This window comes from Aphelocoma coerulescens, chromosome 10 (genome assembly GCF_041296385.1).
Source record: "Aphelocoma coerulescens isolate FSJ_1873_10779 chromosome 10, UR_Acoe_1.0, whole genome shotgun sequence".
Taxonomy (NCBI): Eukaryota; Metazoa; Chordata; class Aves; order Passeriformes; family Corvidae; genus Aphelocoma; species Aphelocoma coerulescens.
In genome coordinates this window covers 17970294-18040706 of record NC_091024.1, presented here as the reverse complement: position 1 = coordinate 18040706, position 70413 = coordinate 17970294, and positions in this window count along the sequence as shown.

Below are 70413 nucleotides of genomic sequence, written 5' to 3'. Positions count from 1 at the left end.
TCAAAAGGTTCCCCTATATTTCTCGAGACTTACTTTTTGATATCGAACCTCCTGAATCTTGTCAGGGGTGTTTCTGGAACGAGATCTGGGATAAGGTATGGGATCAAAGCGAAGATTTCCGTTCATACCTTATAATCAGGGATGCTCTTGAAGAGCATTTGTATGGTCCCATTACCCCTAAAGCAGAAGATCATACGTCTCCCGTGGCCGAGACCGCGCGGCCGCCATCCCGGGAGCACATGACTGCAGCCGTGCAGGTGGAGGTGCCTGCGCTGGATGCGCCCGGCCCCCTTGGGAGCGCGTGCCTTATCGCGGACCCCATCCCTGTCTCGGGGTCCCCGGCCACCCGACCGCGAGTGAGTGAGCGACGCCGCAGGCGCTGCAGGTGCCGTGGGCCACGAGCAGCCAGGAACCGGGGCTCGGCGTGGCAGGCCGCTCTGAGCGACTGGCTCGGAGAGCCCTGTGGAGGGGGAAGCGGCGGTTTCCACAGCGACACGAGAAGCCGCGCAGCGCAGCGCCGAGCCGGAACGAGGCCGCTCTCAAAGCAGCGTGGAGTTTGCGGAGTGGAACCACTCGCAGGGCACGGGGCCGGCGGCGATGGCAGCGCGGGGCCGCGCAGAGCCCAGACACGCACCAGAGCGGGGCCGTGCAGAGCCCAGACACGCACCGGAGCGGGGCCGTGCAGAGGGCGCAGAGCGGCCGCGGCGCGGGGGCCTGACCGAGACGTCAGAGTCGGCGAGGCGGCGGCCACGCGGGACCGGCACCCACGACGAACATGCAAGCACGTGATGGGAGACGTTCTAGCAACGAAAGTCACAGGAACTGTGAAATGGTACAATGTAAAAAACAACTATGGATTTATAACACGAGATGATACAGGGGAAGACTTATTCATCCATAGAACTGCCATTAAAAGGAATAACCCTAAAAATTACCTGCAAAGTGTAGGAGATGGGGAAGTTGTTCAATTTGATATAGTTCAAGGAAAGAAGGGTTTACAAGCAGCGAATGTTACTGGGCCTGGGGGTATTCCTGTCAAAGGCAGCCGTTATGCACAAAATTATAAACAATATCCACTCCAGCAATTTCCCTACCCACAGCCTCATTTCCCCTTTTACCCTATACCCAATATGAACCCTTTCCTAAGTTTACCCTATCCCCAGTTTATTCCTAATCCGTTTTTCACCCCATGGCTTCCCTATACAATTCCATTTCCTTACAATTCCTCTCCGATGCCAATGGGGGGATGAAAAGGGGGAGGGAAGAAATTAAACACTCTCCTGCCTCAGTTTCCCCACAAAGCATGCTCAGAGAGTTCTGTCTCCCTTCTGTCAGCCCTAATATGTTCCAGAGAATCTGTTTGGACATTTCAAGACTCAGGAGGGTGGCTTGTTTTGTTTTGAAACTGTCCCTGTTATGTTTATCCAGTTGTCTTCATTCTCCTTTTATTAAAATAAAACGGGTGAGATGTTGGGGTCCCTCCCCTGCCATGGAGCCCTGAGGGAGGCACGGGGTTTCCCTGCCCCTGCTCAGCCTCGTTCCCCATTGGTTGGTTTGTGTTCCCCGGCGCGGGCAGGGACGGTCGGGTCCCGTGGTTGAGGAGTTCCTGAGAGAGCCCCGGCCATGCGGCTGGAGAAATAAACATCTCTGAAACATCTATCAAGAATCTGTCCATAGATATATTTCTTTTCCACGGGACTCCTGGTTTGATATATGCGAGTTACAGTAATCCCCGCTGTAACAGAATATGACTGAATATTTTTTTTTTTTGACACCACATGGTCTGAGTTACAATCTTTACTTCTTTAAATTTATTTTTTTTGTAATATAGTATCCTCAGTGCTACCACGTCATCTTCAAGAATACGAATGTAAGTTTTGCTTTTTATTGTATATTGCTTATAATCACTATACAAAATCCCTTATGTCAAAGTAAGTAGATTAATAACTGCCAGAGGAAAAAGCATTTCTTCTTGACACAAGGTTATGGCAACAAGTCTGTGCTGAGTGAGCCTGTGTCACAAAAGACACTGAAAGTCAAGTTCCTTACCCATGCTAAGGCTCCACTAAGAAATAACACTCCCTAGATTTCTCATACCTGGAATATTTGTTACTTCAGACTGGTGTTTATTAATTGATTCACTGCTGGCAATTCAAGTTGCTGTCATAATTTTTCCTCTAAAATGCTGGCACTCAGGAAATAAAAAAATTCAGTTTCAAGCTCTTCTTACAAGAGCAGCCATTTAGACAGACGTACACATCTCTAACACCCCTCTAAAAGTCCCTCCCTAGCATTCAGCAGACTGTTAATAAATCGGGCAACAATGCTGTCTTGTGAATATCTAGAGATAGCACATGAACTGTTCTAAGGTTCAGGTTGGGTATATGAAGAGGCTCAAGTACCATGGAAGCTGGTTTTCAAAACTTATTTCTTGGGCTCAGTACATTTGATTGTCCAGATGAAGGAAAGAGGTGTTTAAGATGATTTTCACTTGTGAGAGAAGTGCTTGTATACAGGATCCTGCAGAAATTGTGTTTGGGAGAACAGCCTTGCTGTGAAGAGTTTATTAGAACCAAAAGGGAAATTCAGTAAACATGCTTACTTCCAAAGACATCATCTAATAGAGGAACAGGATGGTGAACTTTTGCTAATCTGAAACCAGGCACCTATTTTCAGGTTGCAGCACTGTTGGGCCTCCTGTATCATTAGAGAGCTTGAACAATTGCCTTTTCTAGTTATTCAACAGAGTCTAAGTGTGTGCAAAGTCTTTTCCCAGAGATGTCAGGAAGAAGAAGGACTCTTTTGTGCTGATGGCAGATTAACTGAACTCTGAGTTGTGAGCCTGAGGTCTTCATTTCAGGAAGCGCAACAAGCAACTGGGGAACCTCAAGCTACACTGCCCAGCTCTTCTGTCTGTGAATTATCAGGCTTAACAGCCCTAGAGATCACATCTGGTTTGGTTCAGGCTGTGGTTGTTACTGACATGCTTGTTTTAAATGGATGGCATCTGTTGCCTTCTTTCCTCAATGCTGCTGGAAAGAGAGAGGGGAGGCACAGTTCAGCTTTCTTACCTCAGGATTTTTTGCAAGCTCAGGCACTGCTGGCCTCTGGGAACAAGTGTTTTCCTTCTCAGGAAGGCAGTGCTCACCTGGAGAGCCAAATTGCTTTCTTTCCTCACTCACTGCAGGAGAAAGCCTAATTTGGCAAGTACCACTATGGGCGTTTCTCACACCTGCAGGGAAGAAGGTGACAGGGGGGTGGAATGCTGGGCACCGATGTTGGGTGCATCCCAGCTACAGAGAGCCCAGAGCTCCATCCCCTCAGAGAGGGACGGCAGCAGGGAACACATTGCATACATCCACAATAAAGAAATTTGGAGGATTTAGTGACAGCTGGCAAAAATAGTCATTAGGTAACACCCTTCAGCACTAGGCACTGCAATTCCCTAGTGCATAAGGGCAGTGTGGAGGGTGTTAAAGCTCTTCCTAACTGCTGATTGCTATTAGATGTTTCTAATCTGATGACAGCTCATCCACACTTGACAGTCCTTAGTCACCCACAGAAACCTCCACAGCAGGACAAGCCACTTGCTGTTTTTGTTTTCTGGAGAGTTAGGATGTGGCTCACAAGTTGTTGTGAGTTATTGCTCAAAGCAAGTTGTACTTTGAGCTCAGTCACTGTGATCCCAAACGACAGAGAGATGTTGGGGGTATAGTCAGGACTTCTTAATATATTGCACTGTTTGAGGCTTTTAGTAACTCCTAAAGTTAATGACCACTCAAAACCATATCTGTCCTTCCTACAAACTGTTAACAGTCTGAGCTAGGAACATTGTGTCATCTATCTTAGAAAATGGTCCTCAGGTCAGCACAGGGTAAGAGTCCCACAGACCTGTGTACGAGGCATACTGGGAGAGAAATCTGCTGTGGGAGCAGACAACTCCAATCTTTCTGTCTAAATACTAAAACACACTTTTACTGGAGGTGGAAAGCCCCTCGCTCTACAATGAGATGAATCTACAACCTAAAATAGGAGGGATGCCTGAGCAAACCAATCTCCCCCACCCCCGGACCCTGGCTGAGAGAGGCAGTTTTCCTGCCACGCATCATTGCAGCTCTCTCCACAAAAAAGGGTTGTGCTCCCTTCCTGGGGTGCAGGCAGGGAGGCAGACGGAGTCTCTCTTCTGACACTTCTTTGACTACTAGAATTAGATCTTCCCTTCACAGCTATTGTAGCTTGCAGGAGGCTGGATCGAGTGGCTCCTGCAGATGGCATCTGCATCCTAGGGATGGAGTGAAATCTAGGCTAGAGCACGGCAGTGCATTAGAGAGATATCAAAGGAGCTTAGGCAATTCTGAACCCTACTTCTGTCACTCTATTGTTCAGCATCCCACTGGAGTCACCCATCTGCAGCTCTTTAACATAAGAGGAGCTGTTCCAGTCCTGCTGTCCCGGCTTCTTTTGCGCAGACACTCTGAACTATTTTCTTTTAAATGTACACTCTCTGTTACTCACTTCCAAGTGCAGTTTGAGTCTTCCAGCCCCTCTTCATCCCTGCATTGCTACTAGAGATTTCTGCACCCCTTTATCCACAGCAGAGATAGAAACACTTGTTATTGCTGGTTTTACAGTCCTCACCATCTGAAAGTTTCACCTTCATGTGGCCTGTCCAAGGAAATAGCTGTCCTGCTTCTGCTGAGCAGCGCCCTGGCACACAGGGGGTTGGCTGGCCACAGCAGAGCTCACCTATCAGTGCAGAAGAGCCAGCTAGAGCATCCAGTCCTGGTGCCCAAGCCCAGTGTAGAGGGGAGAGCAGAGCAGGAGTAACCTGGTATCTCCCATGCTCACAGCCTCACTTGTCCATGTAGGCAATTTAATTTCCTTACTAGTAACCCCCACCATCCCACTCATCAATGTTGTGCTGAAGGTTGTTGCTGGGAAGCGCACAGGATATAGAGATGGAGACTGTTATGTCTAAAGCAAACACACAGCACAGGGAAGGAGGAGGAAGAGGAGGAGGAAGAGGGAGTAGAAGAGCAAGTCTTTGAGCTAAGCTGAGCAGGATGATGCAGCTTCCAGAAGGAGGGACAGCAACAGCAGGAAGTGGCATTTACTGGAAGCATTTTTAAAGTCAGTTGGGGAACAGCTGTGCTGATTTTAATCCAACTGGACTGAAGTGGCTCCAGAAGAGCCAAAAAGCCCTTTGATACCTACCACCCAGGCAATAAAATGTTAATCACAGTTGAAAGTCTTTGTTCTCCTAGTAGCAGTATTTTTCTGCTTAGCAGAAATATACTGCTGCCTTCAGTCCCAGACCCCACTGGGATATGGACCATGGACATGTAACAAGAGACTGCTCCCGCTGCAATGGCTTCAGCATCTGAGAGCTGGCAGGGAGCTCAGAGTACCAGTGACCATCAGGAATGGTGGCATGGCCCTTCTGCTCCCACAGCACTGCCCTGTGTGTCAGACACTGCTTGGCACTGGCAGGTTTTCTAAAGAAGGGTGATATTATGGCTCTGGGGGTTTTTGCAAATGTGTCAAAGTCCAAGAGAGCTAGCAGGGCAAGTTTAAAAAGGCACAGGCTGAGGTTTCAAGGGCAGGTGTGAAATAGATTCTCAAAAGTATTTGAAATGATAAATTAGTAAAGGAGAGGCCTTGAAGGGCCTCATTTCTAACCCATCCTATTGAAGTTAGCAGTCAGTCTCCCTCTAGGTCACAGACTCCCATGATATATGTGCTGTTCTGCCTGGGTAACAGATAAAACCTTATTAATATAGGCTGCCAGCTGTTCTTTCAGCATTGATCTCTAAGTGCAGCTATTCCAGTGGCACGTGTCCCTTACACCTACAGCCTTGTTCTTACCAGACCTTAGTGACAACTTTGTATTTTTTGTACATAGAACAGGCCTACCCTGCTGCTCAGGGCTCACGAGGGCTCAGGCAGTGCCTGCGTTATCATCCAGGAATGCTGTGAGGAGTTTGACAGAAATGAACCAGGCTTCCTACTTCCCCGTATGGTTCACCCCATCCTTGAATTTTCTCAGTTCCCTCTCTCGCTCAAAATATGGTTTTTTTAAAATTCAATTTCATTTAAATTATGCCCCAAATTTTCTTAAAAATCAGAGGAAGTAACACAAAAAGACACTCCAGCCTTGCTGCATTATCAGATAGCATTAAGTGTGAACTGATAAGGTGACCAGTATTCTGTTTAGAAGTGCATCTAGTTTAGTTTTCTTTCTCTCAGACATTTTCATCACGTTCAGGGATTAGGAGAATCTCCAGGCATGCCAAAAAGCTCATACCAAAAGCAGGCATCTTCTATATCATCTGGCTGAAGCTACTGGCATCATCTAAACAGGAAGAGGAACTTGGAATAAATGTTCCCGTGTCTCTTGTAATACTGTAGAGTGCCAAAATTACTGGGATGTTTTATATAAGTGGCTGCTTTTTCAGTAGAAATCCTACCCTAAACCTACAGAGTTTTCATAGTTTATCTTCCATCCCTAACAGGAGAGGTTTGGGGCCTGACTGACATTTCTTGACAAAAAGAAGTGTATTTCTGAAAACATTCTGACTGGTCTCCACTTAATACTGTTTGCTGAGATATCTCATTTTGCAGCGGGCACTAGAGATGCTACTCCTGCTATCTGCAAATAAAGGTAGAGAGGCCATAATATACTTCTGATAGTCATCATGTCTGTTCATGCTTTCATGATCTCAGTGACGATTTCCTGCCTCAAACTCTTTGGTACACATCCCTTGGAGATTTTAAGTAAACCTTCATCCTTGCAGGTTTTGTCTATTGCTGCCTCTTACTACATTAATAGGCTCCGTTATGCTGTTACCTTTATTGCCAGCAGAATCTAAAGCTGAGGTGAATTCTAGGCATAGCCTGTTTCCATTATTACCTTTTTTTTGAAAGAATCATTTGTTTTCATTATCTGTGGCTGCACCCTGAAGGATTTTTAAAAGGTACATATGGTATTTTCCTCCTAGGAGAGCTTGGGTTTTATGCAGGGCTTTCCCCCCCGCCTCCTGCCTGTTAAAAAAAAAAGTTTCCGCTCCACTGCTGGCGTGACAGTGTAGAAAGAGTCTCACAGACAGACTGTCTCTCAAAGAAGCAAGAATCCTAAAATCCAGCAGATCCTAGTCTAAACCCCATTCTTTCCCTGCTGCATTATGAATCAGTGTACCCTGCTGCAGTTTCTTTCCCTCTGCAGTTTTCAGCTTACTCTACCTTTTTAATTTCCTCTGTAGCTCTGCCTACAGCTGGCAAACTAATCAGTGCCTGAGCAGTGCACCTCAAAATATTTGTTTATGCTGAATGAGTCTAGCTGCATTTTCTGTTTCCCATCATCTGCTGGTCATCTTAATCTCTTTCAATGTTTGGTTCATGTACTGAGCTCAAAGAACAATTATTTTATTCAGGGCAAGGAAGTGAGGCAGTAGAAAAAAACATAGCATGAGCAAGCTGTGAAAATGAGTGGCACACTTGTAGCATGAAGAGAAGCAGAGACTTTTAGCAATCGCACAGGTAGGAGAGTTAGTTGTGTGGACTTACAGAAACGTACAATTCAATTTCTTCCCACTACAGGGTCTACGTGGCTACAGACCTCTGCTGCCACAGAATATTTCATGTTGCAAACATCTGGCTTAGACTTAGACAGCTGTTGAACTTAGGTAATTTCAGCTTCACTCCTTTTGCCTTCAGTCAATCCCTCCCATAGCCTTTGTTGCTGTGACCTACATTGTGAGCAAATGCTTTCTGATGGCATTTCAAAGGAAACTAATCTTGCACTCAGACTGAATCATGGCTGGATTCATCTGTACTCCATACTCTGTGCATATGTAAGTTTATTTCTGCCTCCATCCTGGAGCAGCAAATCCTTAATGATCTGTCCTTACACACAGGCTCACCTGCAAGGCACAACTGCCTGGAAGGAAGACTTCCAGGGCTTTTCTTTCTCCAAAAGCTAAGCTGCTGCTGGCTACAGGGACTAGAGATTTATTAATGCTATTCAATGTTTTTCAAAATTCTAATGTGCAAAGGAAGAGAAAAGCTTCAATTAATAACTCCAAAAACATGCCATAAGACTAATAATGATGCTCCAGTAATTACCACATACCCTGGTTACACTGTGCTAACCAAATTCCCTATCCAATTGTACTGTCAATAATACACCATGTGGAGAGCAGGATACTCTCAGTGTTATCCTTGGAGTGAGGCATTCTCACAGCCTCCAGAGCTCTGGGACAAATAATGAGACAGAGTGAAAGAAAAATACAAGAAAGGCAGCTACTCAGAGAGCTCTTTTAAGTTAAAGTATGTACTGTTAGATTTCTGCATGGAAATGGTGACATTGAAATGCCCCTTTGAGAATGAGGTATCAATATTAGTCTCCTGTGTCATGTACCTACACCCTATGAGACGATTTTTCTTTATTTCTCCAAAGTACCCTGCCCATTCCCTTCTTGATAAAAGTGCTGAAGCATCTACTGTTGCAAACCATAAACTTGTCCTTACTGTTTTCACACAGACAGTGCAATTGTCCTGTTCATGCATTATTAAAGCCTTGCTATTAAGGGGGACAGTCTGATTCAGGCCTTGTTGGCACTATTACAGTTACACAAGCACTCACTCCATAAGAGGGACTGCTCCAGAGAAAGTGCTACATTTATGGACTTGAAACATGCACTCTCACACTCCCAGGTGTGCAACGGTTTGAGTTTGCATCCCTCTGAAGCACCCTCTCATAGACTAAGTGCAATAGAATAGAATAGCACCAGTCTCTTTTCCAGTCCCCTCCCAGGACATCACTGGGATTATCCCTGCACCCATAGACTCCTTTACCTAAGTGAAATGCTTCGTGCTGCCACTGAAGCTACAACACAGATGCAAAAGGGAATGAAATCAGCTGCAGTAATTTCTGGCACTGAGGCCCAGGGCTGACAGGCTTCCTTCCAGGGACATCTGGTCATTAACCCTCACAAAATAAGGGCTTTTAGGTCCTTTCAGTCAGGACAATGGGCTATATGCTAGGAAACGCTAACTTTGTGCAGCAGAGACTTAATCACACCTTTTGGGACTTTAAAAGCTGGTAGCTATTGATTGAGGCAAGGGTGATGAAGCGAGGTCACAGCTGCCCTCATCTTTCATATGGGGTCCATGGAGACCACACGTAGTAGCATGCAGAGTTCCCTATTGATTCAAGTGGCTTGGCAATTAAAATCCCTGTTTTCATCTTTTCAGTCATTTACCTTTCACCAGATGAAGCCAAGAGGCTCAGCCAGTTATCATGGCTGCCCAACCAAGCTGGATGCACTCAGCTGTAACTCTAGATAAAGCTGAGCACAGCTCCATTTCATGCAAGTTAGAGTTGCCTGAGACACAGACACCCCCCAACAGATGGGACAACGTTTCCCAGACACTGGCTGAGGCCAAAAACCCAGTGAAGTGAAAATGGTGTGGCTCTGGAGAAAGGCCTTGCTGTGGGGAGAGTTGAAAGGGGAGGCACTGAAGCAAGGCTGTGTGAATGATTTATTTTCTGTGCTGCTTTAATCCGCCTCCTGTCCCTCCATCTCACCACTGAAATTTAAGAGATGACAACCTCTGCATAGATAATTTGAACCCCATGAAGAAGAGGAGTGTGCCTTTCTGTCCCCAGGACTATTGTCCCAGGGCGTTTACAAAGGCTAAAGCTTGGGAGGGCCTCAAACCATCCTAGTTCAGCACATAGCACCAGTAGAGTTGGGGGCAGTGGAGGGGCTCAGTCCTCCTGTGCACTCCAATAATACCAATGGTAACAACTATGGCAGAGGCACAGTCTCAGCCCACAGTCTTCTCTGGGCCTTAAAGCACACATGGACTTCCCCATCAGGGAAGTGGATGTGTTTTTTCATAAATCGCTTTGTTGCCTAAATAAAATAAAAGGGGCATTTAATTTTCTTAGCCACAGTTTTATAAAACAATAGTCAAGAGTGCCCAGTTTATTGTGCACATGGATGACAAGCAGAATAATGCATTCAAGCTACAAAGATTCCCAGAAACAATGGAGGACTTTGCCACATGTTGTGGAGAAAACATCTCTCATGAAGGCTCATGCAGGCTGACTGCCTTCTGGCTATTCTTGCAACACTAAGCATGAGAAGACAGTAGTTATTCTACCAATATAAGACAAATTATGCCCTTAAAGTCACATATACAAAAGGCACTGTTGCTATTTGTATAGTTAAAAATGCAGCTGGCGCTCTCCAAACGAACTCTGAAAGAAATCCTTTATGCCTACACCAGTAGTTCCCCTGAGCAGCCTTGCACGAAGATCTCCCAGTGCCGAAGTGTGTTTGTGGTTGGACAGCACATCCTAAGCAGCTTCGAGCAAGGAACCATCTTGCTGTCAGGTGAACAGCACGGAACACAGCTTGCAGGACTGAAACCTTAGCTAGTGGAAAAGATGTGTAATACATCCTTAAATATAAGGACACCCTTGAATCTATTTTCAAGGGATAGAAGTGTGTCCTGAACAAACACCTTCTGTTCATGGCTGCAATTCCTGAGCATTCACCTTCCTGTCATTTCCTCCATTCCTGAGCCTTATTCCTAGACTCAGCCAGAAAGGATGACTCTGTTCAGGCAGGGGCAGAGGAGGAGTGAGAGCTGCTTCCTTGGGCAAAGCCAAGTTTTGGGCTGCTGATTGGCGCTGGCTCTGTGTATTGCATTCTCTACCCTGTTGCTCCATGAGGTCTTCTCACATTTTATTGCCATGGATAACCCTCCAAAGTCAGTTAGTTCCTTCTATCTTCTGTGCAGCAATATTAAAGTCTGGACAGTGCAGAAAGTCAGTGGACTCCGCTGGGAGCATCTGTCCAAACTACAGACAGAAGACTTTATTTTAAGAAGGGCCTTTACATACATGTGGGTAGCCATGGTAGTAAAATCCTTGCAAAGCAACAATGCAATTTCATAGGAATAAGTTTAAAATTGCTGCCCAGAGTGCAGTATACCAGGGTGATTATGTGCCTCCAGCACTGGTTAACTGAGAGGGAAATTCATGCCATTCTCAGCCAGTGAACATCGTGATGTTTGTAGGTTCTCATAATGTCCTTGAGACTGATCTCATCTGTTTACAACCAGCTATGTGAACTGTTCTCTTTACCGGCTGGATGTTACTGGGCTGCCATCAGATGCTTGTGCTGTGCCCAAGGCAAAGAGTGGTGGCCCCCCACCATCCCCACGGGCTGCCTCTGCCTCCAGCCACACAGCTGTGACGGCTGCTGCCTGCGAGAGGAATGCTGGGACTGTGGCACTGTTGAATTGGCTCCAGAAACTTAACAGTTAACTCCTGCCTTGCTTATAGAGAAATGAATTTTAAATTCTTATGCTAATGTCTTCTTCTTCAAGATACCAACTTTTTCTCCTCAATTTCCCTCTGTATTTACTTAGCGTTATTAGATGATGAAATCTGGCTAATGGGTACCCTAATTATTGCAGCATCCAAATGACGGGCTTCGGGCAAAATTATAATTACTTATTCAAAAGTATTCACAAAACGAACATATCCTGAATAAATTCAGGCTTAATTTAACAGGCCACGGCACTTATTACAAGCATTTAGCACATGCAGTTGTTTAAACTTAGCACAGAGCAACTGACTCTTTTAAAAAATATCCGGGTCAGAAGTAACAAGAGCCCTAACAAGAGCAAATGTCAAACAGTTTAGGGAGCTATACAGCAATTTGTTCAAATACGTGTAAGTTATAAAAGCCTACAAAGAAGCTCTTCCCAGGCTTTTAATTATGACAAAGTATCCAAACCCTCCCTTAAATTTTGTTTCTCAGCCAAAATCAAGAAGGAAAAAGTGATAGAAAAAGTTATAAATTTTCTTTCTCTCCTTCTCCTCCCTACCTTGGAACAGATTCAGGGCTTTATGCTGAGATCCCTCTACGCTTCCAAGTATTATATTTGAGACTTTAAAGAGTTTCATGCACAATGCAGAGTGTTCCCCATTGACAGACTAACACACTAAGTACTATCTATGGCGAGAGGGGAAAGAGCTATTTGTGTTCATACGAAAAATCTCATGTGCTACAATGTCAATGCCTACAGTAAAATCAAAAAGCTTTGGGAAAATAATGGAATGGTTCATTTCATAGAACATTCACCCTACCTGCAGGAGAGTACTGTATTCCTTCTGTCACTAAAACTGTGTCACCTGTACATCTTTCACTGTATTTCAGCCCAGTTTCCCAAGACTGGGGGGAGGTCTTTCAGTCATGCCATATTCTCTATCTTTCAGTCAGGTAGAAGGGAATAACTTTTGAACAAAATAGGTCACTTTGTAATAAACTGAAAGAAAAGCAAGAGAGCATAGTGTTCATCTTTCTCTAGGGCTACTAGAGCTGTGTGAAAACCAGGTCCTGTGACATGATGGCTATTTCACACACAGACAAACACACATTACACCTCTCTTGCCTCCTTCTTCCCTTTCTTGAAAACACAGTTTTGTGTCCATACTGCTTGGGACCCTGACTATGACGTCAGGAGAAACGTTGCAAGGTGTCCCCCATCCCAAATCCTGGAGTATATTCTTCGGTATTTTCCAGCAGGATGAAATGTTTGCAGTAAATCAGCGAATTAACTAATTCTTCTGTTACTTAAACAATAGCAAGGAAGACCTGAAAATGGTCCTTTTACGGGACTCTGACCATTCCCATAACTGCCCTGTGACCTGTTTTGAAGATTTCTTTTGTTGCTGCAACAAAATCAACAACAGCAACATTTCGGTGTAACTTGTACTAATGGAAAGCATTACACATCCTTGCCGTTTATTCTTCCTATTCATCAGATAGTATTGATACCAAGTTCATTAAAGGAATTATGAAATAAATCACACTTGAGAGAACATGATGCCAGTCAGGCCCAGATGCTTCCAATTTACTTCACTAAAATACTTCTGATTAAAACATATTACTGGTGACGTGCCTTAAAAGGAACTTGGACTTCAAGCTCCATAATAACTGCAATATGTTCACAGTCTCTAGCCTTGCCACATGCCTAAGCTCAGTGTTAAAAACTCCTGCAAAAAGAGTTATTAGGTGCTTACTTCAGAGACGGACTTTCTCACTGCAGTCATTGCTGATGTCCTGGCACACCCTATGGAGGATCATGCAAATTAATATCGTTATTTAGATATTCCAGACTGACTACGCATCATTATGGCATAGTGTCAATTCTACATAAACTTCCACACATGGAACATTTTAAAAATCTCCCAACTGCAGCAAGAGAAATAGAAAGCAATAGCTTCAGCAATCATCAACCTCTTAAAAGCAGCAGAATCTCAGCACTGACATGGACTATATATTAGTGCTCAAAAGATCTTTCCAAGTGACTTTGATATGCAGGCTTCCAGGAGTCTCAGGGAAGAGTCTTAGGCACCGAATTCTTGAGGAGAGCAGACCTTTACACGGACCCACTATAGCTATTCCTGTCTGCAATTCTGTAAGATCACTGCAACTCCAGTTGCACCTTTATCTCCCAGCAGCAGCAGCTACTTAGACATGAAAGATTCAGCCCTTTGAAAACTTTCTGTGAACTCATCAGACTTATGATGAAATCAGTCCCCCAGCTCCACAGGAATATCCTGTGAAGATTAATGTTGAGATACATATCTGCAGGGCTTTTAAGAAATCTGTAGTTCAGACAGTCACCTAGGCTGTCACATCCTTTCTGCTTGAGCAACTGAGCTGCCTCTCCGTGTGAGCAGCTGGTTTGTGCAGGAGAGAGCAGTGTCTGGTAGAAGGCTGTGGTATTGTCTGCTGCAGAAACCATTTCAAGCCTCACCACCTTCTTCTCTGGTTGCAGTAGTTGACCATACAGCAAATTCTACCAGCAAATCTTAATCAAGCCTGTAAAAGAGTTTAGCTGCCATGTTCCTCTTTGTTCTGAGAACATGGCAAAAGAACTGTGTGCCTGCCACAGATCATGTTGGTGGAACATCAGGTTGTTCCACTTCTGGCATGAAAGTGCTCAGAGAGCATGTATTTTAAAAAGATTCAAAGACTCTGGATTCTGCAGCCATGTGGGGTTTGGGGCTTTCTGTCAGCAGAAACAGTTCTCTTTGCACTCAGTGTGCAAGAAGTGATCACTTGAGCTAAAGCGGCACTAGGTCTGCAGAGCATACAGCATGCAATGGGACAGCTCTGATCCACACAAAAAGAGCTTGTGGGACAGATATGTATGAACTGAACTGCTCAATGCAGTATCACATTTCTGGCTGAGAATTTTTTTCATATTTTGAGTTTCCCACAGTGGATTATTTTGAATCCTACTTCACTGTCTGATCTGTTTACTGGTTAGGATGTTTATTTTTCCTGAAGAAAAACAATAAATGTTTTATGAAAACAGCTTAAGAATAAAGTATGGAAAATCAAAGGAAAATCCTAAAATGAACTCTTCTTGCCTTAGGGCAGAGAATATGGCCGCTGGATCGTAGTGTTCCACTCATGTGGGCAAGTCTTGTTGTTGTGAAATGTTACCCGAGTGCCAAGTTGCTGCAGATATCTGTATAACCCTTTCTTTGTCTCGCTGTAGCAGTTGGTTATTGCAGCCACAGCGTGGCCTGTGCAGTGTTCAGTCCCAAGCCTGCAGGCACAGAGGCTGGCAGTCACTTGCCCAGTCAGATCCACCTCAGTTATGATGCCCTCAGGCTTTGTCCCTGGTTTACTGCTGCTTTTCCAAAAAAAGTCACAGCTCTCCTGAAGATCCAGCTTCGTGCAGATGTCTTGGATACACGGGATATCTGAAGTAGCTGTAGAAAGTTGTGTTCAGGCATAATACTGAATACTCACCTGTACTTATCCATTCAAGGACTGTTCAGGCAACGGCAAGACAAAGCCTTTATACTTCGAGGAGGAAAACTTCTCACCTTCTTAGCTGGCTGTATTCTGCTATCTTTGTGTGGAGAAATGCTCTCAAACATAAACCGTAGCACGTAATAAACTCACAAGGAAGGTTTCCTCGTGCATTCATTTATATCGTCAGAAAGTCCGTTGGCCACGAGCACTGGGCACTGCAGAGCTCAGGAGTCTGGCTTATAGGGCACATGGACATGCAAGACTGCAGGTGGGGGAGATGCTTATGCATACAGTGGTCAGTCAGCAGCCATCCAGATAGAGGTGGGCCATGTTTGTCACCAGTCAGTGCTTGGAACCACAGAGGGTTTCCAGCCCAAGTGACAAAGCGTTAGAACATAGCAGCATGAGGGGAAGCTTCTGCTTCCTCACTGATACACATAACTGTGAGCCAGGCTCTGTCCTTGGCTGATTATCTGGAGTTCCAGACAGTGTCTCTTTGACTTGAATCTGGAAGACAATATCTGTGAAATCCCTGGGGCCCTTTTCAGACAACCACATGCTATCAAATAATCAACAAACCACTTACGTAATCCTAATTACGTGCTCCATTGTCCTGGCACCTTTGCTGAGAGAAGTCCCTCCCTCCTGTGAGCAGAGAGCAGCCACCTGAAGCTTTCAGGACCCTATTCTGCTAAGCAATGATTTAACCCTCAGACACCATGAGACTTAATTTTTGTGGATGCAAACTACAGTAATTCTACTCTGCTTCCACCACCTCATCTGGAGGAGGGGGGAGGTGTGAATTCACGACTTTTTACACAAAAAGTCAATAAAACGGTCTCTGTTGGCCGCCACGGCATTATTCAACTTCCACGTTCCCAAAGGAGCTTAATATCAGCAATGAAAAGAAAAGGCAGGAGACAATTGCAAGGCTTTTGGCCAGTAAATTCACTCCAAATCCTTGAGTGCCTAGATTTGAAGGCTTTTAAATCCAAGAGGACGCACAAAATGCAATTTGGCCTTTGCACTTTCAACAATGAGCCATGAAACTAACACCCTGGACTAGTTCTGGTCTCTGTTCATAGGAATTTACCCAGGCACCGGTAACTTTATTATAGCTTCACAAATGTCAATCAAGTGGTGAAGCTTCCACACTGAAATTATTAAAGAAAAGAACTTCTGTCATGCCAGACTGCAAACGAAGCATTGGGGAACAGCTTCAAGCCTGGAAGAAGAAAGTTCCCAGTTATTCAGGGTAGCTCATATCTCCAGAGCCTGTTTTTAAACATAACTCCTACAAGCTCGTTACATAGCTCATGCTTTACTACTTGGATAGTAGTTGCCAACTGGATGGAAACCTGACTTGGTATTTTCCAGTTGATGGGAAAGTTTTCTGAAGGATATTTGCTTGAGCAGCACAACACCTTAGCTTGAGCCTTCCTAGAAATGAAACATAGTTGTTGCTTCCATTAAATGCACTCACTCTCTTTAGACAGTGTGAGGCTCATGCCAATACCTTGCTGAACCCTCACAAACTGTGTATCAGGGCTATTGTAGACACAGGTGGAAAAGGTAATTGCTAAGAGTGGCATATTTTCTTGGAATGGCAAAACAGCCCTGCTACTCACTGGCTTTGTCTCTACTACTTGCCTCCTCAACTTGTACCAGCCCGCACATCCACCACATGCTTCTTGGAGGTGGAGGCAAAGTCTTTGTGGTGTTGATGGGCTCTTGGTGCTCTGGAACATGACTTGTGCCAACATGCCCTGCAATACAGTGCTATTTACTGCTCAGCCTTGATGTGGCAGGACAGTTTTGTGTGCATCCCTGAGCAGCTTTGAGCGAGCTCAAAGCCTGGCACTTTTTTGTGGAGTCCCTTTGGCACAGCTGATAGCACAAGCAGATCCAGATACTCCTGAAGAGGAACTTGTTTATAACAAAACACCCAACTATTTTAATTTGAATCTTAAAAGATAGAAAATAAATATAGATCCCTGTCATCCCCTCTCATGGTTTCATTCTTACTTCATTCTTCAGTTCTATCTGAACCACAGTGAACGAATTTCAGCCCCTGCCTCAATGTGGGCCAACATGCACTGTATTTGATTGATACCAATAGAACTGAGGTCTCAGAAATAGGATTTGGCTTACAGTTAGAGTGTGGAAGAACCCTCTTTTCAGCTGCAATATGGTATCTTGAGTGCTGATGGCGGAGAGAGCAAGCATGACCTGTCAGAGCAGAGGAGACAGAAAACATTGTATGTTTCTTGCCTCTTGTGCTTCTGTAGCCACACTGCAATAAATAGAACAGCTGGCTGATTTCTCCATGACAGTTTGACAATCCTATCAAAGGGGATTTCTCTGCATAGCTGTGTGAGGGCTGAAGAGACAGAGTAATTTGTCATGGATGTCCCAAGATGAGTAAGTTTTGGTCCTATTTTCCTGTTCTGAATAGTGAGCACAATCCAGTGAACAGGGCGTATATTTTGCTAACACTGAACCTCTTAAAAATCTTATATGATTGTGTGACGTGAAGAAGAAAAATTATTCTTGCAAAGATAAAAGCTGGTCAGATAAGCTTGTGTATTGCACTAAAATAAGTAGCGCTTCTAGTCTCAATCTCCAGATACTTCGAAGGCTGACGAACTGAAGACTATCTGGTTCATTAGTGGAATGTCTGCTCAGCTTAATTCTAATACTTGATAGTGCTGGGGCCAGAACTCTAAGCCAGAATAAATACATTAAATTTGGCGCTTCTTTTATTCTTGAACTATGGCCCTGGTTTGTGAAACACTTAATTGCTCAAAGAATGAAACGTTGAATCACCAAAAGTAAGAGTTGTAACGTGGAGGGGGAGTGAAGCCTCTTTGTCACAGGTGAGAAAGAAGAAAAGCAGCATTCCTCAGCTGTATTTTTTTATGGCCTAAACAAGTAAAGTCTGTCAGATTCTTCTGGCTCTCTGATCATGCCTGAGGGTGCTTGGATGTGATGACAAAAAGTATTAATCATGATCACAATGTTATTTGTCCTGTAGTTACAGCTGGGTTTTGTACTTGGATAATGCATGTCTCAACAGGGAAGTTTGGGCATTCTTCAGAGATGCTGCAGGAAAGAGGAGAAAGATCTCGTCTTGTCTTATCTGGTTCAGCTGAATCACAGTCCCAGCAATCAGAGGATACACAAATTTTTCCTCAACAGGGAGGAAAAGAGGACAAGAGAGGGGAGAAAGGAGGAGAGAGGACAGAAAGAAGGAAAGAAGCAGAGCTCTGGGTTCGAGAGAACAGCTCTGTGAAAGGCCTTGCCATCCACTCGCCCTCCATCCCTTTGTGTTGCCTCAGGAGGTGTTCCCTGACAGCACAGGACCTGCCAATGGCAGGGAAACTACACACTGACTTCAGCAGAGGGTAAAAAGTGTTTCGGCCCTAACCAAAGTCCCTTAGGGAAATGTGTGACCGTCTAGGAAGAAAGATGGTTTTGCAGCTTCCAGAATGTATTTTCCATTTCCCAGCTGGCATCCAACATCCTGAAATAAGTCAAATTCAAGGGAGAGCTTATCCAGAAGAAAGCAGGGATGAGCATTGCTGGTTTGTAATTAGAGCTGACAGAAGCAGGCTAAGCAGAATCTTAGTGAAGATGAGAATGTGAGTAGAGGGAATTACGTTGTGCTACTTGTGTGAAAGGCAGTCACTCCACAGAGAGAATTTCAATATTGCTGTTCACCATATTTCAGCCTTCAAACAGAGAAAGCAGTTTTGCTGTGGAGAAAGCTGAGCTAAATATTGCTCTCAGGTCTGTGTTCCACAGCACTATCACAGAAGAGATACCACAGCAAGATGGAGGGAACCCAGGGCAATGCAAGACACGTTTCTCGTTGTGCCCTTTTTTGTCTTCCTCCCTTTTCCCTTTAAAGACAGATGAAAGGCCATAGCAGTGACAACCAGACAGCACCCACGCCATACATCCCTCTGCAGGAGAAGCAGGTTGACCCAGGAGTTTGAAGTACAATCCTTTGAATCAAATCGCTTCTAATCCTGGCTTCCACATGACTGCTGTATTTAAAACTCAGATGCACTAAATCTTATGCTGTTCTTGTAAGGCAGTGAGAGATCTTTAGAGGAACAGAGGGAAACTGTTCATAACTACCTAGAGATGGAAAAATAACACAGCAACCTGGTTTAATTCTAACTGAATGAATACATGACATTTAGAAAGAAAACTTTGGCAACCTCTTTAGAATATTTATTAGGAAATTTAGGTACGTCCAATCAATTGAGTCTAAAATCCACAATTGAATGTACAGAGTGGGTGAGACACAGTAATTATGCAGCGTGAAAGTTGGGGCTACTTGGAAGAGAACAGTTTTAGGTCAACAAGCTCAGCCGGAGCTTACCCCGGGCGCGTGGAAACCTGCGTTTGCACCACGTGCCAGCGGCAGCCCTCTTTCTTTTACAGCCCACACAGCGCCGTCAGAGCGCGGTGCTCTCTGCACCTTCCTTCTCGGTTCCAAGTAGCACGGCGAACCTTACAGCCTTGCAGGGGGGGAAGGCGCGGAATAGGCGTCTCGCGAAGAAGAACGTGCCAGGACGCAAAGATGTCCTGCCTTTTCTCCTCCTCGTTGCCCGAGTTGTGGTGCGGCGTGGAAAGTCTGGGCCAGCGAAAAGCCAATCCAGCAAGTGTTTCTCGCCTGACGCATTTCGCTGAGCGAGAGCTACGCGGACACTTTCGACTCTGGGAAACGGCAAGAGAATGTGATTGTACGTCGAGCTGAGGGAAATCCGTGCACGGCACACCGTGGCTGCGTGCAGTGTTCACGCTGAAGAGCGGCAAAGCTCCAAGCCATCGCTGCGCTTCAAGTTCTGTCCGGACCACAGAAGGCGAAGAACGGAGCAGCTGGGCACCGGGCTAACGTACTCAGTGGAGCGAATGTCAAGTGTCCAGCCAAGAGCTGCTTCACAAGCAGATTCAGCTGAGAATGCGCTGCCTGCTTCAGGACGGAAGGCGCAGCCCTTGCACTCCAGCACACAAGCTGGCCAGAAACAGGTTCTTGAACCTTCAGGGCTGCAGAGTCCACGCAGCTTGAGCACACCCAGAAGGACGCGTCCGGAAAGAAGGCGTTCCTCAAGTACCCCCCTTCTCCAAGCAGCCTTGAAACTGGGCACAACACACTGCGGCTCGGCGGCTTCCTTCTCAGATAGGCGTACCGTCACGTTATTCACTCTCGCAGCTCCGTTGCCCACTTGCAGCAGCTGCTGCTACCGAAGCAAAAGGCTCCAGAAGTAAAAGCCACTGCTGGGCTGCACGTTCGCCTTGCCTCGCGTAAAGCACCAGAAACCGTCCGCTGCACTCTGGATTGCCGTTCTCTGCCGCATCTACCGCTGTCACCTCTGCACCTCCGAGCATAAAGCTGGGCACAATTCTTTCCAGGGAAAGCTGGAAGAGAAATAGGTAGCAGCAGGAGTAGCTGCAAGTGGAACTTTCTGTGTTCAGCTGCTAACGTGAATCCGCAGAGAAGCGAGTGCCAGCCACGCTTCCTCTTGCAGCCTGTGCGATGCGCACCGCAGCTCGGTGCCCTGCCTTCGTGCTCTATGCTCTTCGCACCACGTCGCGCTTTCATTCTGCCGGAGTCGAGCCGTCGTCCTACTTGTCGCACAGAGCACTGCGCCGGCAGCGAAATGCTCCAGCCGACTGCTTCTGCCGAAACACGCCCTGGCCTATGCACTTTCCCTCGCAGCGGCATACAGCAGCACACTGGGTCTTTCTTGTCGTCCAAATGTAAAGGGAAAGAGTCTCAGCTCCGTCTGGCACAGAGAACAGTTTTAGGTCAACAAGCTCAGCCGGAGCTTACCCCGGGCGCGTGGAAACCTGCGTTTGCACCACGTGCCAGCGGCAGCCCTCTTTCTTTTACAGCCCGCACAGCGCCGTCAGAGCGCGGTGCTCTCTGCACCTTCCTTCTCGGTTCCAAGTAGCACGGCGAACCTTACAGCCTTGCAGGGGGGGAAGGCGCGGAATAGGCGTCTCGCGAAGAAGAACGTGCCAGGACGCAAAGATGTTCTGCCTTTTCTCCTCCTCGTTGCCCGAGTTGTGGTGCGGCGTGGAAAGTCTGGGCCAGCGAAAAGCCAATCCAGCAAGTGTTTCTCGCCTGACGCATTTCGCTGAGCGAGAGCTACGCGGACACTTTCGACTCTGGGAAACGGCAAGAGAATGTGATTGTACGTCGAGCTGAGGGAAATCCGTGCACGGCACACCGTGGCTGCGTGCAGTGTTCACGCTGAAGAGCGGCAAAGCTCCAAGCCATCGCTGCGCTTCAAGTTCTGTCCGGACCACAGAAGGCGAAGAACGGAGCAGCTGGGCACCGGGCTAACGTACTCAGTGGAGCGAATGTCAAGTGTCCAGCCAAGAGCTGCTTCACAAGCAGATTCAGCTGAGAATGCGCTGCCTGCTTCAGGACGGAAGGCGCAGCCCTTGCACTCCAGCACACAACCTGGCCAGAAACAGGTTCTTGAACCTTCAGGGCTGCAGAGTCCACGCAGCTTGAGCACACCCAGAAGGACGCGTCCGGAAAGAAGGCGTTCTTCAAGTACCCCCCTTCTCCAAGCAGCCTTGAAACTGGGCACAACACACTGCGGCTCGGCGGCTTCCTTCTCAGATAGGCGTACCGTCACGTTATTCACTCTCGCAGCTCCGTTGCCCACTTGCAGCAGCTGCTGCTACCGAAGCAAAAGGCTCCAGAAGTAAAAGCCACTGCTGGGCTGCACGTTCGCCTTGCCTCGCGTAAAGCACCAGAAACCGTCCGCTGCACTCTGGATTGCCGTTCTCTGCCGCATCTACCGCTGTCACCTCTGCACCTCCGAGCATAAAGCTGGGCACAATTCTTTCCAGGGAAAGCTGGAAGAGAAATAGGTAGCAGCAGGAGTAGCTGCAAGTGGAACTTTCTGTGTTCAGCTGCTAACGTGAATCCGCAGAGAAGCGAGTGCCAGCCACGCTTCCTCTTGCAGCCTGTGCGATGCGCACCGCAGCTCGGTGCCCTGCCTTCGTGCTCTATGCTCTTCGCACCACGTCGCGCTTTCATTCTGCCGGAGTCGAGCCGTCGTCCTACTTGTCGCACAGAGCACTGCGCCGGCAGCGAAATGCTCCAGCCGACTGCTTCTGCCGAAACACGCCCTGGCCTATGCACTTTCCCTCGCAGCGGCATACAGCAGCACACTGGGTCTTTCTTGTCGTCCAAATGTAAAGGGAAAGAGTCTCAGCTCCGTCTGGCACAGAGAACCGTTTTAGGTCAACAAGCTCAGCCGGAGCTTACCCCGGGCGCGTGGAAACCTGCGTTTGCACCACGTGCCAGCGGCAGCCCTCTTTCTTTTACAGCCCGCACAGCGCCGTCAGAGCGCGGTGCTCTCTGCACCTTCCTTCTCGGTTCCAAGTAGCACGGCGAACCTTACAGCCTTGCAGGGGGGGAAGGCGCGGAATAGGCGTCTCGCGAAGAAGAACGTGCCAGGACGCAAAGATGTTCTGCCTTTTCTCCTCCTCGTTGCCCGAGTTGTGGTGCGGCGTGGAAAGTCTGGGCCAGCGAAAAGCCAATCCAGCAAGTGTTTCTCGCCTGACGCATTTCGCTGAGCGAGAGCTACGCGGACACTTTCGACTCTGGGAAACGGCAAGAGGATGTGATTGTACGTCGAGCTGAGGGAAATCCGTGCACGGCACACCGTGGCTGCGTGCAGTGTTCACGCTGAAGAGCGGCAAAGCTCCAAGCCATCGCTGCGCTTCAAGTTCTGTCCGGACCACAGAAGGCGAAGAACGGAGCAGCTGGGCACCGGGCTAACGTACTCAGTGGAGCGAATGTCAAGTGTCCAGCCAAGAGCTGCTTCACAAGCAGATTCAGCTGAGAATGCGCTGCCTGCTTCAGGACGGAAGGCGCAGCCCTTGCACTCCAGCACACAAGCTGGCCAGAAACAGGTTCTTGAACCTTCAGGGCTGCAGAGTCCACGCAGCTTGAGCACACCCAGAAGGACGCGTCCGGAAAGAAGGCGTTCTTCAAGTACCCCCCTTCTCCAAGCAGCCTTGAAACTGGGCACAACACACTGCGGCTCGGCGGCTTCCTTCTCAGATAGGCGTACCGTCACGTTATTCACTCTCGCAGCTCCGTTGCCCACTTGCAGCAGCTGCTGCTACCGAAGCAAAAGGCTCCAGAAGTAAAAGCCACTGCTGGGCTGCACGTTCGCCTTGCCTCGCGTAAAGCACCAGAAACCGTCCGCTGCACTCTGGATTGCCGTTCTCTGCCGCATCTACCGCTGTCACCTCTGCACCTCCGAGCATAAAGCTGGGCACAATTCTTTCCAGGGAAAGCTGGAAGAGAAATAGGTAGCAGCAGGAGTAGCTGCAAGTGGAACTTTCTGTGTTCAGCTGCTAACGTGAATCCGCAGAGAAGCGAGTGCCAGCCACGCTTCCTCTTGCAGCCTGTGCGATGCGCACCGCAGCTCGGTGCCCTGCCTTCGTGCTCTATGCTCTTCGCACCACGTCGCGCTTTCATTCTGCCGGAGTCGAGCCGTCGTCCTACTTGTCGCACAGAGCACTGCGCCGGCAGCGAAATGCTCCAGCCGACTGCTTCTGCCGAAACACGCCCTGGCCTATGCACTTTCCCTCGCAGCGGCATACAGCAGCACACTGGGTCTTTCTTGTCGTCCAAATGTAAAGGGAAAGAGTCTCAGCTCCGTCTGGCACAGAGAACAGTTTTAGGTCAACAAGCTCAGCCGGAGCTTACCCCGGGCGCGTGGAAACCTGCGTTTGCACCACGTGCCAGCGGCAGCCCTCTTTCTTTTACAGCCCGCACAGCGCCGTCAGAGCGCGGTGCTCTCTGCACCTTCCTTCTCGGTTCCAAGTAGCACGGCGAACCTTACAGCCTTGCAGGGGGAGAAGGCGCGGAATAGGCGTCTCGCGAAGAAGAACGTGCCAGGACGTAAAGATGTCCTGCCTTTTCTCCTCCTCGTTGCCCGACTTGTGGTGCGGCGTGGAAAGTCTGGGCCAGCGAAAAGCCAATCCAGCAAGTGTTTCTCGCCTGACGCATTTCGCTGAGCGAGAGCTACGCGGACACTTTCGACTCTGGGAAACGGCAAGAGAATGTGATTGTACGTCGAGCTGAGGGAAATCCGTGCACGGCACACCGTGGCTGCGTGCAGTGTTCACGCTGAAGAGCGGCAAAGCTCCAAGCCATCGCTGCGCTTCAAGTTCTGTCCGGACCACAGAAGGCGAAGAACGGAGCAGCTGGGCACCGGGCTAACGTACTCAGTGGAGCGAATGTCAAGTGTCCAGCCAAGAGCTGCTTCACAAGCAGATTCAGCTGAGAATGCGCTGCCTGCTTCAGGACGGAAGGCGCAGCCCTTGCACTCCAGCACACAAGCTGGCCAGAAACAGGTTCTTGAACCTTCAGGGCTGCAGAGTCCACGCAGCTTGAGCACACCCAGAAGGACGCGTCCGGAAAGAAGGCGTTCTTCAAGTACCCCCCTTCTCCAAGCAGCCTTGAAACTGGGCACAACACACTGCGGCTCGGCGGCTTCCTTCTCAGATAGGCGTACCGTCACGTTACTCACTCTCGCAGCTCCGTTGCCCACTTGCAGCAGCTGCTGCTACCGAAGCAAAAGGCTCCAGAAGTAAAAGCCACTGCTGGGCTGCACGTTCGCCTTGCCTCGCGTAAAGCACCAGAAACCGTCCGCTGCACTCTGGATTGCCGTTCTCTGCCGCATCTACCGCTGTCACCTCTGCACCTCCGAGCATAAAGCTGGGCACAATTCTTTCCAGGGAAAGCTGGAAGAGAAATAGGTAGCAGCAGGAGTAGCTGCAAGTGGAACTTTCTGTGTTCAGCTGCTAACGTGAATCCGCAGAGAAGCGAGTGCCAGCCACGCTTCCTCTTGCAGCCTGTGCGATGCGCACCGCAGCTCGGTGCCCTGCCTTCGTGCTCTATGCTCTTCGCACCACGTCGCGCTTTCATTCTGCCGGAGTCGAGCCGTCGTCCTACTTGTCGCACAGAGCACTGCGCCGGCAGCGAAATGCTCCAGCCGACTGCTTCTGCCGAAACACGCCCTGGCCTATGCACTTTCCCTCGCAGCGGCATACAGCAGCACACTGGGTCTTTCTTGTCGTCCAAATGTAAAGGGAAAGAGTCTCAGCTCCGTCTGGCACAGAGAACAGTTTTAGGTCAACAAGCTCAGCCGGAGCTTACCCCGGGCGCGTGGAAACCTGCGTTTGCACCACGTGCCAGCGGCAGCCCTCTTTCTTTTACAGCCCGCACAGCGCCGTCAGAGCGCGGTGCTCTCTGCACCTTCCTTCTCGGTTCCAAGTAGCACGGCGAACCTTACAGCCTTGCAGGGGGAGAAGGCGCGGAATAGGCGTCTCGCGAAGAAGAACGTGCCAGGACGTAAAGATGTCCTGCCTTTTCTCCTCCTCGTTGCCCGAGTTGTGGTGCGGCGTGGAAAGTCTGGGCCAGCGAAAAGCCAATCCAGCAAGTGTTTCTCGCCTGACGCATTTCGCTGAGCGAGAGCTACGCGGACACTTTCGACTCTGGGAAACGGCAAGAGAATGTGATTGTACGTCGAGCTGAGGGAAATCCGTGCACGGCACACCGTGGCTGCGTGCAGTGTTCACGCTGAAGAGCGGCAAAGCTCCAAGCCATCGCTGCGCTTCAAGTTCTGTCCGGACCACAGAAGGCGAAGAACGGAGCAGCTGGGCACCGGGCTAACGTACTCAGTGGAGCGAATGTCAAGTGTCCAGCCAAGAGCTGCTTCACAAGCAGATTCAGCTGAGAATGCGCTGCCTGCTTCAGGACGGAAGGCGCAGCCCTTGCACTCCAGCACACAAGCTGGCCAGAAACAGGTTCTTGAACCTTCAGGGCTGCAGAGTCCACGCAGCTTGAGCACACCCAGAAGGACGCGTCCGGAAAGAAGGCGTTCTTCAAGTACCCCCCTTCTCCAAGCAGCCTTGAAACTGGGCACAACACACTGCGGCTCGGCGGCTTCCTTCTCAGATAGGCGTACCGTCACGTTACTCACTCTCGCAGCTCCGTTGCCCACTTGCAGCAGCTGCTGCTACCGAAGCAAAAGGCTCCAGAAGTAAAAGCCACTGCTGGGCTGCACGTTCGCCTTGCCTCGCGTAAAGCACCAGAAACCGTCCGCTGCACTCTGGATTGCCGTTCTCTGCCGCATCTACCGCTGTCACCTCTGCACCTCCGAGCATAAAGCTGGGCACAATTCTTTCCAGGGAAAGCTGGAAGAGAAATAGGTAGCAGCAGGAGTAGCTGCAAGTGGAACTTTCTGTGTTCAGCTGCTAACGTGAATCCGCAGAGAAGCGAGTGCCAGCCACGCTTCCTCTTGCAGCCTGTGCGATGCGCACCGCAGCTCGGTGCCCTGCCTTCGTGCTCTATGCTCTTCGCACCACGTCGCGCTTTCATTCTGCCGGAGTCGAGCCGTCGTCCTACTTGTCGCACAGAGCACTGCGCCGGCAGCGAAATGCTCCAGCCGACTGCTTCTGCCGAAACACGCCCTGGCCTATGCACTTTCCCTCGCAGCGGCATACAGCAGCACACTGGGTCTTTCTTGTCGTCCAAATGTAAAGGGAAAGAGTCTCAGCTCCGTCTGGCACAGAGAACCGTTTTAGGTCAACAAGCTCAGCCGGAGCTTACCCCGGGCGCGTGGAAACCTGCGTTTGCACCACGTGCCAGCGGCAGCCCTCTTTCTTTTACAGCCCGCACAGCGCCGTCAGAGCGCGGTGCTCTCTGCACCTTCCTTCTCGGTTCCAAGTAGCACGGCGAACCTTACAGCCTTGCAGGGGGGGAAGGCGCGGAATAGGCGTCTCGCGAAGAAGAACGTGCCAGGACGCAAAGATGTTCTGCCTTTTCTCCTCCTCGTTGCCCGAGTTGTGGTGCGGCGTGGAAAGTCTGGGCCAGCGAAAAGCCAATCCAGCAAGTGTTTCTCGCCTGACGCATTTCGCTGAGCGAGAGCTACGCGGACACTTTCGACTCTGGGAAACGGCAAGAGAATGTGATTGTACGTCGAGCTGAGGGAAATCCGTGCACGGCACACCGTGGCTGCGTGCAGTGTTCACGCTGAAGAGCGGCAAAGCTCCAAGCCATCGCTGCGCTTCAAGTTCTGTCCGGACCACAGAAGGCGAAGAACGGAGCAGCTGGGCACCGGGCTAACGTACTCAGTGGAGCGAATGTCAAGTGTCCAGCCAAGAGCTGCTTCACAAGCAGATTCAGCTGAGAATGCGCTGCCTGCTTCAGGACGGAAGGCGCAGCCCTTGCACTCCAGCACACAAGCTGGCCAGAAACAGGTTCTTGAACCTTCAGGGCTGCAGAGTCCACGCAGCTTGAGCACACCCAGAAGGACGCGTCCGGAAAGAAGGCGTTCTTCAAGTACCCCCCTTCTCCAAGCAGCCTTGAAACTGGGCACAACACACTGCGGCTCGGCGGCTTCCTTCTCAGATAGGCGTACCGTCACGTTATTCACTCTCGCAGCTCCGTTGCCCACTTGCAGCAGCTGCTGCTACCGAAGCAAAAGGCTCCAGAAGTAAAAGCCACTGCTGGGCTGCACGTTCGCCTTGCCTCGCGTAAAGCACCAGAAACCGTCCGCTGCACTCTGGATTGCCGTTCTCTGCCGCATCTACCGCTGTCACCTCTGCACCTCCGAGCATAAAGCTGGGCACAATTCTTTCCAGGGAAAGCTGGAAGAGAAATAGGTAGCAGCAGGAGTAGCTGCAAGTGGAACTTTCTGTGTTCAGCTGCTAACGTGAATCCGCAGAGAAGCGAGTGCCAGCCACGCTTCCTCTTGCAGCCTGTGCGATGCGCACCGCAGCTCGGTGCCCTGCCTTCGTGCTCTATGCTCTTCGCACCACGTCGCGCTTTCATTCTGCCGGAGTCGAGCCGTCGTCCTACTTGTCGCACAGAGCACTGCGCCGGCAGCGAAATGCTCCAGCCGACTGCTTCTGCCGAAACACGCCCTGGCCTATGCACTTTCCCTCGCAGCGGCATACAGCAGCACACTGGGTCTTTCTTGTCGTCCAAATGTAAAGGGAAAGAGTCTCAGCTCCGTCTGGCACAGAGAACCGTTTTAGGTCAACAAGCTCAGCCGGAGCTTACCCCGGGCGCGTGGAAACCTGCGTTTGCACCACGTGCCAGCGGCAGCCCTCTTTCTTTTACAGCCCGCACAGCGCCGTCAGAGCGCGGTGCTCTCTGCACCTTCCTTCTCGGTTCCAAGTAGCACGGCGAACCTTACAGCCTTGCAGGGGGGGAAGGCGCGGAATAGGCGTCTCGCGAAGAAGAACGTGCCAGGACGCAAAGATGTCCTGCCTTTTCTCCTCCTCGTTGCCCGAGTTGTGGTGCGGCGTGGAAAGTCTGGGCCAGCGAAAAGCCAATCCAGCAAGTGTTTCTCGCCTGACGCATTTCGCTGAGCGAGAGCTACGCGGACACTTTCGACTCTGGGAAACGGCAAGAGGATGTGATTGTACGTCGAGCTGAGGGAAATCCGTGCACGGCACACCGTGGCTGCGTGCAGTGTTCACGCTGAAGAGCGGCAAAGCTCCAAGCCATCGCTGCGCTTCAAGTTCTGTCCGGACCACAGAAGGCGAAGAACGGAGCAGCTGGGCACCGGGCTAACGTACTCAGTGGAGCGAATGTCAAGTGTCCAGCCAAGAGCTGCTTCACAAGCAGATTCAGCTGAGAATGCGCTGCCTGCTTCAGGACGGAAGGCGCAGCCCTTGCACTCCAGCACACAAGCTGGCCAGAAACAGGTTCTTGAACCTTCAGGGCTGCAGAGTCCACGCAGCTTGAGCACACCCAGAAGGACGCGTCCGGAAAGAAGGCGTTCCTCAAGTACCCCCCTTCTCCAAGCAGCCTTGAAACTGGGCACAACACACTGCGGCTCGGCGGCTTCCTTCTCAGATAGGCGTACCGTCACGTTATTCACTCTCGCAGCTCCGTTGCCCACTTGCAGCAGCTGCTGCTACCGAAGCAAAAGGCTCCAGAAGTAAAAGCCACTGCTGGGCTGCACGTTCGCCTTGCCTCGCGTAAAGCACCAGAAACCGTCCGCTGCACTCTGGATTGCCGTTCTCTGCCGCATCTACCGCTGTCACCTCTGCACCTCCGAGCATAAAGCTGGGCACAATTCTTTCCAGGGAAAGCTGGAAGAGAAATAGGTAGCAGCAGGAGTAGCTGCAAGTGGAACTTTCTGTGTTCAGCTGCTAACGTGAATCCGCAGAGAAGCGAGTGCCAGCCACGCTTCCTCTTGCAGCCTGTGCGATGCGCACCGCAGCTCGGTGCCCTGCCTTCGTGCTCTATGCTCTTCGCACCACGTCGCGCTTTCATTCTGCCGGAGTCGAGCCGTCGTCCTACTTGTCGCACAGAGCACTGCGCCGGCAGCGAAATGCTCCAGCCGACTGCTTCTGCCGAAACACGCCCTGGCCTATGCACTTTCCCTCGCAGCGGCATACAGCAGCACACTGGGTCTTTCTTGTCGTCCAAATGTAAAGGGAAAGCGTCTCAGCTCCGTCTGGCACAGAGAACAGTTTTAGGTCAACAAGCTCAGCCGGAGCTTACCCCGGGCGCGTGGAAACCTGCGTTTGCACCACGTGCCAGCGGCAGCCCTCTTTCTTTTACAGCCCGCACAGCGCCGTCAGAGCGCGGTGCTCTCTGCACCTTCCTTCTCGGTTCCAAGTAGCACGGCGAACCTTACAGCCTTGCAGGGGGGGAAGGCGCGGAATAGGCGTCTCGCGAAGAAGAACGTGCCAGGACGCAAAGATGTTCTGCCTTTTCTCCTCCTCGTTGCCCGAGTTGTGGTGCGGCGTGGAAAGTCTGGGCCAGCGAAAAGCCAATCCAGCAAGTGTTTCTCGCCTGACGCATTTCGCTGAGCGAGAGCTACGCGGACACTTTCGACTCTGGGAAACGGCAAGAGAATGTGATTGTACGTCGAGCTGAGGGAAATCCGTGCACGGCACACCGTGGCTGCGTGCAGTGTTCACGCTGAAGAGCGGCAAAGCTCCAAGCCATCGCTGCGCTTCAAGTTCTGTCCGGACCACAGAAGGCGAAGAACGGAGCAGCTGGGCACCGGGCTAACGTACTCAGTGGAGCGAATGTCAAGTGTCCAGCCAAGAGCTGCTTCACAAGCAGATTCAGCTGAGAATGCGCTGCCTGCTTCAGGACGGAAGGCGCAGCCCTTGCACTCCAGCACACAAGCTGGCCAGAAACAGGTTCTTGAACCTTCAGGGCTGCAGAGTCCACGCAGCTTGAGCACACCCAGAAGGACGCGTCCGGAAAGAAGGCGTTCTTCAAGTACCCCCCTTCTCCAAGCAGCCTTGAAACTGGGCACAACACACTGCGGCTCGGCAGCTTCCTTCTCAGATAGGCGTACCGTCACGTTACTCACTCTCGCAGCTCCGTTGCCCACTTGCAGCAGCTGCTGCTACCGAAGCAAAAGGCTCCAGAAGTAAAAGCCACTGCTGGGCTGCACGTTCGCCTTGCCTCGCGTAAAGCACCAGAAACCGTCCGCTGCACTCTGGATTGCCGTTCTCTGCCGCATCTACCGCTGTCACCTCTGCACCTCCGAGCATAAAGCTGGGCACAATTCTTTCCAGGGAAAGCTGGAAGAGAAATAGGTAGCAGCAGGAGTAGCTGCAAGTGGAACTTTCTGTGTTCAGCTGCTAACGTGAATCCGCAGAGAAGCGAGTGCCAGCCACGCTTCCTCTTGCAGCCTGTGCGATGCGCACCGCAGCTCGGTGCCCTGCCTTCGTGCTCTATGCTCTTCGCACCACGTCGCGCTTTCATTCTGCCGGAGTCGAGCCGTCGTCCTACTTGTCGCACAGAGCACTGCGCCGGCAGCGAAATGCTCCAGCCGACTGCTTCTGCCGAAACACGCCCTGGCCTATGCACTTTCCCTCGCAGCGGCATACAGCAGCACACTGGGTCTTTCTTGTCGTCCAAATGTAAAGGGAAAGAGTCTCAGCTCCGTCTGGCACAGAGAACCGTTTTAGGTCAACAAGCTCAGCCGGAGCTTACCCCGGGCGCGTGGAAACCTGCGTTTGCACCACGTGCCAGCGGCAGCCCTCTTTCTTTTACAGCCCGCACAGCGCCGTCAGAGCGCGGTGCTCTCTGCACCTTCCTTCTCGGTTCCAAGTAGCACGGCGAACCTTACAGCCTTGCAGGGGGGGAAGGCGCGGAATAGGCGTCTCGCGAAGAAGAACGTGCCAGGACGCAAAGATGTCCTGCCTTTTCTCCTCCTCGTTGCCCGAGTTGTGGTGCGGCGTGGAAAGTCTGGGCCAGCGAAAAGCCAATCCAGCAAGTGTTTCTCGCCTGACGCATTTCGCTGAGCGAGAGCTACGCGGACACTTTCGACTCTGGGAAACGGCAAGAGGATGTGATTGTACGTCGAGCTGAGGGAAATCCGTGCACGGCACACCGTGGCTGCGTGCAGTGTTCACGCTGAAGAGCGGCAAAGCTCCAAGCCATCGCTGCGCTTCAAGTTCTGTCCGGACCACAGAAGGCGAAGAACGGAGCAGCTGGGCACCGGGCTAACGTACTCAGTGGAGCGAATGTCAAGTGTCCAGCCAAGAGCTGCTTCACAAGCAGATTCAGCTGAGAATGCGCTGCCTGCTTCAGGACGGAAGGCGCAGCCCTTGCACTCCAGCACACAAGCTGGCCAGAAACAGGTTCTTGAACCTTCAGGGCTGCAGAGTCCACGCAGCTTGAGCACACCCAGAAGGACGCGTCCGGAAAGAAGGCGTTCCTCAAGTACCCCCCTTCTCCAAGCAGCCTTGAAACTGGGCACAACACACTGCGGCTCGGCGGCTTCCTTCTCAGATAGGCGTACCGTCACGTTATTCACTCTCGCAGCTCCGTTGCCCACTTGCAGCAGCTGCTGCTACCGAAGCAAAAGGCTCCAGAAGTAAAAGCCACTGCTGGGCTGCACGTTCGCCTTGCCTCGCGTAAAGCACCAGAAACCGTCCGCTGCACTCTGGATTGCCGTTCTCTGCCGCATCTACCGCTGTCACCTCTGCACCTCCGAGCATAAAGCTGGGCACAATTCTTTCCAGGGAAAGCTGGAAGAGAAATAGGTAGCAGCAGGAGTAGCTGCAAGTGGAACTTTCTGTGTTCAGCTGCTAACGTGAATCCGCAGAGAAGCGAGTGCCAGCCACGCTTCCTCTTGCAGCCTGTGCGATGCGCACCGCAGCTCGGTGCCCTGCCTTCGTGCTCTATGCTCTTCGCACCACGTCGCGCTTTCATTCTGCCGGAGTCGAGCCGTCGTCCTACTTGTCGCACAGAGCACTGCGCCGGCAGCGAAATGCTCCAGCCGACTGCTTCTGCCGAAACACGCCCTGGCCTATGCACTTTCCCTCGCAGCGGCATACAGCAGCACACTGGGTCTTTCTTGTCGTCCAAATGTAAAGGGAAAGCGTCTCAGCTCCGTCTGGCACAGAGAACAGTTTTAGGTCAACAAGCTCAGCCGGAGCTTACCCCGGGCGCGTGGAAACCTGCGTTTGCACCACGTGCCAGCGGCAGCCCTCTTTCTTTTACAGCCCGCACAGCGCCGTCAGAGCGCGGTGCTCTCTGCACCTTCCTTCTCGGTTCCAAGTAGCACGGCGAACCTTACAGCCTTGCAGGGGGGGAAGGCGCGGAATAGGCGTCTCGCGAAGAAGAACGTGCCAGGACGCAAAGATGTTCTGCCTTTTCTCCTCCTCGTTGCCCGAGTTGTGGTGCGGCGTGGAAAGTCTGGGCCAGCGAAAAGCCAATCCAGCAAGTGTTTCTCGCCTGACGCATTTCGCTGAGCGAGAGCTACGCGGACACTTTCGACTCTGGGAAACGGCAAGAGAATGTGATTGTACGTCGAGCTGAGGGAAATCCGTGCACGGCACACCGTGGCTGCGTGCAGTGTTCACGCTGAAGAGCGGCAAAGCTCCAAGCCATCGCTGCGCTTCAAGTTCTGTCCGGACCACAGAAGGCGAAGAACGGAGCAGCTGGGCACCGGGCTAACGTACTCAGTGGAGCGAATGTCAAGTGTCCAGCCAAGAGCTGCTTCACAAGCAGATTCAGCTGAGAATGCGCTGCCTGCTTCAGGACGGAAGGCGCAGCCCTTGCACTCCAGCACACAAGCTGGCCAGAAACAGGTTCTTGAACCTTCAGGGCTGCAGAGTCCACGCAGCTTGAGCACACCCAGAAGGACGCGTCCGGAAAGAAGGCGTTCTTCAAGTACCCCCCTTCTCCAAGCAGCCTTGAAACTGGGCACAACACACTGCGGCTCGGCGGCTTCCTTCTCAGATAGGCGTACCGTCACGTTACTCACTCTCGCAGCTCCGTTGCCCACTTGCAGCAGCTGCTGCTACCGAAGCAAAAGGCTCCAGAAGTAAAAGCCACTGCTGGGCTGCACGTTCGCCTTGCCTCGCGTAAAGCACCAGAAACCGTCCGCTGCACTCTGGATTGCCGTTCTCTGCCGCATCTACCGCTGTCACCTCTGCACCTCCGAGCATAAAGCTGGGCACAATTCTTTCCAGGGAAAGCTGGAAGAGAAATAGGTAGCAGCAGGAGTAGCTGCAAGTGGAACTTTCTGTGTTCAGCTGCTAACGTGAATCCGCAGAGAAGCGAGTGCCAGCCACGCTTCCTCTTGCAGCCTGTGCGATGCGCACCGCAGCTCGGTGCCCTGCCTTCGTGCTCTATGCTCTTCGCACCACGTCGCGCTTTCATTCTGCCGGAGTCGAGCCGTCGTCCTACTTGTCGCACAGAGCACTGCGCCGGCAGCGAAATGCTCCAGCCGACTGCTTCTGCCGAAACACGCCCTGGCCTATGCACTTTCCCTCGCAGCGGCATACAGCAGCACACTGGGTCTTTCTTGTCGTCCAAATGTAAAGGGAAAGAGTCTCAGCTCCGTCTGGCACAGAGAACCGTTTTAGGTCAACAAGCTCAGCCGGAGCTTACCCCGGGCGCGTGGAAACCTGCGTTTGCACCACGTGCCAGCGGCAGCCCTCTTTCTTTTACAGCCCGCACAGCGCCGTCAGAGCACGGTGCTCTCTGCACCTTCCTTCTCGGTTCCAAGTAGCACGGCGAACCTTACAGCCTTGCAGGGGGGGAAGGCGCGGAATAGGCGTCTCGCGAAGAAGAACGTGCCAGGACGCAAAGATGTTCTGCCTTTTCTCCTCCTCGTTGCCCGAGTTGTGGTGCGGCGTGGAAAGTCTGGGCCAGCGAAAAGCCAATCCAGCAAGTGTTTCTCGCCTGACGCATTTCGCTGAGCGAGAGCTACGCGGACACTTTCGACTCTGGGAAACGGCAAGAGAATGTGATTGTACGTCGAGCTGAGGGAAATCCGTGCACGGCACACCGTGGCTGCGTGCAGTGTTCACGCTGAAGAGCGGCAAAGCTCCAAGCCATCGCTGCGCTTCAAGTTCTGTCCGGACCACAGAAGGCGAAGAACGGAGCAGCTGGGCACCGGGCTAACGTACTCAGTGGAGCGAATGTCAAGTGTCCAGCCAAGAGCTGCTTCACAAGCAGATTCAGCTGAGAATGCGCTGCCTGCTTCAGGACGGAAGGCGCAGCCCTTGCACTCCAGCACACAAGCTGGCCAGAAACAGGTTCTTGAACCTTCAGGGCTGCAGAGTCCACGCAGCTTGAGCACACCCAGAAGGACGCGTCCGGAAAGAAGGCGTTCTTCAAGTACCCCCCTTCTCCAAGCAGCCTTGAAACTGGGCACAACACACTGCGGCTCGGCGGCTTCCTTCTCAGATAGGCGTACCGTCACGTTACTCACTCTCGCAGCTCCGTTGCCCACTTGCAGCAGCTGCTGCTACCGAAGCAAAAGGCTCCAGAAGTAAAAGCCACTGCTGGGCTGCACGTTCGCCTTGCCTCGCGTAAAGCACCAGAAACCGTCCGCTGCACTCTGGATTGCCGTTCTCTGCCGCATCTACCGCTGTCACCTCTGCACCTCCGAGCATAAAGCTGGGCACAATTCTTTCCAGGGAAAGCTGGAAGAGAAATAGGTAGCAGCAGGAGTAGCTGCAAGTGGAACTTTCTGTGTTCAGCTGCTAACGTGAATCCGCAGAGAAGCGAGTGCCAGCCACGCTTCCTCTTGCAGCCTGTGCGATGCGCACCGCAGCTCGGTGCCCTGCCTTCGTGCTCTATGCTCTTCGCACCACGTCGCGCTTTCATTCTGCCGGAGTCGAGCCGTCGTCCTACTTGTCGCACAGAGCACTGCGCCGGCAGCGAAATGCTCCAGCCGACTGCTTCTGCCGAAACACGCCCTGGCCTATGCACTTTCCCTCGCAGCGGCATACAGCAGCACACTGGGTCTTTCTTGTCGTCCAAATGTAAAGGGAAAGAGTCTCAGCTCCGTCTGGCACAGAGAACCGTTTTAGGTCAACAAGCTCAGCCGGAGCTTACCCCGGGCGCGTGGAAACCTGCGTTTGCACCACGTGCCAGCGGCAGCCCTCTTTCTTTTACAGCCCGCACAGCGCCGTCAGAGCGCGGTGCTCTCTGCACCTTCCTTCTCGGTTCCAAGTAGCACGGCGAACCTTACAGCCTTGCAGGGGGGGAAGGCGCGGAATAGGCGTCTCGCGAAGAAGAACGTGCCAGGACGCAAAGATGTCCTGCCTTTTCTCCTCCTCGTTGCCCGAGTTGTGGTGCGGCGTGGAAAGTCTGGGCCAGCGAAAAGCCAATCCAGCAAGTGTTTCTCGCCTGACGCATTTCGCTGAGCGAGAGCTACGCGGACACTTTCGACTCTGGGAAACGGCAAGAGGATGTGATTGTACGTCGAGCTGAGGGAAATCCGTGCACGGCACACCGTGGCTGCGTGCAGTGTTCACGCTGAAGAGCGGCAAAGCTCCAAGCCATCGCTGCGCTTCAAGTTCTGTCCGGACCACAGAAGGCGAAGAACGGAGCAGCTGGGCACCGGGCTAACGTACTCAGTGGAGCGAATGTCAAGTGTCCAGCCAAGAGCTGCTTCACAAGCAGATTCAGCTGAGAATGCGCTGCCTGCTTCAGGACGGAAGGCGCAGCCCTTGCACTCCAGCACACAAGCTGGCCAGAAACAGGTTCTTGAACCTTCAGGGCTGCAGAGTCCACGCAGCTTGAGCACACCCAGAAGGACGCGTCCGGAAAGAAGGCGTTCCTCAAGTACCCCCCTTCTCCAAGCAGCCTTGAAACTGGGCACAACACACTGCGGCTCGGCGGCTTCCTTCTCAGATAGGCGTACCGTCACGTTATTCACTCTCGCAGCTCCGTTGCCCACTTGCAGCAGCTGCTGCTACCGAAGCAAAAGGCTCCAGAAGTAAAAGCCACTGCTGGGCTGCACGTTCGCCTTGCCTCGCGTAAAGCACCAGAAACCGTCCGCTGCACTCTGGATTGCCGTTCTCTGCCGCATCTACCGCTGTCACCTCTGCACCTCCGAGCATAAAGCTGGGCACAATTCTTTCCAGGGAAAGCTGGAAGAGAAATAGGTAGCAGCAGGAGTAGCTGCAAGTGGAACTTTCTGTGTTCAGCTGCTAACGTGAATCCGGCAGAGAAGCGAGTGCCAGCCACGCTTCCTCTTGCAGCCTGTGCGATGCGCACCGCAGCTCGGTGCCCTGCCTTCGTGCTCTATGCTCTTCGCACCACGTCGCGCTTTCATTCTGCCGGAGTCGAGCCGTCGTCCTACTTGTCGCACAGAGCACTGCGCCGGCAGCGAAATGCTCCAGCCGACTGCTTCTGCCGAAACACGCCCTGGCCTATGCACTTTCCCTCGCAGCGGCATACAGCAGCACACTGGGTCTTTCTTGTCGTCCAAATGTAAAGGGAAAGAGTCTCAGCTCCGTCTGGCACAGAGAACCGTTTTAGGTCAACAAGCTCAGCCGGAGCTTACCCCGGGCGCGTGGAAACCTGCGTTTGCACCACGTGCCAGCGGCAGCCCTCTTTCTTTTACAGCCCGCACAGCGCCGTCAGAGCACGGTGCTCTCTGCACCTTCCTTCTCGGTTCCAAGTAGCACGGCGAACCTTACAGCCTTGCAGGGGGGGAAGGCGCGGAATAGGCGTCTCGCGAAGAAGAACGTGCCAGGACGCAAAGATGTTCTGCCTTTTCTCCTCCTCGTTGCCCGAGTTGTGGTGCGGCGTGGAAAGTCTGGGCCAGCGAAAAGCCAATCCAGCAAGTGTTTCTCGCCTGACGCATTTCGCTGAGCGAGAGCTACGCGGACACTTTCGACTCTGGGAAACGGCAAGAGAATGTGATTGTACGTCGAGCTGAGGGAAATCCGTGCACGGCACACCGTGGCTGCGTGCAGTGTTCACGCTGAAGAGCGGCAAAGCTCCAAGCCATCGCTGCGCTTCAAGTTCTGTCCGGACCACAGAAGGCGAAGAACGGAGCAGCTGGGCACCGGGCTAACGTACTCAGTGGAGCGAATGTCAAGTGTCCAGCCAAGAGCTGCTTCACAAGCAGATTCAGCTGAGAATGCGCTGCCTGCTTCAGGACGGAAGGCGCAGCCCTTGCACTCCAGCACACAAGCTGGCCAGAAACAGGTTCTTGAACCTTCAGGGCTGCAGAGTCCACGCAGCTTGAGCACACCCAGAAGGACGCGTCCGGAAAGAAGGCGTTCTTCAAGTACCCCCCTTCTCCAAGCAGCCTTGAAACTGGGCACAACACACTGCGGCTCGGCGGCTTCCTTCTCAGATAGGCGTACCGTCACGTTACTCACTCTCGCAGCTCCGTTGCCCACTTGCAGCAGCTGCTGCTACCGAAGCAAAAGGCTCCAGAAGTAAAAGCCACTGCTGGGCTGCACGTTCGCCTTGCCTCGCGTAAAGCACCAGAAACCGTCCGCTGCACTCTGGATTGCCGTTCTCTGCCGCATCTACCGCTGTCACCTCTGCACCTCCGAGCATAAAGCTGGGCACAATTCTTTCCAGGGAAAGCTGGAAGAGAAATAGGTAGCAGCAGGAGTAGCTGCAAGTGGAACTTTCTGTGTTCAGCTGCTAACGTGAATCCGCAGAGAAGCGAGTGCCAGCCACGCTTCCTCTTGCAGCCTGTGCGATGCGCACCGCAGCTCGGTGCCCTGCCTTCGTGCTCTATGCTCTTCGCACCACGTCGCGCTTTCATTCTGCCGGAGTCGAGCCGTCGTCCTACTTGTCGCACAGAGCACTGCGCCGGCAGCGAAATGCTCCAGCCGACTGCTTCTGCCGAAACACGCCCTGGCCTATGCACTTTCCCTCGCAGCGGCATACAGCAGCACACTGGGTCTTTCTTGTCGTCCAAATGTAAAGGGAAAGAGTCTCAGCTCCGTCTGGCACAGAGAACCGTTTTAGGTCAACAAGCTCAGCCGGAGCTTACCCCGGGCGCGTGGAAACCTGCGTTTGCACCACGTGCCAGCGGCAGCCCTCTTTCTTTTACAGCCCGCACAGCGCCGTCAGAGCGCGGTGCTCTCTGCACCTTCCTTCTCGGTTCCAAGTAGCACGGCGAACCTTACAGCCTTGCAGGGGGGGAAGGCGCGGAATAGGCGTCTCGCGAAGAAGAACGTGCCAGGACGCAAAGATGTCCTGCCTTTTCTCCTCCTCGTTGCCCGAGTTGTGGTGCGGCGTGGAAAGTCTGGGCCAGCGAAAAGCCAATCCAGCAAGTGTTTCTCGCCTGACGCATTTCGCTGAGCGAGAGCTACGCGGACACTTTCGACTCTGGGAAACGGCAAGAGAATGATTGTACGTCGAGCTGAGGGAAATCCGTGCACGGCACACCGTGGCTGCGTGCAGTGTTCACGCTGAAGAGCGGCAAAGCTCCAAGCCATCGCTGCGCTTCAAGTTCTGTCCGGACCACAGAAGGCGAAGAACGGAGCAGCTGGGCACCGGGCTAACGTACTCAGTGGAGCGAATGTCAAGTGTCCAGCCAAGAGCTGCTTCACAAGAAGATTCAGCTGAGAATGCGCTGCCTGCTTCAGGACGGAAGGCGCAGCCCTTGCACTCCAGCACACAAGCTGGCCAGAAACAGGTTCTTGAACCTTCAGGGCTGCAGAGTCCACGCAGCTTGAGCACACCCAGAAGGACGCGTCCGGAAAGAAGGCGTTCTTCAAGTACCCCCCTTCTCCAAGCAGCCTTGAAACTGGGCACAACACACTGCGGCTCGGCGGCTTCCTTCTCAGATAGGCGTACCGTCACGTTACTCACTCTCGCAGCTCCGTTGCCCACTTGCAGCAGCTGCTGCTACCGAAGCAAAAGGCTCCAGAAGTAAAAGCCACTGCTGGGCTGCACGTTCGCCTTGCCTCGCGTAAAGCACCAGAAACCGTCCGCTGCACTCTGGATTGCCGTTCTCTGCCGCATCTACCGCTGTCACCTCTGCACCTCCGAGCATAAAGCTGGGCACAATTCTTTCCAGGGAAAGCTGGAAGAGAAATAGGTAGCAGCAGGAGTAGCTGCAAGTGGAACTTTCTGTGTTCAGCTGCTAACGTGAATCCGCAGAGAAGCGAGTGCCAGCCACGCTTCCTCTTGCAGCCTGTGCGATGCGCACCGCAGCTCGGTGCCCTGCCTTCGTGCTCTATGCTCTTCGCACCACGTCGCGCTTTCATTCTGCCGGAGTCGAGCCGTCGTCCTACTTGTCGCACAGAGCACTGCGCCGGCAGCGAAATGCTCCAGCCGACTGCTTCTGCCGAAACACGCCCTGGCCTATGCACTTTCCCTCGCAGCGGCATACAGCAGCACACTGGGTCTTTCTTGTCGTCCAAATGTAAAGGGAAAGCGTCTCAGCTCCGTCTGGCACAGAGAACAGTTTTAGGTCAACAAGCTCAGCCGGAGCTTACCCCGGGCGCGTGGAAACCTGCGTTTGCACCACGTGCCAGCGGCAGCCCTCTTTCTTTTACAGCCCGCACAGCGCCGTCAGAGCGCGGTGCTCTCTGCACCTTCCTTCTCGGTTCCAAGTAGCACGGCGAACCTTACAGCCTTGCAGGGGGGGAAGGCGCGGAATAGGCGTCTCGCGAAGAAGAACGTGCCAGGACGCAAAGATGTTCTGCCTTTTCTCCTCCTCGTTGCCCGAGTTGTGGTGCGGCGTGGAAAGTCTGGGCCAGCGAAAAGCCAATCCAGCAAGTGTTTCTCGCCTGACGCATTTCGCTGAGCGAGAGCTACGCGGACACTTTCGACTCTGGGAAACGGCAAGAGAATGTGATTGTACGTCGAGCTGAGGGAAATCCGTGCACGGCACACCGTGGCTGCGTGCAGTGTTCACGCTGAAGAGCGGCAAAGCTCCAAGCCATCGCTGCGCTTCAAGTTCTGTCCGGACCACAGAAGGCGAAGAACGGAGCAGCTGGGCACCGGGCTAACGTACTCAGTGGAGCGAATGTCAAGTGTCCAGCCAAGAGCTGCTTCACAAGCAGATTCAGCTGAGAATGCGCTGCCTGCTTCAGGACGGAAGGCGCAGCCCTTGCACTCCAGCACACAAGCTGGCCAGAAACAGGTTCTTGAACCTTCAGGGCTGCAGAGTCCACGCAGCTTGAGCACACCCAGAAGGACGCGTCCGGAAAGAAGGCGTTCTTCAAGTACCCCCCTTCTCCAAGCAGCCTTGAAACTGGGCACAACACACTGCGGCTCGGCGGCTTCCTTCTCAGATAGGCGTACCGTCACGTTACTCACTCTCGCAGCTCCGTTGCCCACTTGCAGCAGCTGCTGCTACCGAAGCAAAAGGCTCCAGAAGTAAAAGCCACTGCTGGGCTGCACGTTCGCCTTGCCTCGCGTAAAGCACCAGAAACCGTCCGCTGCACTCTGGATTGCCGTTCTCTGCCGCATCTACCGCTGTCACCTCTGCACCTCCGAGCATAAAGCTGGGCACAATTCTTTCCAGGGAAAGCTGGAAGAGAAATAGGTAGCAGCAGGAGTAGCTGCAAGTGGAACTTTCTGTGTTCAGCTGCTAACGTGAATCCGCAGAGAAGCGAGTGCCAGCCACGCTTCCTCTTGCAGCCTGTGCGATGCGCACCGCAGCTCGGTGCCCTGCCTTCGTGCTCTATGCTCTTCGCACCACGTCGCGCTTTCATTCTGCCGGAGTCGAGCCGTCGTCCTACTTGTCGCACAGAGCACTGCGCCGGCAGCGAAATGCTCCAGCCGACTGCTTCTGCCGAAACACGCCCTGGCCTATGCACTTTCCCTCGCAGCGGCATACAGCAGCACACTGGGTCTTTCTTGTCGTCCAAATGTAAAGGGAAAGAGTCTCAGCTCCGTCTGGCACAGAGAACCGTTTTAGGTCAACAAGCTCAGCCGGAGCTTACCCCGGGCGCGTGGAAACCTGCGTTTGCACCACGTGCCAGCGGCAGCCCTCTTTCTTTTACAGCCCGCACAGCGCCGTCAGAGCACGGTGCTCTCTGCACCTTCCTTCTCGGTTCCAAGTAGCACGGCGAACCTTACAGCCTTGCAGGGGGGGAAGGCGCGGAATAGGCGTCTCGCGAAGAAGAACGTGCCAGGACGCAAAGATGTTCTGCCTTTTCTCCTCCTCGTTGCCCGAGTTGTGGTGCGGCGTGGAAAGTCTGGGCCAGCGAAAAGCCAATCCAGCAAGTGTTTCTCGCCTGACGCATTTCGCTGAGCGAGAGCTACGCGGACACTTTCGACTCTGGGAAACGGCAAGAGAATGTGATTGTACGTCGAGCTGAGGGAAATCCGTGCACGGCACACCGTGGCTGCGTGCAGTGTTCACGCTGAAGAGCGGCAAAGCTCCAAGCCATCGCTGCGCTTCAAGTTCTGTCCGGACCACAGAAGGCGAAGAACGGAGCAGCTGGGCACCGGGCTAACGTACTCAGTGGAGCGAATGTCAAGTGTCCAGCCAAGAGCTGCTTCACAAGCAGATTCAGCTGAGAATGCGCTGCCTGCTTCAGGACGGAAGGCGCAGCCCTTGCACTCCAGCACACAAGCTGGCCAGAAACAGGTTCTTGAACCTTCAGGGCTGCAGAGTCCACGCAGCTTGAGCACACCCAGAAGGACGCGTCCGGAAAGAAGGCGTTCTTCAAGTACCCCCCTTCTCCAAGCAGCCTTGAAACTGGGCACAACACACTGCGGCTCGGCGGCTTCCTTCTCAGATAGGCGTACCGTCACGTTACTCACTCTCGCAGCTCCGTTGCCCACTTGCAGCAGCTGCTGCTACCGAAGCAAAAGGCTCCAGAAGTAAAAGCCACTGCTGGGCTGCACGTTCGCCTTGCCTCGCGTAAAGCACCAGAAACCGTCCGCTGCACTCTGGATTGCCGTTCTCTGCCGCATCTACCGCTGTCACCTCTGCACCTCCGAGCATAAAGCTGGGCACAATTCTTTCCAGGGAAAGCTGGAAGAGAAATAGGTAGCAGCAGGAGTAGCTGCAAGTGGAACTTTCTGTGTTCAGCTGCTAACGTGAATCCGCAGAGAAGCGAGTGCCAGCCACGCTTCCTCTTGCAGCCTGTGCGATGCGCACCGCAGCTCGGTGCCCTGCCTTCGTGCTCTATGCTCTTCGCACCACGTCGCGCTTTCATTCTGCCGGAGTCGAGCCGTCGTCCTACTTGTCGCACAGAGCACTGCGCCGGCAGCGAAATGCTCCAGCCGACTGCTTCTGCCGAAACACGCCCTGGCCTATGCACTTTCCCTCGCAGCGGCATACAGCAGCACACTGGGTCTTTCTTGTCGTCCAAATGTAAAGGGAAAGAGTCTCAGCTCCGTCTGGCACAGAGAACCGTTTTAGGTCAACAAGCTCAGCCGGAGCTTACCCCGGGCGCGTGGAAACCTGCGTTTGCACCACGTGCCAGCGGCAGCCCTCTTTCTTTTACAGCCCGCACAGCGCCGTCAGAGCGCGGTGCTCTCTGCACCTTCCTTCTCGGTTCCAAGTAGCACGGCGAACCTTACAGCCTTGCAGGGGGGGAAGGCGCGGAATAGGCGTCTCGCGAAGAAGAACGTGCCAGGACGCAAAGATGTCCTGCCTTTTCTCCTCCTCGTTGCCCGAGTTGTGGTGCGGCGTGGAAAGTCTGGGCCAGCGAAAAGCCAATCCAGCAAGTGTTTCTCGCCTGACGCATTTCGCTGAGCGAGAGCTACGCGGACACTTTCGACTCTGGGAAACGGCAAGAGAATGATTGTACGTCGAGCTGAGGGAAATCCGTGCACGGCACACCGTGGCTGCGTGCAGTGTTCACGCTGAAGAGCGGCAAAGCTCCAAGCCATCGCTGCGCTTCAAGTTCTGTCCGGACCACAGAAGGCGAAGAACGGAGCAGCTGGGCACCGGGCTAACGTACTCAGTGGAGCGAATGTCAAGTGTCCAGCCAAGAGCTGCTTCACAAGAAGATTCAGCTGAGAATGCGCTGCCTGCTTCAGGACGGAAGGCGCAGCCCTTGCACTCCAGCACACAAGCTGGCCAGAAACAGGTTCTTGAACCTTCAGGGCTGCAGAGTCCACGCAGCTTGAGCACACCCAGAAGGACGCGTCCGGAAAGAAGGCGTTCTTCAAGTACCCCCCTTCTCCAAGCAGCCTTGAAACTGGGCACAACACACTGCGGCTCGGCGGCTTCCTTCTCAGATAGGCGTACCGTCACGTTACTCACTCTCGCAGCTCCGTTGCCCACTTGCAGCAGCTGCTGCTACCGAAGCAAAAGGCTCCAGAAGTAAAAGCCACTGCTGGGCTGCACGTTCGCCTTGCCTCGCGTAAAGCACCAGAAACCGTCCGCTGCACTCTGGATTGCCGTTCTCTGCCGCATCTACCGCTGTCACCTCTGCACCTCCGAGCATAAAGCTGGGCACAATTCTTTCCAGGGAAAGCTGGAAGAGAAATAGGTAGCAGCAGGAGTAGCTGCAAGTGGAACTTTCTGTGTTCAGCTGCTAACGTGAATCCGCAGAGAAGCGAGTGCCAGCCACGCTTCCTCTTGCAGCCTGTGCGATGCGCACCGCAGCTCGGTGCCCTGCCTTCGTGCTCTATGCTCTTCGCACCACGTCGCGCTTTCATTCTGCCGGAGTCGAGCCGTCGTCCTACTTGTCGCACAGAGCACTGCGCCGGCAGCGAAATGCTCCAGCCGACTGCTTCTGCCGAAACACGCCCTGGCCTATGCACTTTCCCTCGCAGCGGCATACAGCAGCACACTGGGTCTTTCTTGTCGTCCAAATGTAAAGGGAAAGAGTCTCAGCTCCGTCTGGCACAGAGAACCGTTTTAGGTCAACAAGCTCAGCCGGAGCTTACCCCGGGCGCGTGGAAACCTGCGTTTGCACCACGTGCCAGCGGCAGCCCTCTTTCTTTTACAGCCCGCACAGCGCCGTCAGAGCGCGGTGCTCTCTGCACCTTCCTTCTCGGTTCCAAGTAGCACGGCGAACCTTACAGCCTTGCAGGGGGGGAAGGCGCGGAATAGGCGTCTCGCGAAGAAGAACGTGCCAGGACGCAAAGATGTTCTGCCTTTTCTCCTCCTCGTTGCCCGAGTTGTGGTGCGGCGTGGAAAGTCTGGGCCAGCGAAAAGCCAATCCAGCAAGTGTTTCTCGCCTGACGCATTTCGCTGAGCGAGAGCTACGCGGACACTTTCGACTCTGGGAAACGGCAAGAGAATGTGATTGTACGTCGAGCTGAGGGAAATCCGTGCACGGCACACCGTGGCTGCGTGCAGTGTTCACGCTGAAGAGCGGCAAAGCTCCAAGCCATCGCTGCGCTTCAAGTTCTGTCCGGACCACAGAAGGCGAAGAACGGAGCAGCTGGGCACCGGGCTAACGTACTCAGTGGAGCGAATGTCAAGTGTCCAGCCAAGAGCTGCTTCACAAGCAGATTCAGCTGAGAATGCGCTGCCTGCTTCAGGACGGAAGGCGCAGCCCTTGCACTCCAGCACACAAGCTGGCCAGAAACAGGTTCTTGAACCTTCAGGGCTGCAGAGTCCACGCAGCTTGAGCACACCCAGAAGGACGCGTCCGGAAAGAAGGCGTTCTTCAAGTACCCCCCTTCTCCAAGCAGCCTTGAAACTGGGCACAACACACTGCGGCTCGGCGGCTTCCTTCTCAGATAGGCGTACCGTCACGTTACTCACTCTCGCAGCTCCGTTGCCCACTTGCAGCAGCTGCTGCTACCGAAGCAAAAGGCTCCAGAAGTAAAAGCCACTGCTGGGCTGCACGTTCGCCTTGCCTCGCGTAAAGCACCAGAAACCGTCCGCTGCACTCTGGATTGCCGTTCTCTGCCGCATCTACCGCTGTCACCTCTGCACCTCCGAGCATAAAGCTGGGCACAATTCTTTCCAGGGAAAGCTGGAAGAGAAATAGGTAGCAGCAGGAGTAGCTGCAAGTGGAACTTTCTGTGTTCAGCTGCTAACGTGAATCCGCAGAGAAGCGAGTGCCAGCCACGCTTCCTCTTGCAGCCTGTGCGATGCGCACCGCAGCTCGGTGCCCTGCCTTCGTGCTCTATGCTCTTCGCACCACGTCGCGCTTTCATTCTGCCGGAGTCGAGCCGTCGTCCTACTTGTCGCACAGAGCACTGCGCCGGCAGCGAAATGCTCCAGCCGACTGCTTCTGCCGAAACACGCCCTGGCCTATGCACTTTCCCTCGCAGCGGCATACAGCAGCACACTGGGTCTTTCTTGTCGTCCAAATGTAAAGGGAAAGAGTCTCAGCTCCGTCTGGCACAGAGAACAGTTTTAGGTCAACAAGCTCAGCCGGAGCTTACCCCGGGCGCGTGGAAACCTGCGTTTGCACCACGTGCCAGCGGCAGCCCTCTTTCTTTTACAGCCCGCACAGCGCCGTCAGAGCGCGGTGCTCTCTGCACCTTCCTTCTCGGTTCCAAGTAGCACGGCGAACCTTACAGCCTTGCAGGGGGGGAAGGCGCGGAATAGGCGTCTCGCGAAGAAGAACGTGCCAGGACGCAAAGATGTCCTGCCTTTTCTCCTCCTCGTTGCCCGAGTTGTGGTGCGGCGTGGAAAGTCTGGGCCAGCGAAAAGCCAATCCAGCAAGTGTTTCTCGCCTGACGCATTTCGCTGAGCGAGAGCTACGTGGACACTTTCGACTCTGGGAAACGGCAAGAGGATGTGATTGTACGTCGAGCTGAGGGAAATCCGTGCACGGCACACCGTGGCTGCGTGCAGTGTTCACGCTGAAGAGCGGCAAAGCTCCAAGCCATCGCTGCGCTTCAAGTTCTGTCCGGACCACAGAAGGCGAAGAACGGAGCAGCTGGGCACCGGGCTAACGTACTCAGTGGAGCGAATGTCAAGTGTCCAGCCAAGAGCTGCTTCACAAGCAGATTCAGCTGAGAATGCGCTGCCTGCTTCAGGACGGAAGGCGCAGCCCTTGCACTCCAGCACACAAGCTGGCCAGAAACAGGTTCTTGAACCTTCAGGGCTGCAGAGTCCACGCAGCTTGAGCACACCCAGAAGGACGCGTCCGGAAAGAAGGCGTTCTTCAAGTACCCCCCTTCTCCAAGCAGCCTTGAAACTGGGCACAACACACTGCGGCTCGGCGGCTTCCTTCTCAGATAGGCGTACCGTCACGTTACTCACTCTCGCAGCTCCGTTGCCCACTTGCAGCAGCTGCTGCTACCGAAGCAAAAGGCTCCAGAAGTAAAAGCCACTGCTGGGCTGCACGTTCGCCTTGCCTCGCGTAAAGCACCAGAAACCGTCCGCTGCACTCTGGATTGCCGTTCTCTGCCGCATCTACCGCTGTCACCTCTGCACCTCCGAGCATAAAGCTGGGCACAATTCTTTCCAGGGAAAGCTGGAAGAGAAATAGGTAGCAGCAGGAGTAGCTGCAAGTGGAACTTTCTGTGTTCAGCTGCTAACGTGAATCCGCAGAGAAGCGAGTGCCAGCCACGCTTCCTCTTGCAGCCTGTGCGATGCGCACCGCAGCTCGGTGCCCTGCCTTCGTGCTCTATGCTCTTCGCACCACGTCGCGCTTTCATTCTGCCGGAGTCGAGCCGTCGTCCTACTTGTCGCACAGAGCACTGCGCCGGCAGCGAAATGCTCCAGCCGACTGCTTCTGCCGAAACACGCCCTGGCCTATGCACTTTCCCTCGCAGCGGCATACAGCAGCACACTGGGTCTTTCTTGTCGTCCAAATGTAAAGGGAAAGAGTCTCAGCTCCGTCTGGCACAGAGAACAGTTTTAGGTCAACAAGCTCAGCCGGAGCTTACCCCGGGCGCGTGGAAACCTGCGTTTGCACCACGTGCCAGCGGCAGCCCTCTTTCTTTTACAGCCCGCACAGCGCCGTCAGAGCGTGGTGCTCTCTGCACCTTCCTTCTCGGTTCCAAGTAGCACGGCGAACCTTACAGCCTTGCAGGGGGGGAAGGCGCGGAATAGGCGTCTCGCGAAGAAGAACGTGCCAGGACGCAAAGATGTCCTGCCTTTTCTCCTCCTCGTTGCCCGAGTTGTGGTGCGGCGTGGAAAGTCTGGGCCAGCGAAAAGCCAATCCAGCAAGTGTTTCTCGCCTGACGCATTTCGCTGAGCGAGAGCTACGCGGACACTTTCGACTCTGGGAAACGGCAAGAGAATGTGATTGTACGTCGAGCTGAGGGAAATCCGTGCACGGCACACCGTGGCTGCGTGCAGTGTTCACGCTGAAGAGCGGCAAAGCTCCAAGCCATCGCTGCGCTTCAAGTTCTGTCCGGACCACAGAAGGCGAAGAACGGAGCAGCTGGGCACCGGGCTAACGTACTCAGTGGAGCGAATGTCAAGTGTCCAGCCAAGAGCTGCTTCACAAGCAGATTCAGCTGAGAATGCGCTGCCTGCTTCAGGACGGAAGGCGCAGCCCTTGCACTCCAGCACACAAGCTGGCCAGAAACAGGTTCTTGAACCTTCAGGGCTGCAGAGTCCACGCAGCTTGAGCACACCCAGAAGGACGCGTCCGGAAAGAAGGCGTTCTTCAAGTACCCCCCTTCTCCAAGCAGCCTTGAAACTGGGCACAACACACTGCGGCTCGGCGGCTTCCTTCTCAGATAGGCGTACCGTCACGTTATTCACTCTCGCAGCTCCGTTGCCCACTTGCAGCAGCTGCTGCTACCGAAGCAAAAGGCTCCAGAAGTAAAAGCCACTGCTGGGCTGCACGTTCGCCTTGCCTCGCGTAAAGCACCAGAAACCGTCCGCTGCACTCTGGATTGCCGTTCTCTGCCGCATCTACCGCTGTCACCTCTGCACCTCCGAGCATAAAGCTGGGCACAATTCTTTCCAGGGAAAGCTGGAAGAGAAATAGGTAGCAGCAGGAGTAGCTGCAAGTGGAACTTTCTGTGTTCAGCTGCTAACGTGAATCCGCAGAGAAGCGAGTGCCAGCCACGCTTCCTCTTGCAGCCTGTGCGATGCGCACCGCAGCTCGGTGCCCTGCCTTCGTGCTCTATGCTCTTCGCACCACGTCGCGCTTTCATTCTGCCGGAGTCGAGCCGTCGTCCTACTTGTCGCACAGAGCACTGCGCCGGCAGCGAAATGCTCCAGCCGACTGCTTCTGCCGAAACACGCCCTGGCCTATGCACTTTCCCTCGCAGCGGCATACAGCAGCACACTGGGTCTTTCTTGTCGTCCAAATGTAAAGGGAAAGAGTCTCAGCTCCGTCTGGCACAGAGAACCGTTTTAGGTCAACAAGCTCAGCCGGAGCTTACCCCGGGCGCGTGGAAACCTGCGTTTGCACCACGTGCCAGCGGCAGCCCTCTTTCTTTTACAGCCCGCACAGCGCCGTCAGAGCGCGGTGCTCTCTGCACCTTCCTTCTCGGTTCCAAGTAGCACGGCGAACCTTACAGCCTTGCAGGGGGGGAAGGCGCGGAATAGGCGTCTCGCGAAGAAGAACGTGCCAGGACGCAAAGATGTTCTGCCTTTTCTCCTCCTCGTTGCCCGAGTTGTGGTGCGGCGTGGAAAGTCTGGGCCAGCGAAAAGCCAATCCAGCAAGTGTTTCTCGCCTGACGCATTTCGCTGAGCGAGAGCTACGCGGACACTTTCGACTCTGGGAAACGGCAAGAGAATGTGATTGTACGTCGAGCTGAGGGAAATCTGTGCACGGCACACCGTGGCTGCGTGCAGTGTTCACGCTGAAGAGCGGCAAAGCTCCAAGCCATCGCTGCGCTTCAAGTTCTGTCCGGACCACAGAAGGCGAAGAACGGAGCAGCTGGGCACCGGGCTAACGTACTCAGTGGAGCGAATGTCAAGTGTCCAGCCAAGAGCTGCTTCACAAGCAGATTCAGCTGAGAATGCGCTGCCTGCTTCAGGACGGAAGGCGCAGCCCTTGCACTCCAGCACACAAGCTGGCCAGAAACAGGTTCTTGAACCTTCAGGGCTGCAGAGTCCACGCAGCTTGAGCACACCCAGAAGGACGCGTCCGGAAAGAAGGCGTTCCTCAAGTACCCCCCTTCTCCAAGCAGCCTTGAAACTGGGCACAACACACTGCGGCTCGGCGGCTTCCTTCTCAGATAGGCGTACCGTCACGTTATTCACTCTCGCAGCTCCGTTGCCCACTTGCAGCAGCTGCTGCTACCGAAGCAAAAGGCTCCAGAAGTAAAAGCCACTGCTGGGCTGCACGTTCGCCTTGCCTCGCGTAAAGCACCAGAAACCGTCCGCTGCACTCTGGATTGCCGTTCTCTGCCGCATCTACCGCTGTCACCTCTGCACCTCCGAGCATAAAGCTGGGCACAATTCTTTCCAGGGAAAGCTGGAAGAGAAATAGGTAGCAGCAGGAGTAGCTGCAAGTGGAACTTTCTGTGTTCAGCTGCTAACGTGAATCCGGCAGAGAAGCGAGTGCCAGCCACGCTTCCTCTTGCAGCCTGTGCGATGCGCACCGCAGCTCGGTGCCCTGCCTTCGTGCTCTATGCTCTTCGCACCACGTCGCGCTTTCATTCTGCCGGAGTCGAGCCGTCATCCTACTTGTCGCACAGAGCACTGCGCCGGCAGCGAAATGCTCCAGCCGACTGCTTCTGCCGAAACACGCCCTGGCCTATGCACTTTCCCTCGCAGCGGCATACAGCAGCACACTGGGTCTTTCTTGTCGTCCAAATGTAAAGGGAAAGAGTCTCAGCTCCGTCTGGCACAGAGAACCGTTTTAGGTCAACAAGCTCAGCCGGAGCTTACCCCGGGCGCGTGGAAACCTGCGTTTGCACCACGTGCCAGCGGCAGCCCTCTTTCTTTTACAGCCCGCACAGCGCCGTCAGAGCGCGGTGCTCTCTGCACCTTCCTTCTCGGTTCCAAGTAGCACGGCGAACCTTACAGCCTTGCAGGGGGGGAAGGCGCGGAATAGGCGTCTCGCGAAGAAGAACGTGCCAGGACGCAAAGATGTTCTGCCTTTTCTCCTCCTCGTTGCCCGAGTTGTGGTGCGGCGTGGAAAGTCTGGGCCAGCGAAAAGCCAATCCAGCAAGTGTTTCTCGCCTGACGCATTTCGCTGAGCGAGAGCTACGCGGACACTTTTGACTCTGGGAAACGGCAAGAGAATGTGATTGTACGTCGAGCTGAGGGAAATCCGTGCACGGCACACCGTGGCTGCGTGCAGTGTTCACGCTGAAGAGCGGCAAAGCTCCAAGCCATCGCTGCGCTTCAAGTTCTGTCCGGACCACAGAAGGCGAAGAACGGAGCAGCTGGGCACCGGGCTAACGTACTCAGTGGAGCGAATGTCAAGTGTCCAGCCAAGAGCTGCTTCACAAGCAGATTCAGCTGAGAATGCGCTGCCTGCTTCAGGACGGAAGGCGCAGCCCTTGCACTCCAGCACACAAGCTGGCCAGAAACAGGTTCTTGAACCTTCAGGGCTGCAGAGTCCACGCAGCTTGAGCACACCCAGAAGGACGCGTCCGGAAAGAAGGCGTTCTTCAAGTACCCCCCTTCTCCAAGCAGCCTTGAAACTGGGCACAACACACTGCGGCTCGGCGGCTTCCTTCTCAGATAGGCGTACCGTCACGTTACTCACTCTCGCAGCTCCGTTGCCCACTTGCAGCAGCTGCTGCTACCGAAGCAAAAGGCTCCAGAAGTAAAAGCCACTGCTGGGCTGCACGTTCGCCTTGCCTCGCGTAAAGCACCAGAAACCGTCCGCTGCACTCTGGATTGCCGTTCTCTGCCGCATCTACCGCTGTCACCTCTGCACCTCCGAGCATAAAGCTGGGCACAATTCTTTCCAGGGAAAGCTGGAAGAGAAATAGGTAGCAGCAGGAGTAGCTGCAAGTGGAACTTTCTGTGTTCAGCTGCTAACGTGAATCCGCAGAGAAGCGAGTGCCAGCCACGCTTCCTCTTGCAGCCTGTGCGATGCGCACCGCAGCTCGGTGCCCTGCCTTCGTGCTCTATGCTCTTCGCACCACGTCGCGCTTTCATTCTGCCGGAGTCGAGCCGTCGTCCTACTTGTCGCACAGAGCACTGCGCCGGCAGCGAAATGCTCCAGCCGACTGCTTCTGCCGAAACACGCCCTGGCCTATGCACTTTCCCTCGCAGCGGCATACAGCAGCACACTGGGTCTTTCTTGTCGTCCAAATGTAAAGGGAAAGAGTCTCAGCTCCGTCTGGCACAGAGAACAGTTTTAGGTCAACAAGCTCAGCCGGAGCTTACCCCGGGCGCGTGGAAACCTGCGTTTGCACCACGTGCCAGCGGCAGCCCTCTTTCTTTTACAGCCCGCACAGCGCCGTCAGAGCGCGGTGCTCTCTGCACCTTCCTTCTCGGTTCCAAGTAGCACGGCGAACCTTACAGCCTTGCAGGGGGGGAAGGCGCGGAATAGGCGTCTCGCGAAGAAGAACGTGCCAGGACGCAAAGATGTCCTGCCTTTTCTCCTCCTCGTTGCCCGAGTTGTGGTGCGGCGTGGAAAGTCTGGGCCAGCGAAAAGCCAATCCAGCAAGTGTTTCTCGCCTGACGCATTTCGCTGAGCGAGAGCTACGTGGACACTTTCGACTCTGGGAAACGGCAAGAGGATGTGATTGTACGTCGAGCTGAGGGAAATCCGTGCACGGCACACCGTGGCTGCGTGCAGTGTTCACGCTGAAGAGCGGCAAAGCTCCAAGCCATCGCTGCGCTTCAAGTTCTGTCCGGACCACAGAAGGCGAAGAACGGAGCAGCTGGGCACCGGGCTAACGTACTCAGTGGAGCGAATGTCAAGTGTCCAGCCAAGAGCTGCTTCACAAGCAGATTCAGCTGAGAATGCGCTGCCTGCTTCAGGACGGAAGGCGCAGCCCTTGCACTCCAGCACACAAGCTGGCCAGAAACAGGTTCTTGAACCTTCAGGGCTGCAGAGTCCACGCAGCTTGAGCACACCCAGAAGGACGCGTCCGGAAAGAAGGCGTTCTTCAAGTACCCCCCTTCTCCAAGCAGCCTTGAAACTGGGCACAACACACTGCGGCTCGGCGGCTTCCTTCTCAGATAGGCGTACCGTCACGTTACTCACTCTCGCAGCTCCGTTGCCCACTTGCAGCAGCTGCTGCTACCGAAGCAAAAGGCTCCAGAAGTAAAAGCCACTGCTGGGCTGCACGTTCGCCTTGCCTCGCGTAAAGCACCAGAAACCGTCCGCTGCACTCTGGATTGCCGTTCTCTGCCGCATCTACCGCTGTCACCTCTGCACCTCCGAGCATAAAGCTGGGCACAATTCTTTCCAGGGAAAGCTGGAAGAGAAATAGGTAGCAGCAGGAGTAGCTGCAAGTGGAACTTTCTGTGTTCAGCTGCTAACGTGAATCCGCAGAGAAGCGAGTGCCAGCCACGCTTCCTCTTGCAGCCTGTGCGATGCGCACCGCAGCTCGGTGCCCTGCCTTCGTGCTCTATGCTCTTCGCACCACGTCGCGCTTTCATTCTGCCGGAGTCGAGCCGTCGTCCTACTTGTCGCACAGAGCACTGCGCCGGCAGCGAAATGCTCCAGCCGACTGCTTCTGCCGAAACACGCCCTGGCCTATGCACTTTCCCTCGCAGCGGCATACAGCAGCACACTGGGTCTTTCTTGTCGTCCAAATGTAAAGGGAAAGAGTCTCAGCTCCGTCTGGCACAGAGAACAGTTTTAGGTCAACAAGCTCAGCCGGAGCTTACCCCGGGCGCGTGGAAACCTGCGTTTGCACCACGTGCCAGCGGCAGCCCTCTTTCTTTTACAGCCCGCACAGCGCCGTCAGAGCGTGGTGCTCTCTGCACCTTCCTTCTCGGTTCCAAGTAGCACGGCGAACCTTACAGCCTTGCAGGGGGGGAAGGCGCGGAATAGGCGTCTCGCGAAGAAGAACGTGCCAGGACGCAAAGATGTCCTGCCTTTTCTCCTCCTCGTTGCCCGAGTTGTGGTGCGGCGTGGAAAGTCTGGGCCAGCGAAAAGCCAATCCAGCAAGTGTTTCTCGCCTGACGCATTTCGCTGAGCGAGAGCTACGCGGACACTTTCGACTCTGGGAAACGGCAAGAGAATGTGATTGTACGTCGAGCTGAGGGAAATCCGTGCACGGCACACCGTGGCTGCGTGCAGTGTTCACGCTGAAGAGCGGCAAAGCTCCAAGCCATCGCTGCGCTTCAAGTTCTGTCCGGACCACAGAAGGCGAAGAACGGAGCAGCTGGGCACCGGGCTAACGTACTCAGTGGAGCGAATGTCAAGTGTCCAGCCAAGAGCTGCTTCACAAGCAGATTCAGCTGAGAATGCGCTGCCTGCTTCAGGACGGAAGGCGCAGCCCTTGCACTCCAGCACACAAGCTGGCCAGAAACAGGTTCTTGAACCTTCAGGGCTGCAGAGTCCACGCAGCTTGAGCACACCCAGAAGGACGCGTCCGGAAAGAAGGCGTTCTTCAAGTACCCCCCTTCTCCAAGCAGCCTTGAAACTGGGCACAACACACTGCGGCTCGGCGGCTTCCTTCTCAGATAGGCGTACCGTCACGTTATTCACTCTCGCAGCTCCGTTGCCCACTTGCAGCAGCTGCTGCTACCGAAGCAAAAGGCTCCAGAAGTAAAAGCCACTGCTGGGCTGCACGTTCGCCTTGCCTCGCGTAAAGCACCAGAAACCGTCCGCTGCACTCTGGATTGCCGTTCTCTGCCGCATCTACCGCTGTCACCTCTGCACCTCCGAGCATAAAGCTGGGCACAATTCTTTCCAGGGAAAGCTGGAAGAGAAATAGGTAGCAGCAGGAGTAGCTGCAAGTGGAACTTTCTGTGTTCAGCTGCTAACGTGAATCCGCAGAGAAGCGAGTGCCAGCCACGCTTCCTCTTGCAGCCTGTGCGATGCGCACCGCAGCTCGGTGCCCTGCCTTCGTGCTCTATGCTCTTCGCACCACGTCGCGCTTTCATTCTGCCGGAGTCGAGCCGTCGTCCTACTTGTCGCACAGAGCACTGCGCCGGCAGCGAAATGCTCCAGCCGACTGCTTCTGCCGAAACACGCCCTGGCCTATGCACTTTCCCTCGCAGCGGCATACAGCAGCACACTGGGTCTTTCTTGTCGTCCAAATGTAAAGGGAAAGAGTCTCAGCTCCGTCTGGCACAGAGAACCGTTTTAGGTCAACAAGCTCAGCCGGAGCTTACCCCGGGCGCGTGGAAACCTGCGTTTGCACCACGTGCCAGCGGCAGCCCTCTTTCTTTTACAGCCCGCACAGCGCCGTCAGAGCGCGGTGCTCTCTGCACCTTCCTTCTCGGTTCCAAGTAGCACGGCGAACCTTACAGCCTTGCAGGGGGGGAAGGCGCGGAATAGGCGTCTCGCGAAGAAGAACGTGCCAGGACGCAAAGATGTTCTGCCTTTTCTCCTCCTCGTTGCCCGAGTTGTGGTGCGGCGTGGAAAGTCTGGGCCAGCGAAAAGCCAATCCAGCAAGTGTTTCTCGCCTGACGCATTTCGCTGAGCGAGAGCTACGCGGACACTTTCGACTCTGGGAAACGGCAAGAGAATGTGATTGTACGTCGAGCTGAGGGAAATCTGTGCACGGCACACCGTGGCTGCGTGCAGTGTTCACGCTGAAGAGCGGCAAAGCTCCAAGCCATCGCTGCGCTTCAAGTTCTGTCCGGACCACAGAAGGCGAAGAACGGAGCAGCTGGGCACCGGGCTAACGTACTCAGTGGAGCGAATGTCAAGTGTCCAGCCAAGAGCTGCTTCACAAGCAGATTCAGCTGAGAATGCGCTGCCTGCTTCAGGACGGAAGGCGCAGCCCTTGCACTCCAGCACACAAGCTGGCCAGAAACAGGTTCTTGAACCTTCAGGGCTGCAGAGTCCACGCAGCTTGAGCACACCCAGAAGGACGCGTCCGGAAAGAAGGCGTTCCTCAAGTACCCCCCTTCTCCAAGCAGCCTTGAAACTGGGCACAACACACTGCGGCTCGGCGGCTTCCTTCTCAGATAGGCGTACCGTCACGTTATTCACTCTCGCAGCTCCGTTGCCCACTTGCAGCAGCTGCTGCTACCGAAGCAAAAGGCTCCAGAAGTAAAAGCCACTGCTGGGCTGCACGTTCGCCTTGCCTCGCGTAAAGCACCAGAAACCGTCCGCTGCACTCTGGATTGCCGTTCTCTGCCGCATCTACCGCTGTCACCTCTGCACCTCCGAGCATAAAGCTGGGCACAATTCTTTCCAGGGAAAGCTGGAAGAGAAATAGGTAGCAGCAGGAGTAGCTGCAAGTGGAACTTTCTGTGTTCAGCTGCTAACGTGAATCCGCAGAGAAGCGAGTGCCAGCCACGCTTCCTCTTGCAGCCTGTGCGATGCGCACCGCAGCTCGGTGCCCTGCCTTCGTGCTCTATGCTCTTCGCACCACGTCGCGCTTTCATTCTGCCGGAGTCGAGCCGTCGTCCTACTTGTCGCACAGAGCACTGCGCCGGCAGCGAAATGCTCCAGCCGACTGCTTCTGCCGAAACACGCCCTGGCCTATGCACTTTCCCTCGCAGCGGCATACAGCAGCACACTGGGTCTTTCTTGTCGTCCAAATGTAAAGGGAAAGCGTCTCAGCTCCGTCTGGCACAGAGAACAGTTTTAGGTCAACAAGCTCAGCCGGAGCTTACCCCGGGCGTGTGGAAACCTGCGTTTGCACCACGTGCCAGCGGCAGCCCTCTTTCTTTTACAGCCCGCACAGCGCCGTCAGAGCGCGGTGCTCTCTGCACCTTCCTTCTCGGTTCCAAGTAGCACGGCGAACCTTACAGCCTTGCAGGGGGGGAAGGCGCGGAATAGGCGTCTCGCGAAGAAGAACGTGCCAGGACGCAAAGATGTTCTGCCTTTTCTCCTCCTCGTTGCCCGAGTTGTGGTGCGGCGTGGAAAGTCTGGGCCAGCGAAAAGCCAATCCAGCAAGTGTTTCTCGCCTGACGCATTTCGCTGAGCGAGAGCTACGCGGACACTTTCGACTCTGGGAAACGGCAAGAGAATGTGATTGTACGTCGAGCTGAGGGAAATCCATGCACGGCACACCGTGGCTGCGTGCAGTGTTCACGCTGAAGAGCGGCAAAGCTCCAAGCCATCGCTGCGCTTCAAGTTCTGTCCGGACCACAGAAGGCGAAGAACGGAGCAGCTGGGCACCGGGCTAACGTACTCAGTGGAGCGAATGTCAAGTGTCCAGCCAAGAGCTGCTTCACAAGCAGATTCAGCTGAGAATGCGCTGCCTGCTTCAGGACGGAAGGCGCAGCCCTTGCACTCCAGCACACAAGCTGGCCAGAAACAGGTTCTTGAACCTTCAGGGCTGCAGAGTCCACGCAGCTTGAGCACACCCAGAAGGACGCGTCCGGAAAGAAGGCGTTCTTCAAGTACCCCCCTTCTCCAAGCAGCCTTGAAACTGGGCACAACACACTGCGGCTCGGCGGCTTCCTTCTCAGATAGGCGTACCGTCACGTTATTCACTCTCGCAGCTCCGTTGCCCACTTGCAGCAGCTGCTGCTACCGAAGCAAAAGGCTCCAGAAGTAAAAGCCACTGCTGGGCTGCACGTTCGCCTTGCCTCGCGTAAAGCACCAGAAACCGTCCGCTGCACTCTGGATTGCCGTTCTCTGCCGCATCTACCGCTGTCACCTCTGCACCTCCGAGCATAAAGCTGGGCACAATTCTTTCCAGGGAAAGCTGGAAGAGAAATAGGTAGCAGCAGGAGTAGCTGCAAGTGGAACTTTCTGTGTTCAGCTGCTAACGTGAATCCGCAGAGAAGCGAGTGCCAGCCACGCTTCCTCTTGCAGCCTGTGCGATGCGCACCGCAGCTCGGTGCCCTGCCTTCGTGCTCTATGCTCTTCGCACCACGTCGCGCTTTCATTCTGCCGGAGTCGAGCCGTCGTCCTACTTGTCGCACAGAGCACTGCGCCGGCAGCGAAATGCTCCAGCCGACTGCTTCTGCCGAAACACGCCCTGGCCTATGCACTTTCCCTCGCAGCGGCATACAGCAGCACACTGGGTCTTTCTTGTCGTCCAAATGTAAAGGGAAAGAGTCTCAGCTCCGTCTGGCACAGAGAACCGTTTTAGGTCAACAAGCTCAGCCGGAGCTTACCCCGGGCGCGTGGAAACCTGCGTTTGCACCACGTGCCAGCGGCAGCCCTCTTTCTTTTACAGCCCGCACAGCGCCGTCAGAGCGCGGTGCTCTCTGCACCTTCCTTCTCGGTTCCAAGTAGCACGGCGAACCTTACAGCCTTGCAGGAGGGGAAGGCGCGGAATAGGCGTCTCGCGAAGAAGAACGTGCCAGGACGCAAAGATGTTCTGCCTTTTCTCCTCCTCGTTGCCCGAGTTGTGGTGCGGCGTGGAAAGTCTGGGCCAGCGAAAAGCCAATCCAGCAAGTGTTTCTCGCCTGACGCATTTCGCTGAGCGAGAGCTACGCGGACACTTTCGACTCTGGGAAACGGCAAGAGAATGTGATTGTACGTCGAGCTGAGGGAAATCCGTGCACGGCACACCGTGGCTGCGTGCAGTGTTCACGCTGAAGAGCGGCAAAGCTCCAAGCCATCGCTGCGCTTCAAGTTCTGTCCGGACCACAGAAGGCGAAGAACGGAGCAGCTGGGCACCGGGCTAACGTACTCAGTGGAGCGAATGTCAAGTGTCCAGCCAAGAGCTGCTTCACAAGCAGATTCAGCTGAGAATGCGCTGCCTGCTTCAGGACGGAAGGCGCAGCCCTTGCACTCCAGCACACAAGCTGGCCAGAAACAGGTTCTTGAACCTTCAGGGCTGCAGAGTCCACGCAGCTTGAGCACACCCAGAAGGACGCGTCCGGAAAGAAGGCGTTCTTCAAGTACCCCCCTTCTCCAAGCAGCCTTGAAACTGGGCACAACACACTGCGGCTCGGCGGCTTCCTTCTCAGATAGGCGTACCGTCACGTTACTCACTCTCGCAGCTCCGTTGCCCACTTGCAGCAGCTGCTGCTACCGAAGCAAAAGGCTCCAGAAGTAAAAGCCACTGCTGGGCTGCACGTTCGCCTTGCCTCGCGTAAAGCACCAGAAACCGTCCGCTGCACTCTGGATTGCCGTTCTCTGCCGCATCTACCGCTGTCACCTCTGCACCTCCGAGCATAAAGCTGGGCACAATTCTTTCCAGGGAAAGCTGGAAGAGAAATAGGTAGCAGCAGGAGTAGCTGCAAGTGGAACTTTCTGTGTTCAGCTGCTAACGTGAATCCGCAGAGAAGCGAGTGCCAGCCACGCTTCCTCTTGCAGCCTGTGCGATGCGCACCGCAGCTCGGTGCCCTGCCTTCGTGCTCTATGCTCTTCGCACCACGTCGCGCTTTCATTCTGCCGGAGTCGAGCCGTCGTCCTACTTGTCGCACAGAGCACTGCGCCGGCAGCGAAATGCTCCAGCCGACTGCTTCTGCCGAAACACGCCCTGGCCTATGCACTTTCCCTCGCAGCGGCATACAGCAGCACACTGGGTCTTTCTTGTCGTCCAAATGTAAAGGGAAAGCGTCTCAGCTCCGTCTGGCACAGAGAACAGTTTTAGGTCAACAAGCTCAGCCGGAGCTTACCCCGGGCGCGTGGAAACCTGCGTTTGCACCACGTGCCAGCGGCAGCCCTCTTTCTTTTACAGCCCGCACAGCGCCGTCAGAGCGCGGTGCTCTCTGCACCTTCCTTCTCGGTTCCAAGTAGCACGGCGAACCTTACAGCTTTCCAGGGGGGGAAGGCGCGGAATAGGCGTCTCGCGAAGAAGAACGTGCCAGGACGCAAAGATGTTCTGCCTTTTCTCCTCCTCGTTGCCCGAGTTGTGGTGCGGCGTGGAAAGTCTGGGCCAGCGAAAAGCCAATCCAGCAAGTGTTTCTCGCCTGACGCATTTCGCTGAGCGAGAGCTACGCGGACACTTTCGACTCTGGGAAACGGCAAGAGAATGTGATTGTACGTCGAGCTGAGGGAAATCCGTGCACGGCACACCGTGGCTGCGTGCAGTGTTCACGCTGAAGAGCGGCAAAGCTCCAAGCCATCGCTGCGCTTCAAGTTCTGTCCGGACCACAGAAGGCGAAGAACGGAGCAGCTGGGCACCGGGCTAACGTACTCAGTGGAGCGAATGTCAAGTGTCCAGCCAAGAGCTGCTTCACAAGCAGATTCAGCTGAGAATGCGCTGCCTGCTTCAGGACGGAAGGCGCAGCCCTTGCACTCCAGCACACAAGCTGGCCAGAAACAGGTTCTTGAACCTTCAGGGCTGCAGAGTCCACGCAGCTTGAGCACACCCAGAAGGACGCGTCCGGAAAGAAGGCGTTCTTCAAGTACCCCCCTTCTCCAAGCAGCCTTGAAACTGGGCACAACACACTGCGGCTCGGCGGCTTCCTTCTCAGATAGGCGTACCGTCACGTTATTCACTCTCGCAGCTCCGTTGCCCACTTGCAGCAGCTGCTGCTACCGAAGCAAAAGGCTCCAGAAGTAAAAGCCACTGCTGGGCTGCACGTTCGCCTTGCCTCGCGTAAAGCACCAGAAACCGTCCGCTGCACTCTGGATTGCCGTTCTCTGCCGCATCTACCGCTGTCACCTCTGCACCTCCGAGCATAAAGCTGGGCACAATTCTTTCCAGGGAAAGCTGGAAGAGAAATAGGTAGCAGCAGGAGTAGCTGCAAGTGGAACTTTCTGTGTTCAGCTGCTAACGTGAATCCGCGGAGAAGCGAGTGCCAGCCACGCTTCCTCTTGCAGCCTGTGCGATGCGCACCGCAGCTCGGTGCCCTGCCTTCGTGCTCTATGCTCTTCGCACCACGTCGCGCTTTCATTCTGCCGGAGTCGAGCCGTCGTCCTACTTGTCGCACAGAGCACTGCGCCGGCAGCGAAATGCTCCAGCCGACTGCTTCTGCCGAAACACGCCCTGGCCTATGCACTTTCCCTCGCAGCGGCATACAGCAGCACACTGGGTCTTTCTTGTCGTCCAAATGTAAAGGGAAAGCGTCTCAGCTCCGTCTGGCACAGAGAACAGTTTTAGGTCAACAAGCTCAGCCGGAGCTTACCCCGGGCGCGTGGAAACCTGCGTTTGCACCACGTGCCAGCGGCAGCCCTCTTTCTTTTACAGCCCGCACAGCGCCGTCAGAGCGCGGTGCTCTCTGCACCTTCCTTCTCGGTTCCAAGTAGCACGGCGAACCTTACAGCCTTGCAGGGGGGGAAGGCGCGGAATAGGCGTCTCGCGAAGAAGAACGTGCCAGGACGCAAAGATGTCCTGCCTTTTCTCCTCCTCGTTGCCCGAGTTGTGGTGCGGCGTGGAAAGTCTGGGCCAGCGAAAAGCCAATCCAGCAAGTGTTTCTCGCCTGACGCATTTCGCTGAGCGAGAGCTACGTGGACACTTTCGACTCTGGGAAACGGCAAGAGGATGTGATTGTACGTCGAGCTGAGGGAAATCCGTGCACGGCACACCGTGGCTGCGTGCAGTGTTCACGCTGAAGAGCGGCAAAGCTCCAAGCCATCGCTGCGCTTCAAGTTCTGTCCGGACCACAGAAGGCGAAGAACGGAGCAGCTGGGCACCGGGCTAACGTACTCAGTGGAGCGAATGTCAAGTGTCCAGCCAAGAGCTGCTTCACAAGCAGATTCAGCTGAGAATGCGCTGCCTGCTTCAGGACGGAAGGCGCAGCCCTTGCACTCCAGCACACAAGCTGGCCAGAAACAGGTTCTTGAACCTTCAGGGCTGCAGAGTCCACGCAGCTTGAGCACACCCAGAAGGACGCGTCCGGAAAGAAGGCGTTCTTCAAGTACCCCCCTTCTCCAAGCAGCCTTGAAACTGGGCACAACACACTGTGGCTCGGCGGCTTCCTTCTCAGATAGGCGTACCGTCACGTTATTCACTCTCGCAGCTCCGTTGCCCACTTGCAGCAGCTGCTGCTACCGAAGCAAAAGGCTCCAGAAGTAAAAGCCACTGCTGGGCTGCACGTTCGCCTTGCCTCGCGTAAAGCACCCGAAACCGTCCGCTGCACTCTGGATTGCCGTTCTCTGCCGCATCTACCGCTGTCACCTCTGCACCTCCGAGCATAAAGCTGGGCACAATTCTTTCCAGGGAAAGCTGGAAGAGAAATAGGTAGCAGCAGGAGTAGCTGCAAGTGGAACTTTCTGTGTTCAGCTGCTAACGTGAATCCGCAGAGAAGCGAGTGCCAGCCACGCTTCCTCTTGCAGCCTGTGCGATGCGCACCGCAGCTCGGTGCCCTGCCTTCGTGCTCTATGCTCTTCGCACCACGTCGCGCTTTCATTCTGCCGGAGTCGAGCCGTCGTCCTACTTGTCGCACAGAGCACTGCGCCGGCAGCGAAATGCTCCAGCCGACTGCTTCTGCCGAAACACGCCCTGGCCTATGCACTTTCCCTCGCAGCGGCATACAGCAGCACACTGGGTCTTTCTTGTCGTCCAAATGTAAAGGGAAAGAGTCTCAGCTCCGTCTGGCACAGAGAACCGTTTTAGGTCAACAAGCTCAGCCGGAGCTTACCCCGGGCGCGTGGAAACCTGCGTTTGCACCACGTGCCAGCGGCAGCCCTCTTTCTTTTACAGCCCGCACAGCGCCGTCAGAGCGCGGTGCTCTCTGCACCTTCCTTCTCGGTTCCAAGTAGCACGGCGAACCTTACAGCCTTGCAGGGGGGGAAGGCGCGGAATAGGCGTCTCGCGAAGAAGAACGTGCCAGGACGCAAAGATGTCCTGCCTTTTCTCCTCCTCGTTGCCCGAGTTGTGGTGCGGCGTGGAAAGTCTGGGCCAGCGAAAAGCCAATCCAGCAAGTGTTTCTCGCCTGACGCATTTCGCTGAGCGAGAGCTACGCGGACACTTTCGACTCTGGGAAACGGCAAGAGAATGTGATTGTACGTCGAGCTGAGGGAAATCCGTGCACGGCACACCGTGGCTGCGTGCAGTGTTCACGCTGAAGAGTGGCAAAGCTCCAAGCCATCGCTGCGCTTCAAGTTCTGTCCGGACCACAGAAGGCGAAGAACGGAGCAGCTGGGCACCGGGCTAACGTACTCAGTGGAGCGAATGTCAAGTGTCCAGCCAAGAGCTGCTTCACAAGCAGATTCAGCTGAGAATGCGCTGCCTGCTTCAGGACGGAAGGCGCAGCCCTTGCACTCCAGCACACAAGCTGGCCAGAAACAGGTTCTTGAACCTTCAGGGCTGCAGAGTCCACGCAGCTTGAGCACACCCAGAAGGACGCGTCCGGAAAGAAGGCGTTCCTCAAGTACCCCCCTTCTCCAAGCAGCCTTGAAACTGGGCACAACACACTGCGGCTCGGCGGCTTCCTTCTCAGATAGGCGTACCGTCACGTTATTCACTCTCGCAGCTCCGTTGCCCACTTGCAGCAGCTGCTGCTACCGAAGCAAAAGGCTCCAGAAGTAAAAGCCACTGCTGGGCTGCACGTTCGCCTTGCCTCGCGTAAAGCACCAGAAACCGTCCGCTGCACTCTGGATTGCCGTTCTCTGCCGCATCTACCGCTGTCACCTCTGCACCTCCGAGCATAAAGCTGGGCACAATTCTTTCCAGGGAAAGCTGGAAGAGAAATAGGTAGCAGCAGGAGTAGCTGCAAGTGGAACTTTCTGTGTTCAGCTGCTAACGTGAATCCGCAGAGAAGCGAGTGCCAGCCACGCTTCCTCTTGCAGCCTGTGCGATGCGCACCGCAGCTCGGTGCCCTGCCTTCGTGCTCTATGCTCTTCGCACCACGTCGCGCTTTCATTCTGCCGGAGTCGAGCCGTCGTCCTACTTGTCGCACAGAGCACTGCGCCGGCAGCGAAATGCTCCAGCCGACTGCTTCTGCCGAAACACGCCCTGGCCTATGCACTTTCCCTCGCAGCGGCATACAGCAGCACACTGGGTCTTTCTTGTCGTCCAAATGTAAAGGGAAAGAGTCTCAGCTCCGTCTGGCACAGAGAACAGTTTTAGGTCAACAAGCTCAGCCGGAGCTTACCCCGGGCGCGTGGAAACCTGCGTTTGCACCACGTGCCAGCGGCAGCCCTCTTTCTTTTACAGCCCGCACAGCGCCGTCAGAGCGCGGTGCTCTCTGCACCTTCCTTCTCGGTTCCAAGTAGCACGGCGAACCTTACAGCCTTGCAGGGGGGGAAGGCGCGGAATAGGCGTCTCGCGAAGAAGAACGTGCCAGGACGCAAAGATGTCCTGCCTTTTCTCCTCCTCGTTGCCCGAGTTGTGGTGCGGCGTGGAAAGTCTGGGCCAGCGAAAAGCCAATCCAGCAAGTGTTTCTCGCCTGACGCATTTCGCTGAGCGAGAGCTACGTGGACACTTTCGACTCTGGGAAACGGCAAGAGAATGTGATTGTACGTCGAGCTGAGGGAAATCCGTGCACGGCACACCGTGGCTGCGTGCAGTGTTCACGCTGAAGAGCGGCAAAGCTCCAAGCCATCGCTGCGCTTCAAGTTCTGTCCGGACCACAGAAGGCGAAGAACGGAGCAGCTGGGCACCGGGCTAACGTACTCAGTGGAGCGAATGTCAAGTGTCCAGCCAAGAGCTGCTTCACAAGCAGATTCAGCTGAGAATGCGCTGCCTGCTTCAGGACGGAAGGCGCAGCCCTTGCACTCCAGCACACAAGCTGGCCAGAAACAGGTTCTTGAACCTTCAGGGCTGCAGAGTCCACGCAGCTTGAGCACACCCAGAAGGACGCGTCCGGAAAGAAGGCGTTCCTCAAGTACCCCCCTTCTCCAAGCAGCCTTGAAACTGGGCACAACACACTGTGGCTCGGCGGCTTCCTTCTCAGATAGGCGTACCGTCACGTTATTCACTCTCGCAGCTCCGTTGCCCACTTGCAGCAGCTGCTGCTACCGAAGCAAAAGGCTCCAGAAGTAAAAGCCACTGCTGGGCTGCACGTTCGCCTTGCCTCGCGTAAAGCACCAGAAACCGTCCGCTGCACTCTGGATTGCCGTTCTCTGCCGCATCTACCGCTGTCACCTCTGCACCTCCGAGCATAAAGCTGGGCACAATTCTTTCCAGGGAAAGCTGGAAGAGAAATAGGTAGCAGCAGGAGTAGCTGCAAGTGGAACTTTCTGTGTTCAGCTGCTAACGTGAATCCGCAGAGAAGCGAGTGCCAGCCACGCTTCCTCTTGCAGCCTGTGCGATGCGCACCGCAGCTCGGTGCCCTGCCTTCGTGCTCTATGCTCTTCGCACCACGTCGCGCTTTCATTCTGCCGGAGTCGAGCCGTCGTCCTACTTGTCGCACAGAGCACTGCGCCGGCAGCGAAATGCTCCAGCCGACTGCTTCTGCCGAAACACGCCCTGGCCTATGCACTTTCCCTCGCAGCGGCATACAGCAGCACACTGGGTCTTTCTTGTCGTCCAAATGTAAAGGGAAAGAGTCTCAGCTCCGTCTGGCACAGAGAACCGTTTTAGGTCAACAAGCTCAGCCGGAGCTTACCCCGGGCGCGTGGAAACCTGCGTTTGCACCACGTGCCAGCGGCAGCCCTCTTTCTTTTACAGCCCGCACAGCGCCGTCAGAGCGCGGTGCTCTCTGCACCTTCCTTCTCGGTTCCAAGTAGCACGGCGAACCTTACAGCCTTGCAGGGGGGGAAGGCGCGGAATAGGCGTCTCGCGAAGAAGAACGTGCCAGGACGCAAAGATGTCCTGCCTTTTCTCCTCCTCGTTGCCCGAGTTGTGGTGCGGCGTGGAAAGTCTGGGCCAGCGAAAAGCCAATCCAGCAAGTGTTTCTCGCCTGACGCATTTCGCTGAGCGAGAGCTACGCGGACACTTTCGACTCTGGGAAACGGCAAGAGGATGTGATTGTACGTCGAGCTGAGGGAAATCCGTGCACGGCACACCGTGGCTGCGTGCAGTGTTCACGCTGAAGAGCGGCAAAGCTCCAAGCCATCGCTGCGCTTCAAGTTCTGTCCGGACCACAGAAGGCGAAGAACGGAGCAGCTGGGCACCGGGCTAACGTACTCAGTGGAGCGAATGTCAAGTGTCCAGCCAAGAGCTGCTTCACAAGCAGATTCAGCTGAGAATGCGCTGCCTGCTTCAGGACGGAAGGCGCAGCCCTTGCACTCCAGCACACAAGCTGGCCAGAAACAGGTTCTTGAACCTTCAGGGCTGCAGAGTCCACGCAGCTTGAGCACACCCAGAAGGACGCGTCCGGAAAGAAGGCGTTCTTCAAGTACCCCCCTTCTCCAAGCAGCCTTGAAACTGGGCACAACACACTGCGGCTCGGCGGCTTCCTTCTCAGATAGGCGTACCGTCACGTTATTCACTCTCGCAGCTCCGTTGCCCACTTGCAGCAGCTGCTGCTACCGAAGCAAAAGGCTCCAGAAGTAAAAGCCACTGCTGGGCTGCACGTTCGCCTTGCCTCGCGTAAAGCACCAGAAACCGTCCGCTGCACTCTGGATTGCCGTTCTCTGCCGCATCTACCGCTGTCACCTCTGCACCTCCGAGCATAAAGCTGGGCACAATTCTTTCCAGGGAAAGCTGGAAGAGAAATAGGTAGCAGCAGGAGTAGCTGCAAGTGGAACTTTCTGTGTTCAGCTGCTAACGTGAATCCGCAGAGAAGCGAGTGCCAGCCACGCTTCCTCTTGCAGCCTGTGCGATGCGCACCGCAGCTCGGTGCCCTGCCTTCGTGCTCTATGCTCTTCGCACCACGTCGCGCTTTCATTCTGCCGGAGTCGAGCCGTCGTCCTACTTGTCGCACAGAGCACTGCGCCGGCAGCGAAATGCTCCAGCCGACTGCTTCTGCCGAAACACGCCCTGGCCTATGCACTTTCCCTCGCAGCGGCATACAGCAGCACACTGGGTCTTTCTTGTCGTCCAAATGTAAAGGGAAAGAGTCTCAGCTCCGTCTGGCACAGAGAACAGTTTTAGGTCAACAAGCTCAGCCGGAGCTTACCCCGGGCGCGTGGAAACCTGCGTTTGCACCACGTGCCAGCGGCAGCCCTCTTTCTTTTACAGCCCGCACAGCGCCGTCAGAGCGCGGTGCTCTCTGCACCTTCCTTCTCGGTTCCAAGTAGCACGGCGAACCTTACAGCCTTGCAGGGGGGGAAGGCGCGGAATAGGCGTCTCGCGAAGAAGAACGTGCCAGGACGCAAAGATGTCCTGCCTTTTCTCCTCCTCGTTGCCCGAGTTGTGGTGCGGCGTGGAAAGTCTGGGCCAGCGAAAAGCCAATCCAGCAAGTGTTTCTCGCCTGACGCATTTCGCTGAGCGAGAGCTACGTGGACACTTTCGACTCTGGGAAACGGCAAGAGAATGTGATTGTACGTCGAGCTGAGGGAAATCCGTGCACGGCACACCGTGGCTGCGTGCAGTGTTCACGCTGAAGAGCGGCAAAGCTCCAAGCCATCGCTGCGCTTCAAGTTCTGTCCGGACCACAGAAGGCGAAGAACGGAGCAGCTGGGCACCGGGCTAACGTACTCAGTGGAGCGAATGTCAAGTGTCCAGCCAAGAGCTGCTTCACAAGCAGATTCAGCTGAGAATGCGCTGCCTGCTTCAGGACGGAAGGCGCAGCCCTTGCACTCCAGCACACAAGCTGGCCAGAAACAGGTTCTTGAACCTTCAGGGCTGCAGAGTCCACGCAGCTTGAGCACACCCAGAAGGACGCGTCCGGAAAGAAGGCGTTCCTCAAGTACCCCCCTTCTCCAAGCAGCCTTGAAACTGGGCACAACACACTGTGGCTCGGCGGCTTCCTTCTCAGATAGGCGTACCGTCACGTTATTCACTCTCGCAGCTCCGTTGCCCACTTGCAGCAGCTGCTGCTACCGAAGCAAAAGGCTCCAGAAGTAAAAGCCACTGCTGGGCTGCACGTTCGCCTTGCCTCGCGTAAAGCACCAGAAACCGTCCGCTGCACTCTGGATTGCCGTTCTCTGCCGCATCTACCGCTGTCACCTCTGCACCTCCGAGCATAAAGCTGGGCACAATTCTTTCCAGGGAAAGCTGGAAGAGAAATAGGTAGCAGCAGGAGTAGCTGCAAGTGGAACTTTCTGTGTTCAGCTGCTAACGTGAATCCGCAGAGAAGCGAGTGCCAGCCACGCTTCCTCTTGCAGCCTGTGCGATGCGCACCGCAGCTCGGTGCCCTGCCTTCGTGCTCTATGCTCTTCGCACCACGTCGCGCTTTCATTCTGCCGGAGTCGAGCCGTCGTCCTACTTGTCGCACAGAGCACTGCGCCGGCAGCGAAATGCTCCAGCCGACTGCTTCTGCCGAAACACGCCCTGGCCTATGCACTTTCCCTCGCAGCGGCATACAGCAGCACACTGGGTCTTTCTTGTCGTCCAAATGTAAAGGGAAAGAGTCTCAGCTCCGTCTGGCACAGAGAACCGTTTTAGGTCAACAAGCTCAGCCGGAGCTTACCCCGGGCGCGTGGAAACCTGCGTTTGCACCACGTGCCAGCGGCAGCCCTCTTTCTTTTACAGCCCGCACAGCGCCGTCAGAGCGCGGTGCTCTCTGCACCTTCCTTCTCGGTTCCAAGTAGCACGGCGAACCTTACAGCCTTGCAGGGGGGGAAGGCGCGGAATAGGCGTCTCGCGAAGAAGAACGTGCCAGGACGCAAAGATGTCCTGCCTTTTCTCCTCCTCGTTGCCCGAGTTGTGGTGCGGCGTGGAAAGTCTGGGCCAGCGAAAAGCCAATCCAGCAAGTGTTTCTCGCCTGACGCATTTCGCTGAGCGAGAGCTACGCGGACACTTTCGACTCTGGGAAACGGCAAGAGAATGTGATTGTACGTCGAGCTGAGGGAAATCCGTGCACGGCACACCGTGGCTGCGTGCAGTGTTCACGCTGAAGAGCGGCAAAGCTCCAAGCCATCGCTGCGCTTCAAGTTCTGTCCGGACCACAGAAGGCGAAGAACGGAGCAGCTGGGCACCGGGCTAACGTACTCAGTGGAGCGAATGTCAAGTGTCCAGCCAAGAGCTGCTTCACAAGCAGATTCAGCTGAGAATGCGCTGCCTGCTTCAGGACGGAAGGCGCAGCCCTTGCACTCCAGCACACAAGCTGGCCAGAAACAGGTTCTTGAACCTTCAGGGCTGCAGAGTCCACGCAGCTTGAGCACACCCAGAAGGACGCGTCCGGAAAGAAGGCGTTCTTCAAGTACCCCCCTTCTCCAAGCAGCCTTGAAACTGGGCACAACACACTGCGGCTCGGCGGCTTCCTTCTCAGATAGGCGTACCGTCACGTTATTCACTCTCGCAGCTCCGTTGCCCACTTGCAGCAGCTGCTGCTACCGAAGCAAAAGGCTCCAGAAGTAAAAGCCACTGCTGGGCTGCACGTTCGCCTTGCCTCGCGTAAAGCACCAGAAACCGTCCGCTGCACTCTGGATTGCCGTTCTCTGCCGCATCTACCGCTGTCACCTCTGCACCTCCGAGCATAAAGCTGGGCACAATTCTTTCCAGGGAAAGCTGGAAGAGAAATAGGTAGCAGCAGGAGTAGCTGCAAGTGGAACTTTCTGTGTTCAGCTGCTAACGTGAATCCGCAGAGAAGCGAGTGCCAGCCACGCTTCCTCTTGCAGCCTGTGCGATGCGCACCGCAGCTCGGTGCCCTGCCTTCGTGCTCTATGCTCTTCGCACCACGTCGCGCTTTCATTCTGCCGGAGTCGAGCCGTCGTCCTACTTGTCGCACAGAGCACTGCGCCGGCAGCGAAATGCTCCAGCCGACTGCTTCTGCCGAAACACGCCCTGGCCTATGCACTTTCCCTCGCAGCGGCATACAGCAGCACACTGGGTCTTTCTTGTCGTCCAAATGTAAAGGGAAAGAGTCTCAGCTCCGTCTGGCACAGAGAACCGTTTTAGGTCAACAAGCTCAGCCGGAGCTTACCCCGGGCGCGTGGAAACCTGCGTTTGCACCACGTGCCAGCGGCAGCCCTCTTTCTTTTACAGCCCGCACAGCGCCGTCAGAGCGCGGTGCTCTCTGCACCTTCCTTCTCGGTTCCAAGTAGCACGGCGAACCTTACAGCCTTGCAGGGGGGGAAGGCGCGGAATAGGCGTCTCGCGAAGAAGAACGTGCCAGGACGCAAAGATGTCCTGCCTTTTCTCCTCCTCGTTGCCCGAGTTGTGGTGCGGCGTGGAAAGTCTGGGCCAGCGAAAAGCCAATCCAGCAAGTGTTTCTCGCCTGACGCATTTCGCTGAGCGAGAGCTACGCGGACACTTTCGACTCTGGGAAACGGCAAGAGAATGATTGTACGTCGAGCTGAGGGAAATCCGTGCACGGCACACCGTGGCTGCGTGCAGTGTTCACGCTGAAGAGCGGCAAAGCTCCAAGCCATCGCTGCGCTTCAAGTTCTGTCCGGACCACAGAAGGCGAAGAACGGAGCAGCTGGGCACCGGGCTAACGTACTCAGTGGAGCGAATGTCAAGTGTCCAGCCAAGAGCTGCTTCACAAGCAGATTCAGCTGAGAATGCGCTGCCTGCTTCAGGACGGAAGGCGCAGCCCTTGCACTCCAGCACACAAGCTGGCCAGAAACAGGTTCTTGAACCTTCAGGGCTGCAGAGTCCACGCAGCTTGAGCACACCCAGAAGGACGCGTCCGGAAAGAAGGCGTTCTTCAAGTACCCCCCTTCTCCAAGCAGCCTTGAAACTGGGCACAACACACTGCGGCTCGGCGGCTTCCTTCTCAGATAGGCGTACCGTCACGTTATTCACTCTCGCAGCTCCGTTGCCCACTTGCAGCAGCTGCTGCTACCGAAGCAAAAGGCTCCAGAAGTAAAAGCCACTGCTGGGCTGCACGTTCGCCTTGCCTCGCGTAAAGCACCAGAAACCGTCCGCTGCACTCTGGATTGCCGTTCTCTGCCGCATCTACCGCTGTCACCTCTGCACCTCCGAGCATAAAGCTGGGCACAATTCTTTCCAGGGAAAGCTGGAAGAGAAATAGATAGCAGCAGGAGTAGCTGCAAGTGGAACTTTCTGTGTTCAGCTGCTAACGTGAATCCGCAGAGAAGCGAGTGCCAGCCACGCTTCCTCTTGCAGCCTGTGCGATGCGCACCGCAGCTCGGTGCCCTGCCTTCGTGCTCTATGCTCTTCGCACCACGTCGCGCTTTCATTCTGCCGGAGTCGAGCCGTCGTCCTACTTGTCGCACAGAGCACTGCGCCGGCAGCGAAATGCTCCAGCCGACTGCTTCTGCCGAAACACGCCCTGGCCTATGCACTTTCCCTCGCAGCGGCATACAGCAGCACACTGGGTCTTTCTTGTCGTCCAAATGTAAAGGGAAAGAGTCTCAGCTCCGTCTGGCACAGAGAACCGTTTTAGGTCAACAAGCTCAGCCGGAGCTTACCCCGGGCGCGTGGAAACCTGCGTTTGCACCACGTGCCAGCGGCAGCCCTCTTTCTTTTACAGCCCGCACAGCGCCGTCAGAGCGCGGTGCTCTCTGCACCTTCCTTCTCGGTTCCAAGTAGCACGGCGAACCTTACAGCCTTGCAGGGGGGGAAGGCGCGGAATAGGCGTCTCGCGAAGAAGAACGTGCCAGGACGCAAAGATGTCCTGCCTTTTCTCCTCCTCGTTGCCCGAGTTGTGGTGCGGCG